Source organism: Callospermophilus lateralis, chromosome 8, assembly GCF_048772815.1.
Source record: "Callospermophilus lateralis isolate mCalLat2 chromosome 8, mCalLat2.hap1, whole genome shotgun sequence".
NCBI lineage: Eukaryota > Metazoa > Chordata > Mammalia > Rodentia > Sciuridae > Callospermophilus > Callospermophilus lateralis.
The window spans coordinates 95,764,804-95,836,892 of record NC_135312.1 but is presented as its reverse complement, the minus strand read 5'-3'; positions in this window follow the sequence as shown (position 1 = coordinate 95,836,892).

The window sequence follows — 72,089 nt, the reverse complement described above, 5'->3', positions numbered from 1 at the left end:
GGGTTAGAACTGATTACTTGCTTGGATCCCCCGAAGACATGTAAGTTTGTAATGTCTTTTTATAACATTTTCCCCCAAATATGGACCTTTTGGAATATGAAATATCTCAAACACTTCACATGGCAAACAGCAATACTATTTCAACTATATTCCAAAAAATGGGTTCATAGAATTAGAAATCAGAGCTGTGATAGAGACTAGTCCAAAATAACCAACTTTAACTTCAATAAAGGCAAGTTTAGAGGAAAATTGTTGGCTCCCTTTTGCATTGATGGCGACTTTTAAGAACTAAAATGCTTACACTGGAAATTATTTAATAATTAAAAGCACAGAGGCTGGTTTATAATCTTTATTTTGAAACTAAGTTTGGGGCCATTGTCTTCAATCTAGACCACATATATTCAATTGAAGGATTACAATTTGCTAATAATCATTTTCCTTTACCAGGTTTAAAATGTGATGAAGGGAATTAGTGGCTAAAGCCTTCTTGCAATTTGACTCCTGCACATATAAAAACTACTGTGGCTGTTGAAACTACACCATTTAAGTAGTGTTTGAATTATTTTAAGTCATTTAATAAGAACTAGAAAAAAAAATCCACCTAATTTATAATTAATCCAACTTCCTGCCTTCATGATTTGAATTCTGCAAAGTCACTTTTGATTTGAACTTTTGCAGCAATGTCCCTTTTACTATCTCAAAGAGTTTTCCCAGAATAAATCTTTCCTTCTTCAAGCTTGGAGAACATGTGCAATGCTTTTGTGACATATGGGCCTGTCTACAGTAATTAATTCCTACTTTGTCTGACCTAATTGCTCCATGTTGGCAGCTCATGTTATTTTATTAAAGGCAACATTGTTAAATATGAGCAGAATATTGCCAAACTATTAGGGTTTTTCCCAAAGTACACAGTTTATTATTCCTCTATTTTATCAATTATTAATTTCTCTGTGTTCACTAAATATTTTTTAGAGTATGATGCCAAATGCTATTGCATGAGCCAATTTAATTTATCTTTTTAATTATATTGATGATTTGTTATGTTTTGAATATATTGTGTAGGCAGAAATTAAATCCAGTGTTCTTTTCTCATGATATAGTGTACTCCATTTTCTTCTTCTTAGGTAAAGTTTTTTTAAACTGGATGTTTTCAATTTTACATATGGTAGACCAATGTTCTCTCCATAGTTAATAAAGGAGGCCCTTTTATCTACCTTAAATGACCTCACTTCAGGTTGATGGTTGCCTCTCAGATCCATCTGGACATTTTTCTCCACCCACCTGCATCTTCATTTAATCCAAACTCCAGAGCAGTTATTTATGGTAATATTTGGTTTGAGATACAGTAAAAAAAAAAAAAAAAATCAGGAGTTTACAAAACTTTATTGTTGTCACTTTGACCCAATTTGCAACAGAGAAAAATTCCCAAGAGGATAAATTTTATGTATTACTCTCTAGATTTACAGGAGATGCAAGTCTCATGTATTGTGTTACCAGATGCTTAATTCTACATGCCTAATTCTAATGCTATTTCTCATTTATTAAAATACACTGAGTATATGTAAACAATAAAATAACTATATTATGAATTCATGCCTTTTGATTTTGAAAAATCACATGGAATTTGTATAGCCTTCACAAGCAATTTTCATCTATAGCAGTTAGTTATTTAGACAGGACTTCTCAATTTAACCTCAACGAAGGAATAGGTGCAGCAGAGGTAAGATAAAGCATAGCAGGCACTCCTCTCTACTTCCTCCATCCCCCAGCACAATAAAACTGGAAGAGAAAAATATTTTTGGAAGATTTTCACTTGAATTTAAATATTTTGTAAACCACCATACCATATGAATTTCTCACATTTTAAGAAAAATTTTCTTAAAAAAATTTTTTTAATTTTCTTAAAAAAAATGAGTTCTGAAGCTTCAGAAGAAAGGACAGATACAAGCTAGAACAAATAGTCATTTCTCAGCTTTCAGTGTCAGATTAGATTTTTCAGGGAGACAATAGGCTTGGAAAGCCGACTTTGTTAAGGAATAGTGTTGAGAGTTTTAAATTGCTTTAGCCTGGGGGAATTTATCATTAATTTTGTTTTCTTTTAATATAATAAAAACGTGCTTTTGTTTAAGACATAAAATTACTACCACAGGAATTGGAGGAAGTACAGAAAGGGAAAGCCCAAAAGCCTGTAGTTTAGTTAGCTCTTCCAGTCCTGACATGTGGGAATGGGGGACAGACAGGAAAAAGGGGGGGAAAGTCTGTCACTGTCAGGATACTTGTCCCAGCTTCCAATCTTACCTCTGTCTCAACTTGTGAGTGGGCTTCAGAAATATTCAGAGATCCATAGATCAGCTTAGATGTGTATATCTCTGGGTATACTGGGGAGATGGAAGGGAGGTGGACTGAAATCTCCTGGTAGCAGAAGTCCTGCATGTGGCCATCTTCTCACTGTGATGGGGGTCATCACAATGCTATTTGCATGGGGATATTGAGAGGAGGAAAGATAGCAGTAACATAGTCACCTGGATGAGGAAATATTTTATATAAGCTAAATGAAAAAGTAATATACAGGACTGCAGGAAATCACTCAAAGATAGCCATTGGCACCAGCCCTTCAGATTCATGCACACTTAAGTAAAATGTAGCACAAGTTAAGCAGAGCCTTCCCCGAGTTCATCTTCTCTCCATTTGTCTCTTCTTTGACAAGGACAGGTTTCAAAACACCCCATGGATAGTTCAAAGAACATTTCCAGCAGCATCATTTTTAATAGTTAAAAATTAGGAATAAATGGTCTACCAAAAATTAGAATTGTTTGATGTGACCATATCATGGGATATAATATAATTAACCTTCAATGTATATTTCATATGTTCATACAAAGGGATACATTGGTAAAAGAGAAAAAGTATACTAAGCTATATGCAACAATATGAAGGATATGCAAACATTGTATTAAGGACAAGAAGCAAGATGCAAAAGTTTACTTCAGATATTTTTGTATAAATTCAAAAACTAGGAACAATGTAACTATATATTGTTTCAAGATGTATATTTTGGTGATCAATCAGAAGACATTAAATTAATTGCAGCGGTTGTCAGGGTGACAGTTAATTATGGGATTGGAAAAGGAGGGTGTCTTACAGAAGCGCATAGTATCTTCCAGAGTGTAGGGAATTTTATTATTATTATTATTATTATTATTATTATTATTATTATTATTCTATATGGTAGTTACATTTACTCTTTATCTTATAGTCATTTTTCAAACTATTTATGTTTCATGCATATTTTTGTACTTTTCTATAGTAGGCAATTAAAATGGAAAAAGTATAAAATACCGGGGAGTTTTTCAAAGGTGAGTCATATGCTAGGGCCAAAGTCTTCCTGTAGCAAAGAACTTATTTCCTGGGTTGCCACCACAAGGTCAAGAGACCAGGAAAGGCTCCCAGCGACAGGGAGAACTAGGTGAGACCAGATCAACTAGACATGACTATCTGTCTCTGTTAAACCAAAGGAAATAAAACAGAAGATAAGTCATACAAACTGCAGTCTTCAGAAAGAGATGCCAATGCTATCCGCTCCCCCTCCACCCCCACCCCCCCCCCCGGAAAAGAGTTCATCAGGGAGCCCAAACCAGACACCCTCAGCAGAGTCTAAAGATTATTCAAGAGACACATATTTACATATGGTCACCAGCTACCTTCATTCCACATCACACCCACATACTAGGGTACTATCTTGGTAAGAAGCAGGGGCAGGACTCTAAGCATGTTTTACTTAAAGACACTTAAGCATTTAACTAAAAGAATGGTTTAATTAGTGCATCTACTATGTTGTCTACTATGTTTATAAAAACAAAGTAAAATTTAGATTTTTTTTCTTCCAGTATATTGAAAAGGATGGGATTGTTAGGAAATTCATAGCAGTACCACAAAATATAACTTACGTTTGAATATATGAAGATAGTGAAGAAAAATATTTGATCATGTGGCATATGTAAAGAAAAATCAAGATGAAAGACTCAGCATTGTTTTTGAATATTTAACCTAGTTTCATTGGGACAAAGTCAGGGTCCAAATTCTCCCACAAATTAATTGCTTTTGCAGATAATTGTCTCACATACTTGGATTCTTATGTATTTGTTTCATTTATATATATGTATACATACACACACACATACACACATATATATTTTATTTTATTTTATTTTATTTTTGAAGTAGTGGGGATTGAACCCAGGACCACACACATGCTAACCAAATGATCTTCCACTGAACTTCCTCCCTAGCCCTTTGTTTCTTTTATCTATGGCCTACCTACAAAACTATACTTGATTATAGTCAACACTCTTCAAAGAGAACATCAAAATATGAGAAAAGGACATTCACAGTTAATCAAAGTATTGATATGCCTGAATAACATCACTGGAATTGTGAAGAAAAATAATAAAGCAAGTGAGCATACTTGTAAGTTTTTGGAAAAAAATGCTTTCATGATTTTGAGAGATAACTTCATACCTTATATGACATGCTGTTTGCTACTCTGTTCAACTCAAACAAAAATATCCCTTCTAATACACACACAATACAACTGTGACACGGCATGGTTCCCATGTGTCCCTCATTTCAGAGTTCCTGTAAAACAGCAACTCTACCTAATGTAGCTTTGTACCTTCTACAGCACTTAAGATTTCAATCAGCATTTGAATGAATTCATGTACGAATGATCAAAAAATGTGAAATCCTGAACGTCTGGAGTTTGCTATTTTAAATAATTTAATAGTTAATTTCAAGAATTATTTTAAAAATTCAATCACGAAGAAGTCTTAAATATATTTTATAACTGATTTGAATTCAGTTCAGCTACATTTATTTTTTTTAATAATTTACCTATAATAAGCTGCCTAAAGTCTGACATCAGTCAATGATTAAAAAACTTGTTTTCCTTTTATAGTGCTAAATCTTATAAAATTTTAGGACAGGTCATCAGATAGACTTTTGTATTTCCTCAGACTTAATACACAGCACAAATGTATGATGATGCCAATATTTTAAAGTTTTCAAATAAGATGACTATCTTAGACTTATACAGATAAATGAGGGCATGACATTTTTTAATGCAAAACTTTCCAGAGAAGAGAATCCACAAAGACCCTAGGAGAAGGAGTGTGGATAGGAAAATGGGGAGACTCCTCTTGATTATCAAGGGAGAAGACAAGCAAAATATATGGCCAAAGGCTTCTTAATCTCCAATGCACAAGAAAATCATCTGTTTCTAGTGGAAAGAGTAAATTCAAGCACCCAAATAAGATTCAGAGTTTTGACCATGTGTAGTATCAAGCAGAAATAGGATTGTAATTCTGTATCTAATTTTATTCTCTGGTTTGGAAGGTTTTGGGTTTGGTGCCAATAGTCAGGTGAAGGCAGGCTCTGCAATTTCTATAAATACTAATTATGCAAGTCTTCAGAAGCCCTTGCTCTTCATACTACATACAGTGTCTGTGCCAATGGCAGCAAAGCAATTTCTCTCTCTCTCTCTCTCTCTCTCTCTCTCTCTCTCTCTCTCTCTCTCTCTCTCTCTCTCTCTCTCTCTCTCTCTCTCTCTCTCTCTCTCCTTTCTTTGTCATTCTATACTTAGAAACTCTTATGTAGCTTTATTTGTAAGTTAACTGGTTGACTACAAAATTCTTATCTATAATAATACACAAAATAGGAAATTTTGGTATTATTGAGTCTTAAAGTAGTTAACAAATCCGAGAAGAACTGATTTTGAGACATGAAGTCTCTTCAATATCACCAAACATTTTTAAACATTCTTTGTTTTTTTCTTTCATTTTTATATTTTAGTACCAGGGATTGAACCTATTGTTACTTAACCCCTGAACCACATCCCCAGTCTTTTTTATTTATTTTGAAAAAGGGTCTTGCCAAGTTGCTTAGGGCCTTGCTAAGTTACGAAGGCTGGCCTTGAATCTGCAATCCTCCTGCCTCAGTCTCCCAAACCTCTGGGATTATAAGCATGCACCACTACACACCATACTCAACTTAAGTCATTCTTTTTTTTTTTTTTTTTTTTTTTTTTTTAGTTGTAGTTGGACACAATACGTTTATTTTATTTATTTATTTTTATGTGGTGCTGAGGATGGAACTCAGCGCCTCGCATGTGCTAGGTAAGCACTCTACCACTGAGCCACATCCCCAGACCCTTAAGTCATTCTAAAGTGATGTAAAGAGGAATGCATTTTGTCACATTTCTCCAGACACAGAAAATGTAAGTAAGACTTGCTGCATCAGAGTGGAGTATTAAAATAAGTGTTTTATTATTTTTTTTCAGTTTAATTAAGGGTTTTAAGCTGTATATATTACCAATAATATTAATATATTTCTTCAGTACTTTATAGTTTGGTTTTTATATGTTAACACTATACTCACTTTGATTCTTTTCACCACTTATACATATGAAGGTCAGGAATTCTCATCAGTCATCCTGCCCCTACTATATCACATTTTAAAAAGGAAAATATTAAGCCTAACAATAAAATCAACCAAATCAATAAAATAAAACTAATCAACTTGTTTTAAGGTCTGTTTTATTTGGTATTAGTATATTCACTGCAATGTTTTATGGGATTTGTTTGCATGATGAATATTGTTTTCACCCTTTGCCTTACACCTATTGGTACCATTGTATATAATATAGTATAATATAATATCCTTTAGAGAAAATTATATTTAAATCTTGTTTTATATTTCATCCAGAACTTCTGCTTTTTGTTTGGATTGGTTAATTCATTCATATTTAATTTTATTGTTAATAAAGTTGATTTACAGCTGCCATTTGTACATTTGTTTTGTCTCATGTCATTTTTAAATTTCTTTTTTGCTGCTTACTTTTGAATTAAGTATAAGATTTTCTGTTAGCCAGTTTGATGTCACTATAACAGGACTTGAGATAATCAGCTTATGAAGAGGAAAGGTTTATTTGGCTCATGTTTTTAGAGGTTTCAGTCCATGACTAGATGGTCCTATTTCTTTGTGACTGGGTTGACCTATCATGACCTTTGTGACAAAGCAAAACTGTTCACCTCTTACTGGGAAATGAAAAAGAGGAAGAGTAAGGGGCTGGTTTCAAACTATCCCCTTTAGAGACATGTCCCCAATGACCCAAAGATCTCCTATTAGGACTACTCTTAAAAGTTCTACCATCTTGTAATAGTGACTATGTGGGAACTAAGGCCTTACCATGTGGACTTTGGGGGACATTTCAGGTCCAAACTATAGCACATCAATTCCTTTAGGAATTTTCCTTTTAATTTTTTACTTGTTTCTTAGTAGCTGCCCAAGGGTTTACTTACATCTAAAGTTATCAAAATCCAACTTCCTTTATGCCAACTTAATTCCATAGGTATAGATATAATGAGATCTAAAAGTGTTATTTCTATATAACTCTACTACTTCTTCCACATATTTATGCATACAAATACATACATACACATACACATCAGACTCAGAAATAAATTATTATAATTATTGCTTTCTATAATGTTATGTCAGTGAAAGTCATTGAGGAAAGAAAAGTCAGTATATATTTTAGAGTTTGTTATATTAACTTCTTATTTGTCATTTCCATCTGGTATAATTTCCTTGACTTTAATATAATTCTACTCCAAGACACCTTTCTTCTATTGGACCAATAATAAAATATATCCCTATCTCTATCTACCTATCTGTCAATCATCATCTACTTCCATTGTTTCACACATTTTCTTCTTAAATCAATTAAGAGTGAAAAAAGATAAATATGTATTTATACTCTTGCCTCACCAGCGATTTCTAGTTTTCTTGAGGATTACAATTTCTATTTCTGTTTACTTGCTTTCAGCCTGAAGAATTTTTTGTGTGCACCTAATAAAGTTAGTCTACTAGCAACAGATTCTCCCAGGTTTTGTTTATCTGGTAATACCTTTACTTTCTTTTCATTTCTGCAAGATAGTTTTGTTCCATTGCTTCTGATGAGAAGTTTACAGTAAGTTCTATCAGGGATACTTAGTATATGATAAATAATTTTTCTTGATGCTTTTAAGATTTTTCTTTGTCTTTAATTTCCACCATTTGTTTAACCACAATGTGTCTGTGTGTACATCTCTTTCATTTCTTCTATTTGGAGTTTGTTGAACTTCCTGAATGTGTTAATTCATGTCTCTTAGCAAGCCTTTGTGGTCTTTGGACGTTGTTTCTCATATGTTTCTTCAGTTGATTTCTCTTTCTTCTCCCTTTTCAGAGATCTCAATTATACATTTGGTGCATCTAAAGGTGCCTCTTATTTACGGGAGAATCCATTCATTTTTCTTCATTCTATTTTCTCTATTATTTGGATTGTATAATCTCTATCATTCTATCCTCAAGTTTACTTATTTTTTCCTCTGCCAACTCAAATTCACTATTGAGGTTTTGTTTAATATCAGTTGCTGAAGTTTTCACATACAGAATTTCCATTTGGTCTTTAAATGTTTTCTGTATTGTTTGACTAGGTGGTATTTATGCACCTTTTCTTTATTACTGAAGCAAGGCTTCCTTTGGATCCTTGAGCACTTTACAATAGTAACTTTCAAGTCTTTATCTGTTAAATCTATTATCTAGGCCCTCTCATAAGCTGCTTCCGTTGTCTGCTTTTTTTATGTGTATATGTACATAGTGCCTGTCTCCTAATTTCTTTTGTTAGATATAAGGACATCTTGCATAGTATATTTTAGGAATTTTGGATATGGATTCCCCTCCTTGGTGAAGCTTGTTTTTGTGATGGTGTATTTGTTTTGACTTAACAAGGCTACTTTAGCAAAGTCTATTTTTCTCACAGTGTGAAGTATTTGGTGTCTCTCCTATGAGAATCCAGCCTTGGGCATATGTGCATTCACCCTGGGATCTCAATGGTTTAATAGGACTCTCTTTGATAATCTTTTTCTGATCTCTTATTAAACCATCTGCTTCATTTGTACTGCACCCTGCCCAGTAGACTCCAGCAATACTGGCTGATTGCTCTATTGTTCTCAGAGGTGCCATGGGGCATCAATTGTTCAGCATTCTCATCGAATTTAGACATTAAGAGTTTCTGAGGCCAGTCTTTGGGTTTTTTCATCTCTAGTAGTTTTTTTTTGTTGTTGTTGTTGTTTTTTTTTGTATCTGGATGGAACTCAGGGGCACTTGACCACTAAGCCACATTCCCAGCCCTATTTTGTCTTTTATTTAGAGACAGGGTCTCAATGAGTTGCTAAGGATCTTGTATTCAAGATCCTCTTGTCAGAGCGTTCCAAGCTGCTGGGATTACAGGCATGTGCCAACGCACCCAGCCCTAGTTTTGAGCTGTATTTTTCTGTAATTATCTATGGTAAATTAGATGGCCAATGGTTTAGCTTGTTGTTGTTGATTTAGAGGAACTATTGTTTTTGAGAGCATCTTTTTGGCTTGGTGTCGCAAGGGGGCAAAATTGTGAGGTATGCAGTTGAGGGGAGAAATAAAAGAATGTCCACGTGCTTCTGTGCTTCTGCCCCTTTCTTTTTTTTTTTTTTAAGGGGACAATAACTTTTATTATTATAAAGTGATTGCAACTTTTAAACCAAATTATGCTTCAGATGATCTATCCACTTTGTTTACAAAATGAGAATGTTTTCAATTAGCATAGATAATAAATGAATTTTTAAATAAGCATTATTTCTTTTTTTTTTCTTTTTTTTTCTTTTTTTTTTCTTTTTTTTTATTGTTGGTTGTTCAAAACATTACATAGTTCTTGATATATCATATTTCACACTTTGATTCAAGTGGGTTATGAACTCCCATTTTTACTCCGTTTACAAATTGCAGAATCACATCAGTTACACTTCCGTTGATTTATATATTGTCATACTAGGGTCTGTTGTATTCTGCTGCCTTTCCTATCCGTTACTACCCCCCTCCCCTCCCCTCCCCTCTTCTCTCTCTACCCACTCTACTGCAGTTCATATCTCCCCCTTGTATTATTTTTCCCTTTCCCCTCGTTACCTCTTGTATGTAATTTTGTATAACCCTGAGGGTCTCCTTCCATTTCCATGCAATTTCCCTTCTCCCTCCCTTTCCCTCCCACCTCTCGTCCCTATTTAATGTTAATCTTCTTCTCTTGCTCTTCGTCCCTACTCTGTTCTTAGTTACTCTCCTTATATCAAAGAAGACATTTGGCATATGTTTTTTAGGGATTGGCTGGCTTCACTCAGCATAATCTGCTCTAATGCCATCCATTTCCCTCCAAATTCTATGATTTTGTCATTTCTTAATGCAGAGTAATACTCCATTGTGTATAAATGCCACATTTTTTTTATCCATTCGTCTATTGAAGGGCATCTAGGTTGGTTCCACAGTCTTGCTATTGTGAATTGTGCTGCTATGAACATCAATGTAGCAGTGTCCCTGTAGCATGCTCTATTTAGGTCTTTAGGGAATAGACCGAGAAGGGGAATAGCTGGGTCAAATGGTGGTTCCATTCCCAACTTTCCAAGAAATCTCCATACTGCTTTCCAGATTGGCTGCACCAATTTGTAGTCCCACCAACAATGAACAAGTGTACCCTTTTCCCCACATCCTCGCCAGCACTTGTTGTTGTTTGACTTCATAATGGCTGCCAATCTTACTGGAGTGAGATGGTATCTTAGGGTGGTTTTGATTTGCATTTCTCTGACTGCTAGGGATGGTGAGCATTTTTTCATGTACTTGTTGATTGATTGTATGTCCTCCTCTGAGAAGTGTCTGTTCATGTCTTTGGCCCATTTGTTGATTGGGTTATTTGTTATCTTGTTGTCTAATTTTTTGAGTTCTTTGTATACTCTGGATATTAGGGCTCTATCTGAAGTGTGAGGAGTAAAGATTTGTTCCCAGGATGTAGGCTCCCTATTTACCTCTCTTGTTGTTTCTTTTGCTGAGAAAAAACTTTTTAGTTTGAGTAAGTCCCATTTGTTGATTCTAGTTATTAACTGTTGTGCTATGGGTGTCCTATTGAGGAATTTGGAGCCCGACCCCACAGTATGTAGATCGTAGCCGACTTTTTCTTCTATCAGACGCCGTGTCTCTGATTTGATATCAAGCTCCTTGATCCATTTTGAGTTAACTTTAGTGCATGGCGAGAGAAAGGGATTCAGTTTCATTTTGTTGCATATGGATTTCCAGTTTTCCCAGCACCATTTGTTGAAGATGCTATCCTTCCTCCATTGCATGCTTTTAGCCCCTTTATCAAATATAAGATAGTTGTAGTTTTGTGGGTTGGTTTCTGTGTCCTCTATTCTGTACCATTGGTCCACCCGCCTGTTTTGGTACCAGTACCATGCTGTTTTTGTTACTATTGCTCTGTAGTATAGTTTGAAGTCTGGTATCGCTATACCGCCTGATTCACCCTTCCTGCTTAGCATTGTTTTTGCTATTCTGGGTCTTTTATTTTTCCATATGAATTTCATGATTGCTTTCTCTATTTCTATAAGAAATGCCATTGGGATTTTGATTGGTATTGCATTAAACCTATAGAGAACTTTTGGTAATATCGTCATTTTGATGATGTTAGTTCTGCCTATCCATGAACAAGGTATATTTTTCCATCTTCTAAGATCCTCTTCTATTTCTCTCTTTAGGGTTCTGTAGTTTTCATTGTATAAGTCTTTCACCTCTTTTGTTAGGTTGATTCCTAAGTATTTTATTTTTTGGGGGGATATTGTGAATGGAGTGGTTGTCCTCATTTCCATTTCAGAGGATTTGTCGCTGATATACAGGAATGCCTTTGATTTATACGTGTTGATTTTATATCCTGCCACTTTACTGAATTCATTTATTAGCTCTAATAGTTTCTTTGTAGACCCTTTTGGGTCTGCTAGGTATAGAATCATGTCATCTGCAAATAGTGATAATTTAAGTTCTTCTTTTCCTATTTTTATGCCTTTAATTTCTTTCGTCTGTCTAATTGCTCTGGCCAGTGATTCGAGAATTATGTTGAACAGAAGTGGTGAGAGAGGGCATCCCTGTCTTGTTCCAGATTTTAGAGGGAATGCCTTCAATTTTTCTCCATTCAGAATGATGCTAGCCTGAGGTTTAGCATAGATTGCTTTTACAATGTTGAGGTAAGTTCCTTTTATCCCTACTTTTTCTAGCGTTTTGAACATAAAGGGATGCTGTACTTTGTCGAATGCTTTTTCTGCATCTATCGAGATGATCATATGATTCTTATTTTTAAGTCTATTGATGTGGTGAATAACATTAATTGATTTCCGTATATTGAACCAGCCTTGCATCCCAGGGATGAATCCTACTTGATCATGGTGCACAATTTTTTTGATATGTTTTTGAATCCGATTTGCCAAAATTTTATTGAGGATTTTTGCATCTAGGTTCATTAGAGATATTGGTCTGTAGTTTTCTTTCTTTGAAGTGTCTTTGTCTGGTTTAGGAATCAGGGTGATGTTGGCCTCGTAGAAAGAATTTGGAAGTTCTCCCTCTTTTTCTATTTCCTGAAATAGCTTGAAAAGTATTGGAGTTAGTTCCTCTTTAAAGGTTTTGTAAAACTCTGCTGTATACCCATCCGGTCCTGGGCTTTTCTTAGTTGGTAGTCTTTTGATGTTTTCTTCTATTTCCTCAATTGATATTGGTCTGTTTAGGTTGTCTATATCCTCCTGCCTTAATCTGGGCAGATCATATGACTTAAGAAATTTATCGATGCCTTCACTATCTTCTATTTTATTGGAGTATAAGGATTCAAAATAGTTTCTGATTATCTTCTGTATTTCTGAAGTGTCTGTTGTGATATTGCCTTTTTCATCCCATATGCTAGTAATTTGATTTCTCTCTCTTCTTCTCTTCGTTAGCATGGCTAAGGGTCTGTCAATTTTATTTATTTTTTCAAAGAACCAACTTTTAGTTTTGTCAATCTTTTCAATTGTTTCTTTTGTTTCGATTTCATTAATTTCAGCTCTGATTTTAATAATTTCTTGCCTTCTACTTCTTTTGCTGTTGTTTTGCTCTTCTTTTTCTAGGATTTTGAGATGGAGTATGAGATCATTTATTTGTTGGTTTTTTCTTTTTTTAAGGAATGAACTCCAAGCAATGAATTTTCCTCTTAGAACTGCTTTTAATGTGTCCCATAGATTCTGATATGTTGTGTCTGTGCTTTCATTTATCTCTAAGAATTTTTTAATTTCCTCCTTGATGTCTTCTATAACCCATTGATCATTTAGTAACCAATTGTTCATTCTCCAAGTGATGCATGTTTTTTCCTTCCTTCTTTTATCGTTGATTTTCAGTTTCATTCCATTATGATCAGATAAGATGCATGGTATTATCTCCACTCCTTTATATTGTCTAAGAGTTGCCCTGTGACATAATATATGATCTATTTTTGAGAAGGATCCATGTGCTGCTGAGAAAAAAGTGTAACTGCTTGATGTTGGGTGGTATATTCTATATATATCAATTAAGTCTAGGTTGTTAATTGTGTTATTGAGTTCTATAGTTTCCTTATTCAACTTTTGTTTGGAAAATTTGTCTAGTGGTGAGAGAGGTGTGTTGAAGTCTCCCATGATTATTGTATGTTGGTCTATTAGACTCTTAAACTTAAGAAGAGTTTGTTTGATGAACATAGCTGCACCATTGTTTGGGGCATATATATTTATGATAGTTATGTCTTGTTGGTGTATGGTTCCCTTGAGCAGTATGTAGTGTCCCTCTTTATCCCTTTTGATTAACTTTGGCTTGAAATCTATTTTATTTGATATGAGTATGGACACTCCTGCTTGTTTCCTAAGTCCATATGAGTGATATGATTTTTCCCAACCTTTCACCTTCAGTCTATGTATGTCTTTTCCTATCAAATGCATCTCCTGAAGGCAGCATATTGTTGGGTCTTGTTTTGTGATCCATTCTACTAGCCTGTGTCTCTTGATTGGTGAGTTTAAGCCATTAACATTTAGGGTTATTATTGAGATATGGGTTGTTCTTCCAGCCATAATTGTTTATTTATGTTACTAAACATGGTTTGTTTTCCTTTTTTGATTATTTTCCCCCCCTTTACTGTCCTACCTCCCACTGTTGGTATTCATTGTTATTTTCCATTTCCTCTTCCTGTAATGTTTTGCCGAGGATGTTTTGAAGACATGGTTTTCTAGCTGCAAATTCTTTTAACTTTTGTTTATCGTGGAAGGTTTTAATTTCATCTTCCATCCTGAAGCTTAATTTCACTGGATACATGATTCTTGGTTGGAACCCATTTTCTTTCAGTTTTTGAAATATGTTCTTCCAGGATCTTCTAGCTTTCAGAGTCTGTGTTGAAAGATCAGCTGTTATCCTGATTGGTTTACCCCTAAATGTAATCTGCTTCCTTTCTCTTGTAGCTTTTAAAATTCTCTCCTTATTCTGTATGTTGGGCATCTTCATTATAATGTGTCTAGGTGTGGATCTCTTATGATTTTGCACATTCGGCGTCCTGTATGCTTCTAGGATTTGGGATTCTGTCTCATTCTTCAAGTCTGGGAAGTTTTCTCATATTATTTCATTGAATAGGTGGTTCATTCCTTTGGTTTGGACCTCTATACCTTCCTGTATCCCAATGACTCTTAAGTTTGGTCTCTTTATATTATCCCATATTTCTTGGATGTTCTGCTCATGGTTTCTTAACAGTTTTGCTGAGCTATCTATGTTCTTTTCAAGTTGAAATACTTTGTCTTCATTGTCTGATGTTCTATCTTCTAAGTGTTCTACTCTGCTGGTAGTATTCTCAATTGAGTTTTTAAGTTGGTTTATTGCTTCCTGCATTTCTAGGATTTCTGTTTGTTTGTTTTTTATTACCTCTATCTCCCTGTATAGTTGATCTTTTGCTTCTTGGATTTGTTTATGTAATACATTGTTGAAGTGGTCGAAATGATCTTTCATTGTCTGATTTTGCTGTCTAATGTCTGTCTTCCTTGAGACTCCAGATCATTTGCAGCATGTATATCCTGAATTCTTTATCTGACATTCCATCTGCTGCAGCTATAACCTCTTCTAAAGTTGAGTTGACCTGCATTGCTTGTGGTCCTTTCTTTCCTTGTCTTTTCATATTGCTCGTGTTTCTTTCTGCTTAGTGAAAATGTTGTGTTTTTGAAATTTTTCCCCCTATATATTTATATTGCTCTTGTATAGTTGAAAAGTCTCCCTTGCAGGGGCGGGCGGCAGCTCTGCTCCTCCTCCAATTGGGGTGATCTGTCTACCACGCTGGCGGGCCGCTGGGACTGTTCTGCCGGTCGGTCGCAGGTCTGCCTACCTTGGAGGCGCGGGCAGCGGCTCTGCTCTGCCCTTCCTCCTATTGGTGTGACGTGTCTACCACGTCACCACATCCGTGAACCCCTGGGCCTGTTCCACCAGTTAGTCGCGGATCTGACTACCTTGCAGGCGTGGGCGGCGGCTCTGCTCTGCCCCTTCTCCAATTGGGTTGTCGTGACTACCACGCCGGCAGGTCGCTGTGCCTGTTCTGGGCGCGGGCTGCGGCTCTGCTCTGCCCCTCCCCCAAGTGGTGTGACGTGTCTACCATGCCGGTAGGCCGCTGGGCCTGTTCCGCCAGTCTGTCACAGGCCTGCCTATCATGCGGGCTCGGGTGGAGGATCTGCTCTGCCCCTACTCCAATTGAGGTGTCGTGACTACTATGCCGGCAGGTCGCTGGACCTGTTCTGGGCGCGGGTGGCGGTTCTGCTCTGTCCCCGCTCCAATTGGGTTGACGTGTCTACGACGCTGTCGGGCCGCTGGGCCTGCTCCGACCGCGGGCGAAGGCTCTGCTCTGCCCCTACTCCAATTGGGGTGATGGGTGGCGTGTTTATCACACCAGCAGGCCACTGGGCCTGATCCGCCGGTAGGTCGCAGGTCTACCTACCATGCGGGCTCAGGAGGTGGCTCTGCTCTGCCCCTCCTCCAATTGGTGTTACGTGTCTATCACACCAGTAGACCGCTGGGCCTGTTCCACCGGTCGGGCGCAAGTCTGTCTACCTTGCAGGCTCGGTTGTCGGCTCTGCTCTGCCCCTACTCCAAATGGAGTGATGTGACTGCCACGCTGGCGGGCCGCTGGGCCTGATCCAGGCTCGGGGAGCGGCTCTGCTCTGCCCCTCCCCCAAGTGGTGTGACGTGTCTACCACGCCGGCAGGCCACTGGGGCTGTTCTGCCAGACTGTCACAGGCCTGCCTACCTTGCGGACGCGGGTGGAGGATCTGCTTTCCCCCTACTCCAATTGGGGATTCTTGACAACCACGCCAGCAGGTCGCTGGACTTGTTCCGGGTGCAGGTGGCGGCTCTGATCGGCCCCCGCTCCAGCCGGAGCGACGCGACACCACGCCGGCGGGTCGCTGGGCCTGCTCCGGGCCCCGGCGGCGGCTCTGTTCGGCCCCTGCTCTAGCCGGAGCGACGCGACACCACGCCGGCGGGTCGCTGGACCTGTTCCGGGCGCAGGCGGCGGCTCTGCTCCGCCCCTCTGGCCTTCACAGTATTCAGCAGGACCCGGACCGAGAGACAGTTTCCGCGGGTTCTTTATCCCTGGGCCAGAGCAGTTCCGGGAGCCAGAATTCGGCCTCTCCGGACTTGGTGCGTGCTCCGACAGGAGCAGGCTCCAAGAAGCAGTTTCCGAGGGTTCTATAGCCCTGGGCCAGAGCAGCTCCGGTAGCCGGAGCTCCGCCGCTCCGGGCTCGGTGCGTGTTCTGATAGGAGCAGGCTCCAAGAAGTAGTTTCCGCGTGTTATTTAGCACTAAGTCTGAGCAATTTGTCTGCGAGACGCAGACAATTGTCAGCCTGAAATTACCTGTTCTATAGCTGAAAGAGCTGCAATCAGTCAAAAACAAGGATGGTGACGTCAGCTCTCCAAGATGGTGGCCGCTGGCTTCCTCCGTGGTCTGACCGGTGTGGAGAACCGAACTGGACCGTTTCCTTCCCCATCTCCAACCCAGAATTCAGCTCCGAGCTCAGCAAATGCCTAGCTGGCAGGAGCCCGCAGTATCAGCATCGCTGTGTCTCTGCGCCACCAGCCCGTCGTTTCCCAGTGCGCTCCGCAGACTCCAGCCGCAGGGCGATCTGCCGAACAATCAGCGCTCCGTACGGACAAATCGCTCGCTTTTGAGCCCCTGAAGCTGATCCTCGTGCGATGAAAATCCTTCCACTAGGTTTTGGAGCACCCCAATTTTGCTGGAAATTCCTAACCAGATAGCTTTTAGCCGTTCTAACTCATCATTTTCCCTCACAGTGATGCAGTACTCGGAGTTACTGCACTCCCTTCGCGGCCATCTTTCTCCTACCAGCCTTCTGCCCCTTTCAATGCTTTATTCACTCAAATTACTCAATACAATTTTGCTCTATAGGTTCTTAATCAAGAAAATGACAATTCTTAATGCTAGGCAGTGCAATAGACATAATCAATTCATAGCAAACAATTCTAGATTAATTAATTCACAGCAAACAATTCTAGATTAATTCTAAGCACTGCAAAACACACTTAATCATGACAGGCTAATGACAGACATTCCTTCTGCATGCTAAGTTCAAATGTCTTAAACCATAGGCTTTGTGTCCAGCAGATGCACACTCAAACTGCAGTGATCAGGTCCAGAACCAAGGCAGGCTTTTCCTGGAGTGGAGTGGACAACTGATTGAGGAGAGGGTTCTAGGAAGAAGTTGCTGCTCCCTATAGGCTCCAGACAAGGCGGTAGAGTTTGAGAGCAGTGAGGATCACCCAGAGGCTCAGGAACGATGACAAGTAATGGGATGCCAGGTCCTCATCAGGCTCTCCAGCTCCCTGCATCCTTGTTTCAGCTGGCTGAATCCCTGTTCATTTGCTCTATTATTTACACTAAATCTGGGGGCTTTTGACCCACCTTTCAATCCTTACCAGCTACCACCAGATTTCTCCAGGACATCATTTACCCTGGGGTTAGAAACATCTGGTCTGGTAGTCTCCACCCTGATCTTCTTGCCTTTCCCTCTTACCAGGCGAGGACAGCCTGGCAGAGGCTTCACTCTGTTTATCAGGGTGGGGGGAAGTAACTTGTTTGAGGCCAATACTGGAGGGCTCTGTGGGTGTGCCTCATGAGACTGCAAGTTTCAAACTGGAGTTTTTAAAATACAGTTGGTTAGGTTCAGGCCTAAGGCCATCCTCACACTTGTAATTCCCCAAACTCCTTTTTAAATACATTTTTTTTTTTCAGTACAGCTTCAGAGTACTCTTTTTTTAAATACAACTATCTTTCTCCCTGGGAAAACTTCCTGAGCCACTACTATGGGCTGTGGGTGGCACAGTAACCTCTGGGTAACCCAGCAGCCTCTGATCTTCTTAGCTTTCCTCTCTCAGCATGGGACCTCTTCTTTAGAAGTAAGCTGAGATCAGAACAATAGAAATGTCAATATTCTCAGCTTGATGTATGTGGGTAGAGCCTCTATCTTCTGGACAGGATAGAGTGGGAAAAGGAGACTCATACCTCTTAATCTGGCCCCCTCAGGAATTTAACCTTCAACTTGCATTTGGAGTAGATGAGAAATATTGATGACCTAAGGTTGTTGGAAATGTTTTATAAAACTTGATTGGGGGCTAAGGAGAAAATGTGAACCTTCCTCTCTACCACACCTAATAAGGTGGAAATTTCATCATGCAGGGATTTGAGTAGACAGGATAGGGTCATAAGTCCAATGCCAGGGTCTTTCCCTGTTCTTACTGTGACAAATAAAAAAACTTCTGTTTCTTTTTTTCTCAAAAAAATTTTTGTCCAATTGCTAGATACTCTTAGGCCAAATTTTTAGTTTTATAATTTCAACAGTTTTGCTTGTATCATTGAGAAATGGTCCACAAAGCTACCCATACCAGCATCCCGGATATAAAACCCTCATAAGCTTATTCTTTTAAAGTTTTATTTTCAGCTATTTAAAGGAAACTTGAGGTAAGATATGAAAGGCAAGCACGTTCAATTTGCCATCTTGATCTAATCTAATCTCTTTCATTTCATTTTAAGACTTCATCTCTTCCTTCAAGGTCTCATGTGTCTCCTAGGTATGATTTTTCTTTCATTCATATCACTGTTATTTTACAGAATCAGGCCCAGAAACTCTGTAGGAGAACTAGGTTCAAATCTCAGTTTCTAGATCACTAGTTGTAACTTCTGCTCATGAGACATAACATCACATGATCTCTATATTTCTGTTATTTACCTATAATAAAGGGAAAGAGTATATAACATGGCTAAAGACAACAAATTAAATGCACATACATACCATCACTCAGAGAACACAGGTTCTTGCACAGGAAAGTTTGTGGCAGAACATTAACTTCATCATCTAACAAGCTTTAATTTAAAAAATCATGGACACACAAAGCAATAATTATCACACTAAAAAATGTTTCAACAAGAATGTAATTAATTTGAATAGTTTCTAATTCTTGATTAACCTCAATAGTGCTTTAGAGTCTCATGTAAGAGGCAGTGAAGATTTGATGCCTAGACAGAAGAATTTTCTCTACATATGGGTACTCAGATATTTTGATGTTCCTTTTGCATTAGTTATTAGTTTAGATAAAACAGACAAAGTGATTTTAAAGTGAAATTACTAACGGTTTTATTTCCGAAATCATTGCTGTTTAATCCCACAGTGACCGATTCCTGAATCTGGAGCACTTGCTTTACCTTAAGGATTTGTAACATTGGCATTTTTCATACTGTGAAGAAATGCCATATTATCACATCAAAATTTTGCTGACTCTTACCCCATTTGTTTGAAATCTATAAATCTCATTCACGAACTAAATGAAAATTTTCTTTTGTTATAATTCTATAAAATTAGTTTTTGAAATATTTATCAGAACAAAAGAACTGTGAATAAAGTAGGTTGGCAATAAATAATTGTTTTGTTTAATAAACATGCTACTAGGTGAGGGGAGCACCAATAAGCATGGGTTTGTTATAGTTTTGGTCAAGTAAAAAATAATTCAATTATTTTAATTAGTTATGCATGACAGTAGAATGCATTTATGCACTTTGATATATCATACATAGATGGGATATAATTTCTAATTTTCCTGAGTGTATATGTTACAGAATCGTATTTGTCATGCTATCACATATATACATATAATAATAATGTCTATTTAATTCTACTATCTTTCTTATCTCCACATTTTCTCCCCTACATTCCCATCACTTTCATCTACCTAGAGTAATGCTATTCTTCCCTTGCCCCCTCTCAACTTATTATGAATTAGCATCTGCATATCAGAGAAAACATTTGGCCTTTGGTTTTGTGGGATTGGCATATTTCACTTAACATGATATTCTCCAACTCCAAGCATTTACTGGTAAATGCCATAATTTCACTCTTCTTTAAAGCTGAGTAATATTCCATTGAGTATATATACCACATTTTCTTTATCCATTCATCTATTGAGGGACACCTAGGCTAGTTCCATAGTCTAGCTATTGTGAATTGGCTACTATCAACATTGATGTGGCTACATCACTATAGTAATGCCGATTTTAAGTCCTTTGTGTATAAACCAAGGAGTGGGATAGCTGGGTCAAATGGTGGTTCCATTCCCAATATTCTGGGGAATCTCCATACTGCTTTCCACAGTGGTTACACCAATTTGCAGTCCCACCAGCAGTGTATGAGTGTACCTTTTTCACCACATCCTCACCAACATTTATTGTTGCCTGTATTCATTTATTTATTTTTTTTAAGTAATTTTCTTTTTTTATGAGTTTTGTTATTTTATTTTTTAATTTTTTTTTATTGTTGGTTGTTCAAAACATTACATAGTTCTTGACATATCATATTTCACACTTTGATTCAAGTGGGTTATGAACTCCCATTTTTACCCCGTATACAGATTGCAGAATCACATCGGATACACATCCACTGACTTACATATTGCCATACTAGTGTCTGTTGTATTCTGCTGCCTTTCCTATCCTCTACTATCCCCCCTTCCCTCCTCTCCCCTCCTCTCTTCTCTCTCTACCCCCTCTACTGTAATTCATTTCTCCCCCTTGTTTTTTTTTTCCCCTTTCCCCTCACTTCCTCTTGTATGTAATTTTGTATAACCCTGAGGGTCTCCTTCCATTTCCATGCAATTTCCCTTCTCTCTCCCTTTCCCCCCCACCTCTCATCCCTGTTTAATGTTAATCTTCTTCTCATGCTCTTCCTCCCTGCTCTGTTCTTAGTTACTCTCCTTATATCAAAGAAGACATTTGGCATTTGTTTTTTAAGGATTGTGTTGCTTGTATTTTTGATGATTGTCATTCTGACAGGAATGAGATGAAATCTTAGAGTAGTTTTGATACGCATTTCTCTAATTGTTAGAGTTACTGAACACTTTTTCATATATTTGTTGATCAATTGTATTTCTTCTTCTGTGAAATGTATGTTCAGTTCCTTAGAACTCAAAAAACTTAACACCAAAAAATCCAAATAATTAATTTAAAAAAAAAAAAAGGAAATGTGTTCAGGTTCTTTCCTGGAATATCCTTCTTTATCAATTTGTTCCTGAGAGATGGAAAGAACCATATCTAGGTATTGATGTGATTTTTAAATAGTCCATTGATAAATCTACATGGGTTTTGTTGGGTCACTTACCCATTAATGGAAAGCAGAGGTGTGGGAGTAAGGAAATGTAGATTGTACAAGATTTCAGAGAACTGTTCTGCCTTAACCATGGAGACTTTATTTGTTTTATATATTGGACTTTGGTGTGATGTTTCATTCATTGGAACAAAGGGTCCTCGAATGATTAATTATGATGTGTTAATTTGGCCAAACCTTGATATTCAGATAGTAATTTGATCAAACACTGGTCTGGATGTTGCTGTGAAGTTATTTTTAAAGTGAAATTAATATTTAAATTAATAAACTTTGAGTAAAGTAGATTATTCTCTGTAATGTGGGTGGACCTAATTTCACCAGTGGAAAACCTTAAGAGAATGCAGACTGAGGTCCCCCTGAGGAAGAGAGATACCTTCTTCAAGAGTGCCTTAGGTCTTGAGATGCAACATCAGCCACTCCTGCCTACCCATTATGTATTCCCTGCACACACACACACACACACACACACACACACACACACACCACAACACAATAATTCTGTTTCTCTGATGAACCCTTATTATGCCACTTTATTGCTATGAAAAGGTTTTGAAAACATTAATTTGGCTTGATTTTTTTTTTTTTTTTTTTTTGTATCAGGGATTGAACCTAGACTCACCCAGTGAAGCTAGCCCTTTTTATTTTTTATTTAGAGACAGAGTCTCACTAAGTTGCTAGGGACTAGCTAAGATGCTGAGAATGGCTTCAAACTTCAATCTTCCTGCCTCAATCTTCAGAGTCTCTAGAATAACAGGTGGATACTAGCACACCTGGCTTAAACCTTTCTTTTAACCAGTAAGTAAACTAGTAAACAAATTCTCTTGGCTTCTCTAATCAGCAGTAGATCATTTTCTAAGCCATTGGACCTTAACTTTTACCTTGCATCAGAATAACTTGGAGCACTTTAAAAAATACAGATTATTAGGATTTACTTCCTCCATGATAGAATTTCTGACTCAATATGTCTATGATTGGACATGAACATTTGAATTGAATTTCTAACAAGTTCTCAGGTGATGCTTATGCTTTAGTTTAAAATCACACTTGAGAAAAAGCTCTCTAGACCATAGTTTAAAATCTGGAAAAACATTGATGAAGTAACAATATACTAAAAATGAGTATATCAGTAAATAAATTGTTTGCTATGGTATCTTTATTTTCCTCTTCACTGGGACCTACTTAAAGGTTCATCTGTTTCTGGGCCTTAGATTTCTTATTAGTATATTAAGGAACTTGCAGCAAATGGTGTTTGCTATTCTTTCTAAAACTCTAAGATAATATAAATACTACTACTTCCATGTAAAAATTTTTTAAAAAGAAAGAAATTCTGGAACTATCCCACTAGTACAGGAATGATTTGGCAACACATACATTTTAAGTAACTGTGGTTGAATAAATTGTTTGTTCATCTACCAAAGTATTTGAAAGTAGCTAATTATCTTTTTTTCCCCTTATTGCAAGTTAGATTTTCTCAAAGAGATGCTGAGGCACAATTTGGGGTTTAAGATGCTTAGTAGGGATTTACATCTGTGAGGAAAAGTGGGAATAAGGAGGATTGGCCCAAAAAAACTGCAACACTCAAAAACCAAAATATTAGCCCCACTGACAGTGCACTCTAAGATGAAAAATGCCCATCAGAGTGACCTGTATTGACCTGAAATGGCCTTGTCCCCTATAGGCTATAAACTGTACCTGAAAGAGGACAGCCTTGCATCAGGCAGCTCTAGGCAGCTGAGTTAGACCCTGAAGGACTAGTTGAAGGTGGTCTGCTTGCTCTTCTCTCCATAGCTGTCAGCCATTTCCTCTTTGAAGGTGTACAAACACATATCAACACAAGTTTTCTGTTATTCTTTTGGCCTTTCTTTCTTGATTAGACAATGGATACTGAAATTTCAACTACTGCATTCCATCCAAAGCATAAAAGGGCCAGGCACTGGGGTGCACATCTGTAATCCCAGCAGCTTGAAAGGCTGAGACAGAAGGATCATGAGTTCAAAGCCAGCCTCAGCAAAGGCAAGGCAGTAAGCAATTCAGCAAGATCCTGTCTCTAAATAAAATACAAAAGAATGCTGGGGATGTGGTTCAGTTGTTGAGTGTCCCTGAGTTTAATCCCCGGTAACACCATGCCAAAACCAAAAAATAAATAAATAAATAAATAAAAATAAAAAAAATAAAAGGACAGAAGAAAAATTAGATGAGACAGGATAAATCAGGGACTCTGTCCCAGGGTCCCACACCACCTTGATTAGCAGAGCCCATATGAGAGCGTAAGGACCTCCCTTTCATTGTTATAAGAATAAATATATATATAAGTTAGTATAAGAATAAATATCCTTGAAAAGTAAACAAGATCCTGTTTTTCAGAAGATTGCCTAACCATCCAGAGGTGCAAGTTTTCACTCTATTAATCTAAGAAGGGAAAACCTCTCTTGAAGACCCCATGGGTAGTACTTGCATTTCATGCATCTAATGTCAAACCCAGAATTTGGTGCATATGCAATAGTCATTATGAGTAAGGCACAGGAATCAGTCAATCATCCCTCATTTAGCATTAACTACTCTTAGCAAAAAATCCCACCAAAGGCAAACAAAGAACTCAGAAGCTCACATAAGTCCAGACCTTTTCTCAGTCTTTGGGCAGACTTCTTTGTCATGTCCCTGCTGAGCCTTTGCAGCATATCTCCCTCTAATAAACTCTTAACTGTTTCTGTTTGTCTCCATGAATTTTCAGTGCAGTTGCCATCACCCTGTCACCCAGCTCCTGTAACAAAGAATAGAGTCGCCTTAGTCCATTTAGGTTACTATAACACAAATTGGGTGACTTATAACCAACAAACATATAGTGCTAGAGGCTGGGAAGTTCAAAATCAATGCACCAGCATATTTGGTATTTGCTGAGGGTCTATTTCCTTATAAATATTACTTTTTCTCTGTCCTCACATGAAAAGCAGATAACTAGCTTTCTGGGATCTTCTTTATAAGGACATTAATTCCAATCATGAGGGTTTCAGTCTTATAACCTGCCCCGCCTTCATGTTTCTACGCTTAATAGTATTACATTGGGGGCCAGGACTTCAACATATAAATTTGAAGGTCACACACACCTTCAGTCTATTCCTTTTATAAGAAAATCAAGCCTTCCTAGATCCTGTTCAGTGATTTTTTTAACTTATGCCTCACTTACCAGAAAGTTATTTTACCATTAACCTCGCTAGATGCTAGGAAGCTAAGTGCTTAGAATCTCCATTTTCTACAAGAGAAAAACAAAAGAAGAAGAATGGATGAGAAATGGATTCAGCATTCCAGCCAAGAAGGCCTTTGCCACCCGCTTTATTTAAACTTTTAAAATGTCTGCCAGTTACTTTGCTAGAAGCTCCCGGTTAAATCCCATAAAAGTGATGTCAAACCAATATTAATATTCATGATTAGCCTTATGACTAAATCCAAGCTTTATTTACATTTTTCTAAGTCATTGTCTTGGCACCCAGAATTAAGTTTTAGGTTTTAAAGAATTCACTAGGGCAGCAGAAAAGTGTATTTCCTGAAAATACATATGGAGTTCAATTTGAGAGCTTCTATATACTCCTATTGGGAAGAAAAAGCAGTGTTTACTGACCTTAGTATTTTTATTTTTCCTTTGGGGTTAAAATAAGTTTTCTTCTTCATCCTAGGAAAATGTAGGCAAGACAACTCACAAGTGTGACATGAACTGAAGGATTCAGGGACTGTAATTTGCATCAAAGCCAAACCAACAGGACTTCTGTCATCTCCTCTTCAAAGCATTATCCTAAGGGATGTGCTATTTCACTGTGAACCAAGGAATTCATGCTCAAACATGCAGCTGCTAGCACAGAATTCAACTTAAAAAGCTTTAAAAATTAAAAAATCAGAGAGAGAGAGTAGGTGGGAAAGAAGCCCTACCATCTCCCCAGGAACCCCTGCTGCTCTTAAGTAGAATCCCTCCCCTATCACCATCCCACACATTGTGCTAACAAATAAAATGAAGATGAGTAATGGCCTAGTAGATTACAGTAGCACCTATTATCAAGTGGATGGATCATAACCAAAAGAAGACCCATACCTTTATAGTGAATGAAATGGATAGGAGACAAGGGGGACCTAATTGTTTTATCTCTGTAACTTATGCCTAAAATTTGGCTACTACTCAAATTCACATTCCTATGAACTTATTTACAGAGTTAATAAGATTGGCCTAGCAATTGAAAAAAATAAAAAATGCTAAGATTAAATAAAACATCAGAATAATAACAGAGTCACAGCATATCTTTGTAAGGACAAAGATATATTTTAAAATATAACAAATTATGTATTAACACTAGTATATAATTTTTCAAAATAATGCAAACAGTTGTTTATGATGTGCTTTCAGAAATTGCTAGAAAATAAATATCTTGATGTGTGGACAGAGTATACTGTTTCTATAACAATATTGTAAAAATGTCTCAGTGATCTTCTAATAACCAGAAGAAACCAATAATTGAGCATCTTTTAATGAACCGATATGCAGAGGACAAAAAAGCTATAGTTACTAGTTATTTTAAATACAAACAGTAGAGGGCTCTGAAAATGATAGAAAAACTGTAAAAACTAATTCATTTGAGTTCCAACTACTGTTAAACAATTTACACATTATCTCAGGTATAAAAATTTACACATTATCTCAGGTATAAAAGGAGAAGCAAACTATTTATGAAGCAAACTATTTATGAATATCTTCCTACACATTATCATTTACTCATTTAAGCCTTTCCTTCACTATTTTATTTTTTAAATCATTTTTTTTTCAGCAAGAATTCCCAAGAGACAATTTGATCAGTTTCAGAAAGCTTCCAAACACATATTCTCTAGCTGATATTTCTTTGGTGATTAGTACTCTCTACCCTCTTTAAATACTGATTTGTGTGTTATTTTTTCTGCCATAGATCATCAGTGTATTTATTTTTCAATGGTATATCTTTCTAAATTATATTAAAATTTATCTACTACACTTTACTATTGAAGTTCTAAAAAGAATTTTTCCTCAATATAGAAATATACTTTTTAACATTTGCCTAAGTCACTAAAAGTAATTGCATTAATTTCCTAATTAATTACTATCTCCTGGGCTCCCATATTTATAGCAACATATTTGTGTTGATGTAGTACTGATTTAGTATACATATGTCACTCAGGGTTAATTTACAAATTGAGGATACATCTAACTAATATGGAAAATATGTCTCAAATATAAGTTTTAAGATGCAATTTTTAAATTTGGTAATTATTAAGATAGAATAAACTGATTATAGTTTATTTTCAGCAATTGCCTTCTCCCCTACTGTAAATAACTAAGGAACAATGAAATGGATGAACATCTGAATTGTTTGTTTTTTTCTTTTACATTCCAAATGGTAGATTTTGAGTCATAGGAATGACAGCTTCAGATCCACAAACACATGCAGAACCAAAGATAATAAGTCCTATGAAGGGAATTATTGGCAATGCATTTCAAGACTTGTAATGTTGAATATTTCTACAGTAGCAGAGGCAGCATACTCTTGGTGAGAGGTAAATGCAGGGAGCAAAACTGAATAAACCTGGGATTCACCTCTTATCATCTCATCTGCATTCTTTTAAGTATTCCTCTCAATATGGAACTTATTTACAATTAATATGCTGATGACTTAAAGCATTAATGTACCTTCTAAAGGGACCTATTTTATTGATTAGATTTCAACTTAAGCCTGATGAAAACTGAGTTCAAATAATAAAGCATGGTTAAATATTTTAAAGAATGATTAAATAATTTTTTATTTTTAACATTAATAGAAGTCTCTAGCAATTTACATAGCAAAATAATATATTTATATTATTCATAATTTATCTACTTCTTTTCCATTCCTTCCTTCTCCCTTTTAACTATAATTTGACACAGAACAGTTAGACATAAGTATGAGGAGAACATTTCCCAAAGACAGTCTAAGTCCTGTGAACATTACCCAATAACTATTTTAAGCTGAAGATTAAGAAAAATATTTCAATTATCAAAATCCAGTCCTACAGTTTTTGATTTTTTTCTAGAAAAATCACACACATTAGAATTATATATATATATAATTACATATAATATAATTATTTATATGTAATATACATATAGTTTAAGACCGAATGGATTCTTTCCCTTCATTTTCTTCTACCTTCTCTGTCTATTTCTATTTCTCAGGCACGTAATAACTCTATTAAACTACAAAGATGTTTTGTCAGTTTTTATTTTTCTTCAAGTACTCTCAATTAGCAGGTGACACAACTAAAAGCATTGTCAGATGATATTAAGGCTAGGGAAGATTGTAAGTGGACACAAATTGAACAATTTAATTGTCTCCCACCAATATTATCAGTGCACCACTGTTTTGCTCCTCTACTTCACAGTGAACAGCTGCCTCTTCAATTATTCTTACCCATTTCTGAAAACTAAAGACCTAGTTTCATAATAATACATAGTTACTGGATAACTGAGGGACAGCCTTTTTAGGTTTTCTTTATGAAGTAAACCATAAAAAGATTATTCAATTAATCATGGAAGGATTTAAATAAAATAAATTTATTTTAGAAAATGAGTCTATTCAAAAAGGTACAGGTAGGTTAGCTATACCTCTTTGCCTTGTGTTACAGAAATGAAAGAAACAGATGAATAGACGTACTAATTGTTAAAAAAAATTGATTCAAAGAAGGAAGGTTATTTTTTTCTCTGGGGATGTAAAACAAATTTTTACAACAAACAAAATAAATTACATTTATTTGAAGCCAATTAGTATTTTAATCTAGAAAAACACTGATTCAAGCAATATTGAAAATGTGCTCCCTAAAACAGCTTTTCTTTTGAATAAAGTTAAATATATGTGTGGGTATACATACACCTACCTAAAAAATCACAACATGAGGTAATTTCAACTTTACTGTGGGACTTAGTTGTAAGAAATAGGTCCTCCTTGAAGACTTGAGATTGGCATCGGAATAAGTAACATTTTAAAGAAGAAATTATTAGAAAACACTTGTTTTTAACCTTAAAGTGTAGGAAACAACACAGACAGATGGGTATTTTTGGCCTGGCTTTAAAAGATTTACATTGATTGGTATCTTTGTACTCTTAAGGATGCCATACAGTGATTTTATAAATCTCTTTTGGTCTTAATAATCTTAATATTTCTGCTTTGGAAGATAAGTGATAGTGAGGGAGGAAGAGAAACACTTCAATTACCTTAGCTCTCTTTTCACCTTTAGTAGCCCTTCTGCTTTGTTGCTAAAAGACTTTGGCATTTGGGAAGAGGTCTCTTTATTTTCCCTGAGACTCATGGGGCTTGATTAGATTGCTCTTAGTCCCCTTTATCACTAATCTTCATGATTAAAGCAAAGACTTAAAAATTACCACAGATCCAAAATGTCTTACAGACACATTTGCAAATATTAATAATTTTAAAACTTGTCTGAAAAGGATAAAAAGGGAGAAGAGCCTGTAATGTGAAAGACTTTTAGTTACACCTGAAAGAATCATTGCTGTCGAATTCTCCTTTCCTTACATCCAAACTAGTGGGACATAAATATTTTTCAAAGGATTTCAAAGCTGACTGAGGCTAGAAAATTATGCATACGCATTCTTTCATATTATGGATGAGAAAGCTGTAACTTAGGGGAAGAAAATATGGATTTTATCATTGAACATTTCATACATTTATTTGTTTTCTCATTTAAATAAACACTTATGGTACTGAATACTATTGTGCAAGGCCCTATATTAAGGAGTAGAGAACAAATATAAATAGGCATTAACCCTGCCTTCAAGGACTTTATATATTTTTAGAAGGAAAAAACAAATTCAAACAGAAAATGCTTCTGTTGAAATACTCTTACAAATTTAAATATAAAAAGAAAATATTGTTCATAAATAAAATTAAACAAAGTTTTCCTTTATTAAAAAATCTATTAGCATGAAGGACACAATCTTGCACTTCCATCAGTTTTAAGAACATAAAATGTTTTTAATTGTTCTAAATAAGAATAGACCAGACTCAGTTGGCTACCCCAGTGATTTCTATCAAACATTTAAGGTAATAAATATCAGTTCTAATAAACTCTTTCAGAAAAAGGAAGACATAATTCTCAACTCACTTGATGAAGTCAGTGTTTGCCTAATACCAAATTCAGATGACCATTTGAATAAAAACAAAAGACCACTATCTTTCATGAATATGCAAACAAAGATCCTCAACAAGATAATTTTATTCTAATTTGTTATATATGACAGAAGAATGCATTAAAATTCATATTGCACATATAATGAACAATTTTCATATCTCTGGTTGTATACAAAGTATATTTACACCATTAGTGTCTTCATACATGTACTTAGGGTAATGATGTCCATCTTATTCCACCATCTTTTTTATCCCCATACCCCCTTCCTGCCCCTCCCACCAATTTGCCTATCTATAGTTCATCTAATCCTCCCATGATGCCCCTCCCTGCCCCACCATGAATCAGCCTCCTTATATCAGAGAAAACATTCGGCATTTGGGTTTTTGGGATTGGCTGACTTCACTTACCATTATAGTTTCCAATTCCATTCATTTTACCTGCAAATGCCATGATTTTATTATCTTTTAATAAAAGAGTAATATTCCATTGTGTATATATACCACATGTTCTTTATCCATTCATCTACTGAAGGATATCTAGGTTAGTTCCACAGTTTAGCTATTGTGAATTGTGCTTCTATAAATATTGATGTGGCTATGTCAATAAATCAAATCTAGCATTACAAAAGGCGTCAGTATATTATAATCAAGTTATATTTATCTCAGTAACGTGAGATTGGTTTTACATTGAGAATTCAATCAATGCAAATTTCTATATTCACAGTATAAAGAAAAAAACATGAAATTTTAATAGATACAGAAGTACATTTGACAAAATTCATCATTAGGCAACTTTTAAAACTTTTAACTACATACAGGTAGATTTTCCAAACTAAGAAGATACACTTATGAGAAATTTATAACTACATAATTAATGGTAAATGTTTAACATATTTCCCCTAGGATTACAATAAAACCAAGCTGTCTGCCTTCACTACTATGACTCATACTTTTTCTTTTAAATATATTTTTAGTTGTAGATGGACACAATACCATTATTTTATTTATTTTAATGTGGTGCTGAGGATAATACCCAGTGCCTCACATATGCAAGCCCAGCACTCTACCCCTGAGCTACAACACCAGCCCCAACTCATTCTTATACTAGACATTCTAGCCCTTAGAAGACATGCATAATCAGTCTCAGGATAATGCTCACCCACATCAAGATCTGACCTAAGTAGGTTCATAACCCACTTGAATCAAATATATGAAATATGATATGTCAAGAGCTGTGTAATGTTTTGAACAACTAATAATAATAATAAAAAAGATATGACCCAGATAACTAGCTAGGCCAATTCCCTTGACTCTTGCCTTCATATTTTCCCTGCACAAACCCAAAGCTATTATTGATACTTTGAAGACAGCCTTTAAATCTGTCTTCCTGGTGTGTTTACACTAAGAATAAAGACTTATTTCCTATGTCACCAATGCCTTTTCCATTTGAAAAATTCCTTGGGGTGGTGGTAGGTCCTGAAAGGTTGGAATCCCATGGGTCCATGCCTTTGGCCACAACATTGGTGATAATAATAAAACAGTAAGCCAATTAAAATGGACAAGACTATTTGGATGATAACATACTATATATTTCAAAACTCTAGAAGAAAGAAATGCTAATGTTTTTACCCTATAGGGATAATAAATATTTAAGGAAGAAAGATATGTATAACTTGGTTTAAACATAATAGTTTCTAAAAATGCATACATGTATTTTGTTGTGGTGGTGGTGCTGGGGATTAAACCCAGGGTCTTGTGCTTGTGAGACAAGCACTCTACCAACTGAGCTATATCCCCAGCCCACATACATGTATTTTTGAAAAACAGATTTGAACAGACACATCACAAAAGAAAATATTTGAATAAGAGATAAGTTTATTTAAAGATGCCATAATTTCATAAGGGAAATGCAAATATAACTTATATAATATTGTATTAGAAGAGATAAAAATTGACAATACCAAGTGTTGACATGGATATGAATCAATTGAAATCTCACATTATAGTCTTGAACATGTAAAAATGGAAAAACCACTTTGTAAAGCCTTTTAGTAGTCTCTTAAAATGTGAAATTTTTACCAAAAACCACACCACATTGTACTTCTTGGAATTTATTCAAGATAAACAGAAAACAATTCATTTATGTATGTTCACATACACAAAGACTTGTTGATTATATCAGCTCTATTCATAATAGAGAAAAAATACACAGCCACACTATATTTCACATATTATAATTTTAAAAAGGTTAATGAAGGGTTTATAAGTACACCCACTATTTTATGCTAGATGTAGACAAGTAATCTGGGAGCAAATATAGAGGCTTGGGTAGAGGCACATATAAAGATGATAAAAGCCAAATTAGTGAGACATTGAGCCATGGAGAGAGAAAACAACCCAACGGAAGAGTTAAGCATATTCATCTGAATGGCCTACTGAATATTAGGCAAGTAGTTATTTGGGGTATTTTAATGCCTAAATACTCTTAGAACTAATTTCATTCAAGTCATCCTGAAACATTTTGTTTCTGAGGGAGAACGAGTTATGGAATGAGAGAGAAGAGTTATGGCTGAGAATGAATCATAATATTTTCTTACCTCCTGATGCAAGTTTAAACCACTCTAAGCAGAACACAAAAGGAAAGAGGTCTTTCTTTGAGAATCAAATGAGTGAGTAGCACTAATTCCTGTGTGCTTGAGACATCTACTCATTGGAATCATACTTAGAATCTTCCCAGATAAAACTTGGACGTGTCATAGTTTGGCAGGGACAGGAAGTAGTTTTGCAAGTGGAAAAAAAAAGTTGTCACACCAGCAATGGAAAGCATCTCCAGGCATCGTGTGAAAAAATGTTCAATGGAGGCCTAGATTGGCAGGTTGAGAAAGGGAAGGGGAGAAATAGCCTGGTACAGACAAATGTGAATTTAATTGGTAGAAACATAAGAGGGGCAACACATATCTTGTGTAGCCTGATGTCAAGAGTAAAACACCTTAAGAGCAGCTTCAGGTCTTCTTTGTGAGCCTGTGTGGCAAGGAAAACAGATTTGGACATGAATGGCAATATGAGCATTTTTATGGGCTGGGGCTATAGCTCAGTGGTACAACGCCTGCCTCACATATGGGAGGCACTGGGTTCGATTCTCAGCACCACATAAAAATAAATAAATAAAGATATTGTGTCCATCTACAAAAAAAAATTTAAAAAATAGATAAGTATTTTTAAAAAATACTCTACTAGAGGAATTTGGGGAAATTTAGGATAGTTAAAAATACATAAGGAGCATTTGGAGACTATAAGTTTGATTTTTATGACTTATATAAGAGCTAATGGAGATTTTATAAACTGATTTCTTTTTAAAAATAAAAGTCACACTGCTAGTGAAAAAAAATATGAACCGAAAGATTCACTATATAAACAGATCCTAATAACCAACTGATCTGATGAATTTAACATGATCCATGTTTAAAATCCTAAAACTTATTCTTCATTCTTTTTTTTTAAGTTGACAAACTTGTGGTAAAATTTATACGAAAAGCCATAGAACTAAGACCAAACCTGGTAAACAGAGTTGGAAAACTTAGACTACCAGATATAAAGACCTATTATAAAGCTATAGCATTTAACACAAGAGTCTGACTGGCAGAAAGATAGACAATAGAAAATTAAAACAGAATATAGAATTTAGAATCAAATCCACAAATGCATTATTATTTTATTTCTGACAAGATAACAGTGTAGTCAGAATAGTGGGACAGTGGTAACATTTTTAGTTAATGGTGCTGGGTCACTAATATATTCATACAAATAAAAAAAAATCTTGGCCTCTAGCTCATACAATGTGCAAAAGAAAATTGCAAATGGATTGTAGATCCAAAGGGAAAAATTGAAACAATAAAGCTCTTCATAAATCTTCATAAGCTATTCAAAGATCTTTTATAAAAAAAACAAATAGCACTAAAGAAAAGTAGTAGATTAGACAATGATAACCTTGAGTATCTGTCTCTCAAGAGAAAATATTTTTCAAAAATAGAAATCACAAAGAGGGAGAACATACAATGTAATTGTCTATGAATAGAGAAATTAAGGGAAATCAATTGAAAAGAATAGCTGAGAGACTCAAACAGGCATGCCACAGGAAAAAATATTTAAATGACCAATAAACTTATAAAAGGATGTTTAGTTTCACTAGTAATTAGGAAAATACAAACTGAAAGAATAGTGTATCACCATGACACAGCCACTAGAATAAAAAAAGAAAAAGAAAAAGAAAAGTCAGACAAGGACACATTGCAATGAGAACTTTCTACAATGCTAATGGAAATATAAATGGATGCTACTGCTTTAGAAAAAAAATAAAACTTAGCATGTGAATGCCCTATAACCAGACATTTTACTCTTACATATATACATGTTCACTGAAAGACCTGTAGAATTATGTTCATAGCCACACTTTTTGTAACAAAGCTGAAAACTGCACTCCAAAAATGAATAAATTATAGTATACAATAGAATACAGCACAGAATGAAAATGAATAAAGTACAGTCATAAGCAAAGATGTGAAATAATCTAACCAACATAATATTGAGGGAAAGAAAAGACACATACACAAAACCATGTGTCTTGTTATAAAAGTTTCAAAATCACGCAAAATGAAACCATCTAGTTAAAAACTGAGATACTGTGAAACTTGGGGTGAGTGGCTCTTGGAAGGGAACTGGAGGAGACATCCAGGTGTTTGTAAAGTCATTTCTTGTTCCGGGTGCCAGTTGTAAAAGTGTATTCCATTTACAAAAGTTGATCAATTTATTCAATCTTTATGTGTGTCTGTCTCTATTAATTTTACACTTAAGTGAAAAGCTTAACTGAAAACCATGCTTTTCCCATATATTTTCTTTAAAAAGTAAATACAAATATTTTCATTAGAATATCTTAAACTTAAAATCTTTTTTAAAAGTAAGGTATAAAGAGTGTGACCCAGATAAATCATTATAGACCATAAGTCTACAATGTGAAGTTGAAAAAAAATTATTTTGTTCATGTGGAGTCAAAGGTGGTGGTGAGAGGAGGGATACGGATCTACTCTTGCTTAGAAGTGGCTTCCCAATGGGGAAGAAACCCCCTAAAATATTAATGAGCCAGCAACATAGAATGTACATGAGGGGTCAGCCTATATGAAGGCCCTGATGTGGGAGAATCCTTGGTAGATTTGTTGGACTGATGGTTAAAAAGACAAAGATGAGTGGTTTGCAATGAGACTGGCATGCCGGGCCATGGGAAATCTTGAGGTTATTAATATGTGTCAGTTCAACTATTATGGAGTAGTTGAATGACCTCTATTAGTTTTCACTATTTTATCCTCATGTTGATTTGCAACCATTGAGGTGTTTTATACAAGAGAAGAGAAGAGAAGAGAAGAGAAGAGAAGAGAAGAGAAGAGAGAAAGAGAGAGAGAGAGAGAGAGAGAGAGAGAGAGAAAATAATTTTGGACTATAAAGAGAACAGACTAGAGAAGTACAAAAGTGGAAGAAATTGATCTGTGAGAAGGCTGATGCAATGTTGTAAGAAATGATCATGCAAGATTTAACAAGCAATATATATTTTTGAATGAAAGACTTATGGATATACTAATCTCCAATATTTGTATTTTCATTATAAATTTTTTCTATTATCTGATTCACTTATTACCTGAGCAATTTAAAATATGTAGGCTTCTAAAATAAAGATATTTATAAAGCCATTTTTTCCTTTACTGATGAATCTTGAGCAGCTCATCACAAATATGGTAAAAAAAAAAAAAGGCTACAGCTGGGTGTGGTGCCACATGCCTATAATTCCAGTGACATGGGAGGCTGAGGCAGGAGGATTGCAAGTTCAAAGCCAATCTCAGCAAAAACAAGACACTAAGCAACTTAGTGAGACCCTATCTCTAGAATGAATGAATGAATAAATAAATAAATAAATAGATAGATAGATAAATAAATAAATACAAAATACAGCTGGGATGTGGTTCAGTGGTCAAGTGCCCCTGAGTTCAATCCCTGGAACCCGCCACCCTGCGCCCCCCCAAAAAGACAGGCTACTTCTGTTTTGTTAGGAGCTCAAAGCAGGATGCGGGAAGCCATGGATTTTCCTCTAGGGCATCCTTCAACATCCCATCAGTCAGTCTGTCATCTGTGCTGTGGTCCTCCAAGATGTGAATCAACTATTCAATCTCTCCTATCTGCATATAAAACAGAAATACATTGAAAATGATACAACCTGTCTTTCTAGACTCCAAGTGTCTTAGATACCATTGCAATAATTTGTAGTTATGTTAACAATCTATTACTTGGCCCACTAGTTGGTTTGTTTTAGCATATAGCCTGCACATTTAGTTTTCCATTTAGAATATATTTAGTCTTAGATCTCTGCTACAAGAACAGCAGTAGTTGATATGCTAAATAAACATTTCTTCAGAGAGGCAAATATATAGTGTAAAGTGATCTCATTTTGTGTACCTGAGAACTATAAAAAGAAAGTGTATTATCAGAGAGCATAATAGGTATACCATAAATATGTATTGAATTGAATGACCTCCTATTAGTTTCCAGTGTAATTTCTGAGAGATATTTATAGAATAACCATCTAGCCCAATGTCTACTAAAATAAAAGTGAAATCATAAGTGCCAGTGTTTAGTGCTAGTGTAGTGAGGTAGAAGGAGATGTGGAACCCTGGGGTTTGATTCCTGTTTATTCCATTTTGTAGCTATGTGACCAGGAGCCATCACAACCATCTGAGGCTAAATTTTCTCACGGCCAACATAGAAAATGCTAACAAATGTCCTAACTCCCAAGCAGTTGGAATGATCACATAAAACAGCACATATAAAAAAAACTTTGAAAACTCAGTTACTACGTTATCTTTTACTACCAGAAGGATTCTGCCTTGCCTATAGGAAATTATCTGAATTTAATTTTCCCCCATAATCCCTAGAAGAAATGACTCAAAACCTGATTATTTCAATCAATTTAATCTTATACTAAATACTAAACTGAGACATTTTTAAATAACACCACAAATCTATGTAAGTAACTCAGTTATTTACTGAGTCTGTGGACTTTAATATTTGAAAAATTTCCTATTCTGGGAAATAAGTGTAACACTCCACCTGTAAGTTACATGGAAGTACTTTTCACATCTTTTTTTTTTTTTTTTTTCAGCAAAAGTGAAAGAGCCAGGCAGAAATGGTTTTTTCTCTATTTCTTAAAGTGCATACTTAGGCATTGTTTCTAACATAAAGAGATAAATGTTACATATACATATAAATTGGTCTATTTCACAAACCTAAAGAAAAACTTTTACCTTGGAACATTGGAAAGCTAATAAAATGATAATCTGAAGTAGGAGGGCAGTCTGTCCCTCCTCATCTTTCAATAGGGGGAATGACAGTTAAGGAAGAGAATAGTCTCAACTTCTCTCTCTGCTCTTTATTTTCTCTTTAACACTGTAGCTCAGATTATCAATATGTACCAGAGCATAATATATCTCAAATTATCTCAATTTCATAGAAAAGGTAATTGAATCATAGAAATATTGATTTTTCATAGTGTCTTGGACGTCAAATACAGGAATATGTCCCATCCCCACACTTTTCATATATGGCCAGACTGCAGCATCTTGTATGGACAAACTTGTGGTTCTGATGAGGGGGTATGGGAGATCAGAAAATAAAGACTCACACACAGAGATTGTAAAGATAAATCTGGGATCAGGTGGAGTGCTGCTCTCTGATGGAGAAGCAGATCTAAAGAGTTACAACAGCAAACTTTATGTATGTATGTCTCATTATGAGGTTAAAGACTATGGCAAGCATTATTTTTTTTACTCAGGAAAGTTACAGAACTAGAAACATTTATGCAGCTTTTCCACAGTTGCAATCCACAGTTGCAATGTACATTGTTAGAAGCTTTGTGTAGCACTCAAGAAGATCCATTGTTTAGCTACTGTTAAGCAGACAGGCTCAGGAGTAGGAGAGCTGGTGAAATATTTTGTTTGTCTAGCATGAGAATTCCTCTATCCCTGGAAGCTATATGCCTGAGATCAAGGTTGAAGCTGATAAGCACAGAGCTTCCTCAGGCCGGGTTTACCATGGCAGCTAGCCATCCTATACCCTTGTACAGATAATTTCCCAGGCACTAGGAGTGCCACAGCCATGTGCTCATCAGAGACCCCCCAGTTTCAGTCAATGCTTTCCAATTCTCTGTTATTGCATTCCATAGGCAAGTTTTTCATGTAGGGGAGAAGACAATTACTCTGACCTCACTTACTTTTTTGCAACAATCCCACATAATACATCTCAAATTATCTCAATTTAATAGAAGAGGCAATTGAGTCATAGAGACGTTAAGATTTTTCATACAGTGCTGTAAATAATAGTGAAAGTGGAGACTCTACGTGGATGAGGGACACCATCCTTCTTACCTGATGGCAGTAGCTTCTCCACTTACCAAGAGGTTGGTAAAATGTCCTGACCCTCCAGAAAGCATGTTGATAAATGCACTTGTAAAGTTCTTTGCAGTGACAACTATATCAAGAAGAGATTCCCATCTTGGCCTTAGATTACACTAATAGTGTAGCATTGCTGGGAATTTTGGCCAGTATTAAAACAGTCATTTGCTACCTTGCATCTATCCCTTTGCTTATGATATTGCCCAGGGGTGGGACAGGAGTGTTTAATTGCATCATACAGCTACCAACAGACTGGATGAGAATATTGAACTCATGCTAAGATGTAGAAACACTTTAATTAGACTTAAACAAAAACACACCACCACCACCACCACAACAACAACAACACACAGGGAAAATTATAAGTAACACAAATAATGTACATTTGGGCATTGATAACTGATCAGCTGTTATTGTGGTTAAAAAGTGGGTTCTTCTGCTATTATGGTTTGGATGTGAGGTGTACCCCAAAAGCTCATGTGTAAGATAATGCAAGAAGTTTCATAGCAGAAATGATTGGGTTTTGAGAGTCTTAACTAAATAAATGATCAATCACCTGATAGGATTAACTGGTGGTGGCTGAAGGTGAGTGGGTGTGGCTGGAGGAGGTAGGTCATTGGGCAAGGCTTTGGGTATATATTTGTATCTGGTGAGTGGAGATCTCTTTCTCTCACTGCTTCTGGATCATCATTTGAGCCATTTCCCTCTGCCACACTCTTCCACCATGATGTTCTGCCTCACCTGGAGTCCTGAGGAAGGGAGCCAGCCTTCTACGGACTAAGACCTGAAACCACGAGCCCTCAAATAAACATTTTCTCCTCTAAAAATTTTCTGGTCAGATCTTTTCATCACAGCACTGAAAAACCTAACTAAACAGTTGTTACGCAGGTCTTGTTTCTCCCTCTTGTCTTATTGGTTTTTGTTGTTGTTATTGTTGTTTGGTTTTACTTTAGATAGTTCTTGTTTATCTCATTCATGTTATGCTATTAAATAGCTATATACCATTCATAATGGACAAAGTATATTAATGAGGATCTTGAATTCAAGTTTTACATTCTGCAGATGATTTGTGGTACATATACATGTATAATCTTTTATTTTTATATATTTCATAGATTGTAAAGGAAATAGATATTAAAATCTAGTTAACAAAGATTAACCATTTCTACATTTTCTATATAACCACAAGGATCAAATAAATCTGATACTATTATGCTCAGTTTCATAGATTAAGGATTTGATATTAAGAACTGGCTATTGAGGCTAAAGAGATTACTTTTTTGTTTAAGAGCATTACTAGTAGTAAATTATGAAGACAAGATTCCAGTCTATTCAGACACCAAAGCACTTCTCAATATAATTCTGTTAGCACAGACTTCACTTGATCTATTATTACTACTACTTAACAGCTCATGATGACAAAAACTACCCAAGCCTTCAAAATACAAATTTCATTTGGAATGTCATATGTAGGGATAATATATTTAGCACTGATAACTTTTTGAAAGCCTTTTATTCGTAGCTTAAAGATATATCTCTTCATAGCTATTTGCTGTCTTTAAAGTTTAACCTATTCCCTTTAGGTTGGACTAAATAACTATTTACTTAAAAAAATCTTGCTTCCCCAGGGTTTGTAACCACTGCATTGCTGTTGTGTGTACATATTACATATGTGCCATTTCCTGTGATATTACCATCTATTTATGTGGCTATCAGTAAGTACCTTTCAAGCTTGATGAGTCTCTAGAGAAACTGAATCTTGGGCTAAGTACAGCGGGAATCTAGATGGCATTTTTAGCAAGTTATTTTTGGTCACAATTCTAAAATTATCCAGAAGCCCCAGCTATGCTTGTAAAGAACCTTTAAAAAAGTAAGAAAATGAAAAAAGAACATGCTTAACCAATGCAGTTCTTTTCAAATATCAACTTAAATGACAGAATCCTTTTTTAAAACTTTGATATAAAAACTCTGTGAAACTAGTAGTTACCACCTGGAACAAACCAAAGTTACCAGAAATTTTGCAAAATCTCTGAGGAAAAGATTGTTACTCAAGTTTTGAGGGTTCCCTTCAAGAAATGCTGAAATTTTGATAAAAAGATCAAACAGAATTAAGCCTTTGTTTAGTGTCACCAAACAATTAGAAATGATGAAAAGCTATTATACTCTGGAATATTTACAACTACAACAGACTTCTCTTCCCCAAACTAAGATCATCACACTGCAGTCACAGCTTTCAGCTGTTCTGACTTAGGCTGAATTGGAACCAGTGACCTAAAAGCAGAGTGTCATGTTCCATTATTAAATGTCTTAGCCAGCCAGTTACTCTCAGTTTTTTTTCTCTTTAATCTTTTTTATTAGAAGCATTCCCATTTTTACCATCAGACAATTTGAGAGCACTCAAGAATGTGCTGTGACATAAATTAGAGCTATTGTTTACATTTCTTTCTTATAAAGACAGACTATCCTCAAGTGTAAGATTCACCTTGAATTATGCCAGCTGCCTCCCAATTTCAGTATTTGTTCTTTCTTTATTTTCTGTTATAGTCTCTAAATGGCATTAGATGTGGTTGGAATGAGAAATGCCTTCTCAGTTCCATAAATGAAGGTGAATTCAAGAAGGTACCAACAGACACCTGTCCATCATAACTCTGGGTAAATTGGGCCCCAGTGTAAAGCTATGCAAATTGATCCAAAAATGCACTTCCTGATTTCATCTGATTTTTTTTCATTTAATTTCATAGCTTGAAGAGCTCTAGAATGTATAATGTAAAAAATTATCTTCACTCTTTCATATTTTATCAGCAAACTCATTCAAACATATACAAACAAGAAATAGTGCTTTTAAAAAAATCTTTTGACCCTGTGTATTTTTCTTTGGACTTAATTTCTTGGAATGCCTGTCATGTCTACAGTGATCTGTGAAATAGAATGCCTAGATAGAAAGGGAAGTAAATCAATATTGCTTTAACAGAGACAGTGTTTCTTGAAGACACACAGGTACATAATTAAACATAACAAACATTTCCCAAGGACAGATCTCTCTAACCGAACAAAATCAAACTTGCATTTCTTTGTGCTTTCCCTGATGAGAACTTCATAACTTTGGACTGCTATAAAGGGATTTGGAGGACAATTCTGATAGCTATTTTTAGAAAATGATAGGCACCCAGCTTAGACATAAACTTGAACCTAAAAGGAATGTGTTTAGAGGAAGCAGTATGGACAATACAATTCTAAAGATTGAGATACTCAGGCAAATGGTTTCCTCTTATTTGTTGGAGCTTCATGCTTTTCAGTTTCTCCTCTTGACATGCATTAATATTTCCTTACAAGGCTAAAAAATATTTTCTCTGAATAAATGATATCAATAAAGATGAATAATGAGATGAATTTCTCATTTTAGGGATAATTGATATCAGCATGTCACATTTCCTACTTACAACTGAAGTTATGTGGGATTGTGATAAATGGATATATTGATTATACAATATGTTTTTCTTAGTTGGGGTTCTTTGATAACTAAAGCAAGGATTTAGACATAAGAGAATATTATGGGGTAATATTAAGAAACACAGTTAAGAAGTGAACAGTGAAAAATACAAAGGAAAAAAGTCAATAAAACTTTTATTGATGAGTGGGTTATTGCTATGGGAAATGGGAGCTTACTCCTGATCTGGACTTTCTAAGAGGTTCTACAGAATTACTTCACAATAGGAGAGAAAAAAAAGAAAAAGAAAAACATCTGTAGAGTCATGAACTTTTGCTATTCATTGATCAAGAGACTCTCCTGATGGCATTAATTAGTGGCCAAGTACAGTCCCAGGGTCAAACAGTGGCCCAAGTGTTTGCTTTTTTTGGCAAGCAAAAAGCTGTAGGTGTGAGAAGAATCTGTGTGACAAGAACTTTGGAGATGGGTGAAAAAATGGTGGACACCTATGTCCTCTATAATACATATGGGAAACCTTAAAGCAAGAGAGAGCTGCACAAAAGAGACAACTGTGTACATGAAAACTATATTTAAAAATGGAGAGTCCACTCAGCAGTAAATGTCACAGCTGTATAATGTCTTTTTTCCCAATATAATTTTATCTATTACATTACTTACAAAGTCCTTTTTAGTATATATATATATATATATATATATATATATATATATATATATAATATGTATATACATACACACACAGAGACATACATATGTATATACGTATGTGTGTATATGCACATGTATATGTACATACACACATTTATATATTTATATGTATTTATTTATATTTATATATGTATGTTAGAATTATGACATTTGTTCTTCTTGAAACACCTTCTCAAGCTGTCAAATTCTATTTTCAAAGGCTTTTCATTTTATAGAGATGAATGTCTTTATGCTCAAGGGAAGTCTTGAAGTGTGTGGTGTGCCATTTCCTTCTTAGAGTGTAAGAGGATTCTGTACCATTGAACTGATAGGGCTGCTTGTTCTTGAAGGGTAATTCACATAGGATTAAACAATGTTTCAGGGTGCTGGCAGATGTCAGTGCTACCATGTGACTTATGAGTGATATTCCAACTGCTCTGAAAGGGAAATTCTTCTGGAATGTTGAAAGGAAATTGAAACACAGCTCCCAAGTACTGGTGATATAAGCATATGCTCCTGTGGTGGTCTGGGACACTGGGCTTTTCTCCCTTTTGGCTCCCTAGAGTCTTGCAACAGATAATTGTGACTTGGGTAGAGAACATACAGTTCTCAGTATGGACTTTAGTGCTTGTATTCCTCTCTCACACCTTTATCTCTCCTGATAGCCTCTTTCTCACTCTGTTTCTTCTCTTAACCCTGTGAATTTTATTTCTTGAGGACATGGGGGAGAAAGTCATCTGGCACCACTGTTTTTCCCAGTCTGTTTCTATGGCATGAGCTCTATCCCTACATATTCTAAGGCTTGAAAGTCTGTAACTCACCTAGTTCAACTCTGGCAAACCAAGAGCTCAGCCACAAATCTATATTTAAAATAAAAGCACCAAGAAAATTCTAGTCCTCAGATTCTGCTGGGAGATCCATTATCTGAGATGGGGTCATCAGAGTGGCCCAGCTAGTTGATTACAGGTGGAGCCATTGGACAACCCCCAACCAAAGGGCAATTTTAAGTAATATGTTAGAGCTTAATTCGACCATAAATATATCTATAACTTGGGATTATAAAACAATCTCTGTATATAATATAGAAAAGGTGAAATAAAACTGTGTATTAAATACTCATTTGTTGAAATAGGTCTATTATAACTTGGATATTAGTTGTCCCTCAAAAGCTCCTATCATACAGGAATATTTAGAGGTGACATGATCATGAGAGCTGTGACCTAAATCAGTCCATCCTAGTTTGAATGGACTGCCAGGATGGTAACTATAGGCAGGTGTGGCATGGCTGGAAGAGGTGGGTCACTAGGACATGTCCTAGAAGTGTTGTTCACTGGACACCCCCCACACTCCCCTGCCCTTTCTTCCTCCTGACTTCACCATGAGCTGAGCAGATTTCCTCTGCTGAGTTCCTACCCCACCTTGTGCTGCCTCACCTTGAGGACAGAGCCAGGTAGTCATCCATCTGTGGACTGAGACTTCTGAAACCATTAACCACAGATAACTTTTCCCTCCTCCAAGTTGTTCTTGGTGAGTGTTTTGGTCCTAGAAACAAAAAACTGACAGAAACAAGCTTCTTCTATCATGAGAAGGAAGCAGACAGAGACGTTCCAATCCAGCCCAGGTTTCAGGATCTGCACTGATTTCCAATTAAATGTGATTGGTGTGGACTAAAAATAAGGCCAATGGTAGTTCAAGCTCCACTCCTCTGACCTTTGGTGTTCTAAAAAGATTTTCTGGCAGAATTTCTAGGATGTATATCTCAGACACTGACTCTAGATCTTGTTGGTATGGCAGAATGACGAGGTCCTGGGCTACGATACTCCTGGGGCTAGGAACCACCTGAGATCTGTCTGTGATCCCCAGGTGTATCTGACTCAAGCTGTCTGCCACCTGATCCTCAGCTTCAGTTCACTTTGCCTTTTCCAAAATCTGTAATTAAGGCATTCAATCACATTATTCATTAACTTCCTTAATATTCTCAGAAATCTTTTGAGTTTTTGTCTACTTCATACAGAACTTATTTAATTTAGACCCTCCTTCTGTCCAGTAAGCTAATTGTACTATAGACTTTTTGTTCACATAATTTGTATGAGAAATTTCCATATTTTCTTTTTATAATTGAAGAAAGAAAAAGAGAAAGCCTTTCTTCTTTTAGGATCTACTAAATCCACATAGATATTTCTATATGTATATAGCTGACTTCCCCTGATTAAAGGGTTATAATATTTGATGAAGACATTTATGTACCAACAAAATGCATAGCAGCCTATCAGAATTTGATTTTCTAGAATTTAAACTTACAGACTCAAGGAGTATATCTGCCTTGTTCATAGTTTCACCACAGCAAGAACAATACATAAATAGGCAAGTCATCATATTTGTTGAATGAACAAATGACAATAACCTATGGAGTGCTGGAATTGCTCTTGCACACAGAGAAATTTTCTTCAGAAATGAAGGAGGTCACCTTGGGTCTTTGGGTCACTATGTTCTTTGATCCTGGGATGTATTCTTCATAAGCTGTTGCACTGAATATTTCTTTAAAAAGCATTTGAAGAAGAAACTGCAGCCTTGTTTTGAATACCTCCAGAATCTCAAATGGGTCTTCACATTAGCACTTGCAGCAGGCACTGTCAGTAGTACCTTCAAAGCTTTTGATACTGGCTATGAGTTAGTGCTTCAACATGCCTATATTTGCTTCTTCAAATTCAGGCCTACACAGCCACCAGGAAAGTGTCTACAGACTGAACATGCACTTGATGCAGGAGAACGCTAAGTTCCATGTTCCAAGTCTCCATGTCTCAGGAGCATCTTCAAAAACCATTGAGAATGCAATTTCTGCTTTAATTAGCATCTTAAACAGAATCACACATAAGGCCAGCCAGAAGTGGGAAAGATTTAATACAAGTTATGTGGAAGATGGAAAGTCTGGTTTGTGGCAATTACCAGAGGATTTAGAAAGGAATTTTTGTTTTCTCAGAGAAGGTAAGAGAAGAACAAGAAAAGAGTTTTATGTTTATCATTATGACCAACTTTATACTTTAAAAATAAGAATCAAATGGTCTAGAAATCCTATAGTGTGTGTGCTTGTGTGTGTCTCTGTGTGTGTGTGTGTGTGTGTGTGTGCGTGCGTGCTCAGATGAATTCAGTAGCTTCAACTGTATAGAAAAATCTAGGCTCTGGTGTTGTTTTTATTCCTGTTCATCTTGGAAGTCCATTAATTACTGCAGCTTTCCAAGATTCCATTGTCCTCTATTGAAGACATCAATACCTGTCCTGTCCTACCTCACAAGGACACATTCATTGCAAGAATGAAACAGGATAATACTTACAGAAGTGTTTGTATCATGTACTGTTAGAAATTTCAGAATTACTATTTTCCAAATTAATCTGCTAAATAATTTATTGAATAGTTTGGTAACAAAGAACAAAGACCTAATCAGTCTAGCATAAGAATTAGGTGGCATTTTCTGAATGTACCAAGTTTACAAATCTCAAAGGCCAAGAGATCATCTGAGCCAAGATCTCTCATTCAAATAGGATCTCGACGTGGAAACATTAAGGATTGAAGCTATTCTCTCATTTCTTTGGGCTCAGATGTTTTCTCTTACACTTCAGTTACCTGAGAATCTATCTCATTTATCTCTCTTTCAACTATTTTCCTCGGAGGCTTTGTGACTCCTAACTTCTCATGCACAATATTCACACTTGCTAGTGAAGTTCTCACTGTACTTTCTTTTTTCTTTTTTTAAAAGAATTTTTTTAGATGTTGATGGACCTTTATTTTGTTCATTTATTTGTATGTAGTGCTAAGAATCGAACCCATTGCCTCACACATGCTAGGCAAGAGCTCTGCCATTGAGCCATAACCCCAGCCCCATCTTTCTTTTTCTTTTTTAATTCATGCACACCCAACAAGGCTTCCCCCTCATCTATTGTTTCAAATTCCTAGATGGAGATCTGATTGAGGATGAAGAAAATCACATAAACCACTAGTTACCAGTCAGTGTGTCTCTTAGCCCTGCTTAAATAAGAGCTCCTCAGTGTTCTCCAGTAGTTTCTGTTATCTGTGACTGGAAGCATGTGGTCAGGATGTGGCACCTAGGAGGTGGGGCAAGTTCCTGGAGAAGAGATAAAGATAGAGCAGATAGAGAAATTGGCCAGGTCACCTCTGAAAGGGTAGCAATGGAGGAACACCTGTGTATTGGGTACTGGGAAGAGTGGCTGGAGTTGTGGAAGGAAGCCCAAGGCAAAGAAAAATCATAAAAAAGAAAAGATTTTGCCAACTTTAAATTTTTTACTAGGTACATTGATGGGGGTAAATAAAATAAAATAATGCTGAAACTTTTGTATTTACAAAGTATTGTAGGGCTTTGATATGGGAGCACATTTGCCTTTCTAATTATTTTCTATTAGAATAAATCTACATTCCTTGAGATGATACATTCGTAAACTTTTCTGGGGTAATAGAACTCACCCTTTTTCTGGGTAGATAGAACAGGCATTCACATACATACAAATGACTAACCATATACAATGCCACTAATATGGCAAAACTGATCAAAAGATGCTAAAACATCACACATAATTTTATTTTCTAAGAAGCATTAACCTTAGGAATTTTTTTTTCAGATTTTTGTGTCTTCTTTAAATGTTCCTAACATTCTCATCCCAGAGGTACTTTGATTGAAGAGAATTTGCCCCTTGTTGCTTTGCCCATCTAAGTTGAAACCAGGTTCCATTGATTGCTTTCAGTTGACAAATGACACGAATGTTAGTTATCCTTTCTGTCTCCGTGTGTGAAGCCCAGATGCATTATGTCATTGTACAAAACTGCATATGAAATCAATAAACTTGAGGAAAATGGCTATAAAACCACAATTCTTTAAGTCAAGAGAAAGTAAATTGCTTGTGTTGCTCAGATAGTTTGGGATTTGTTGCCTGTTTCCATAAGAGAGATTTTCTTTCCAATAACTTCAGGCTCAGGAATTATAGTTAGTCACCATAAACCTAAAAGTCTGATGCATTAATCTTTATATATGTTCCTTTCCATTGCTTCTTGCTTTATTTATGGAAATCATTTTGCTAGAGTAATACCATAAGCTATACAACTTGTTTTCCTGAGGAATTGAAGTTTTAAAAAATAGATCAAAATAAAACTAGTGATGAAATGCCATTTGAAAAGTACCCTGAAGAAATTACTATTTATTGGTTTTGATAAATGTTTCCCAGATTTTCTTAGAGGTTGAAAGTTTGACCGTATTTATAAGTCTTCACTTAACACTCCAGTGATTTCTCAAAACATATAATATTTTGGAGCATCACTTCTTTTGTTCTAATCTCAGACTCATCTAATTTTTGTACCCTGTACCATTTATTCATCATGGAGGAACACCCAGGAGAACTTATCACAGTGTAGAGCCTGGTGGTGTGACAGGGAACTTCATAACAGTTTTATCCTGAAATCTTCAAAAGTAAAAACAAAACAAAATCCAATTTAAGTTGTGATTGTAATAATGCTGTCTATACAAATATGAGTTTATTTTATTAAAATATCAAATATAAAAATTCTCAAGGCAATAAATGCTTTGATGAATTTCTTAGTAGTCTTTCTTCTACGTGACATAAATATCTTCCTAATAAGATGTTCATTGCTTCAATCACTTCAACTTATGGACTCAACAATAAGAATTTCAAATAAAACACACTAAATAACTCTCATGCGTTCTTCAATTTAATCCACTTTGGTCTCAGATGCAAGTCATCAACTTTTTGTATCAAAAGGGAGATACTCCTGATAGTCCATCTTATTATTAAAAATAAATATAAATTAGAACTAATTTTGTTTGTTTAATTGTTATTAAGTGTATTATCATTTATTTTTTGGTTTTTAAACACGAATCCATAGATTTTGAAAGAAAGTTGCTGGAGCCCAGAGACTCAATTTCAGGGACAATTATTTTCTTAAGAAACTATCCATGGTCTGGAGATGTGGCTCAAGTGGTAGCGCGCTCGCCTGGCATGTGTGCAGCCTGGGTTGGATCCTCAGCACCACATACAAACAAAGATGCTGTGTCCGCCGAGAACTGAAAAATAAATATTAAAAAAAAATTCTCTCTCTCTCTCTCTCTCTCTCTCTCTCTCTCTCTCTCTCTCTCCCCCTCTCCCTCTCTCTTTAAAAAAAAAAAGAAAGTATCCATAATCGAAGTAATCAGCTCTAATCATGTTTCTATGAAAACAATAGCTCAAACTTATTTAGATTTCACTAAATTCAGAGCATTTTTTTCACAATCGTCTTTATATTTTATATTTGCAGTAATTCTATACAGTAGATATTATTATCTGCCTTCTATAGGTAAGAAACAAAACAAGAACCATAAGATTATTTACTCTAGGTTATACAGCCAAAAAGTAGAGAGTTCAGGATTAAAAGAAAAATTGACTATTTATAGTCTGTGCTTAATCTCCATATCTCTCTCTAGTTATAGAAAGTCATAGGCTAACACTTTTTTATAAAAGCCTTTGTTCTGATACATTTATTGCATGTGTACAGTACAGTTAAATACTCTGCTCATACTCCACATTTGGTACATAGAGAGGATATCTTGTTCTCCAGAGTATTTTAGTGACAAGGAGAGACATGCCAGAATACAACAACAGCATTGTAGCCATTCTACCCCAGCTGTGATGGTTAGTCTTTGTTCTTCCAGATCCATTCTGTCCTTTCCTGTTCTGTGCTATGCTCTGAACAGGCTTGTCTCACAGCTTTTTGTTGGACTTGACAAACTGGAAACATCAGCAAGAGATGACAAGTCTGAAGGAAACAGTATCTGGGATCATTACTCAAAACCATTTCTTATTGATCACAAGTCCTGCTTTCTTAGTGGCTCAGTTTCCATGACAAAACTAAAACAAATTCTGAAACTATTACTCCTTACTTTACATTTAAGAACCCATATACTACTTGATTCTTTCTAGTTAAATGGAAAGAATTCCAACCAAAGGATTTAATTAAGCAAAACTATGAATGCATGTTATCACATTTAAATTATCACATACAAAAGGTTATCACATTTTCTTGAATTAAGAAATATTTAAAGTAATTCAATGATGAAAAGAGAAATTTATAAAAGGTAGTCTGGAGCTGAAATCATTTTAAAATAGATTATGCATCACACTTATAGGCACTTCTAATTTAATGACTTCCAACTAGTTATCATGTTCTGTGCCCCCAGCAAGTAGCATCTCTTGCTTGCCAAATTGTTTCTTCCACCCTGTTCTTTGGATGGCAGTGACTGGAGCCAGAGGCTAATATTGGAAGATGTTCTTCTAACGACAACATCTGCTTGCATTGTAAAATTTGCCACGCATTAGTGGCTTTTTGCTTTTAGTTAAACTTTAACTGTGAAGAAGTGAGATGTGCACGTGGCACTTCTTGAAGGATGTATTTCCTCCATAGAGAAAAAAAAAATGGGATATCTATATGCACAAAATAATTTTACTTCCATGAATGTTACACACTGGAAATAAATAAAATTTATAAAATGTCATTTTTTTGTTGCAAAAGGGAACCTATATAAAAAAGTGAATTATAAATATTGTTGTTACATTTATCGTGGTGTCCTCACAACAAAAATATCTTCCATATCTTCAAAACCTAACTCCTTCAAGAGGGATTTCTGCTCTAGCTTTGATACAGGAGAGGATACTTTTGTGGCTACTCTTGCTGTGAGAAGGATGTGACTTCTCTGTAAATTCAGTAGTTTATTACTACTGCACTCAGCAGATAAAAAGGAGAAAACCTGTAATGTCACTGAAACAAAGGAAAATTGCTACTATAAGTTTGGATTTTGAATGAGAGCAAAGGCCTATGTGTCAAAGGCATGATCCTCAGCCCATGGCATTTGAGAAGTGGTAGAACATTTAGAAAGGGGGCCTAGTGAAAGAAAGTTAAGCCAAGGGGATTTGCCCTTGTGTTAATCAGCATTGTGTCACTGACCAACTTTCCTGCTTATATTAGTTAGGTTTTCAGTTTCTGGAGTGTTTTCTGAGAAATAACTTTACTCAAGGAAACTTCAAAAACAAATAACAAATAGAAAACAAACTCAAACAAACAAGATGCAATGGTCAAATCAGTTTTGAGAAACTGCTTATTATTTGTCCCATTAGAGATATAAGCATAAGCTACCACATTAGAAAATCTGGAAAACATTGCAGAAAAGAAACTCTATTTCAACTCAACATTTTTCAAATATTTTATCATCACGAAACACCTTTTTCTCACAGCAGCTATTAATATCCTAAGGCACAACTGTTTCTCTGGCCACTTGGGAAATGCTCAGAGACAATAAAAATGTCTTAATATCCTGAGTACTTATAAATAGCTCTTCTATACTGCAGTTTTGTAGATTCTGATTATTTGGAGCACATTTATTTTAGAGTTGTCAAATTTTTATCCATGGAGAATAAAAGTACTGACTGAGTTTATTATTCATGCAAAGCAACCCAAGGGAATAATTTTAACACGTGCAATTAAGTCAGAGGCATGAATTAATTTCAAACAACAAACTATTTTTGGAAAAGGAACATTTGAAAAAAATGTCAAATATATCATAATAGCTGAACTAATAATCATTCTAGATTGATTCTTGGAAAACTAATAGATACATAAGAAAATATAGACCATCTATTTTAAATCATCAAATGGTATATATGATTCCAACTACTCAGATGGCTGAGGCCAGCCTGCACAACTTAATGACACTGCCTAAGACTAAAAAGTAAAAACAACTAGGAATATAGCTCAGTGGCAAAGAGAGAGTGGTGGTGCAAAAACATGCATGGTTTAGCTTTCCCTACAGTATTTATGACTATTCTTTTTAGACGCCCAGAAGCAGCAACAGATAGGAATAAAATTTTCAGACACACCAATAGTTGAACTTTGTATTCATTTCCATAATGTATCTAATGCAAATCAACAAACATACATTGAATGTGTGATATGTGCCATTCTCTGTTAGGCTTTTACACCAGTTTGTGTCCTGTGCTTAACTTTCTGCCAGCTTATTGCATTCTAACATCAACACCCCAGGAAGTAGGTAGTATTGTAGGTATAGGTAAGACAGCCAAAATACATAGAGATTAATGACTAGAAAGCTTCATAGTTGGTAAATGTCAGAATCAAAATACAAACTAGGTGTTCTTGTTCTATCTCCAGGAGTCTATGCATACGATCATGGTATCCCCCTGGTGATTTTCATCATGTGAAAGCTCACAGGACATTGTTATTAAGAATGTTTGTTCTGAACACAAACTGATTGTTCAGCCGGTCATGGCCATTTCATTTTGCGTGACTTTGGAACATAATTTTTTTTAGCATAGATCATGTTAAGAGGATTGAGTTAATAATTGTGAGGCACCTGTCACTAAATCTTCTCATAACATTATCTGGGACATGATTTTTGAATGTTCTTTAATCTAATTTTATTTACTTTTAAATTTGAGAACTGATTAGTTATTTCTTTTTTCTCTTTATGTTGAGTTTTTCAATTTAAATGAACATGGCTTTAAGATTCCAAGAACTCTTTCATTTTGTCCTCGTCCATTTTAGACCCTAAAGACTAAATGGATTCTCTTGGTATTTTCTTCCATACCTCAAATATCTTGCACTTTATTCTTATTTACATACTTTAGGATGGTGAAATTGTTTTTAATTCTCACAATGGAAGATTAAGATTCAGCTCTTTTTCATACAGCTATTCTTTAATCACATATTCATGTTTCCAATTTTCCTGCTATCCCACTATAAAAACATACCAATATTGGGACAATTTAATATCCAGTTTTGTAGGTCCTAATGCTGTTCACAGCTGAGCCATACAGTAATAAGTGAATAACTTTTACTTATTGTACAATTTTTGGCTTCCTTGAAGTTAATGATTACCTCTAATGTCTGCTTGATAGTCTACATAATTACCACTGATATGTCCTCCTTTCTCTTGAGTAATTATCCTATTGATATACTAAATACATTTAGTATTCTATCAATTTTGATCTTTAAAATCACTTCCAGAGCCTCCCATTTTAGGGGAATGGGACAGGAATACCTTTCTAGCACCCTAATATTTTCTTTTGCTTCTCCTTTTTGTTGAAACCCATGCCTCCCACTGCATTTCATTTCTTGGTTTTGAAGTACTTCTCTTCATGATTTCCTAAAATAAATGCATTAGGCATAAATTTCTGAGACATTAAGTTAAGCTTGTTTAGATCTAATTTGAAAGTTATGCTAAAATTTCTCTAATTTTTTGGCTTTAAATGCTGCTGCTAAAATAACCCAATGTAATTTTATATCTTTGGCCTTTATGTTCTCAGTTTTTCTCTCAAAAGCATTTCTTTCCTTTGCCTTCAGGGATCTGAAATTTCACACAAATATGCCTATATGGAATCTACTTTCATCTAATATAGCAATATTGAATTATAACCTCTCAAGATGAAATAAACATCGATGAATCCTTGTTGATATTAACAAAGGCATATTGAGAGTCTTCTAATTAGGATAGTTTCTCAAATTATGTTGACAATAATTTGATATTTTCTATTCTCCAATGGATACTATATATTTTGAGCTTCTCTTCTAGTTTTCTTAACCTCTCCCTTCTATTTTTCTCTTTGATTAATTTCCTGCTATCCAGGAGATTTCCTCATCTTTAGCTATAGGCACCTTTACTGAGTCTTGTTTCTACTATCCACATTTCAATGTTTATGGGATGTTTTGTGTTTCAAAAATGCATTTTTATTGTTATATTATTTGTTTATTGGATCAACATATTTTCTTATCTCCTTAAGGACATCATTAGCATCTTTCTTCTTCTTAGAATTTTTATTTTGAAGTAATTTTGAATTTGTAGAATAATACATAGAAATTTCTCCTATAGCTATATTCATTTTCCCCTAATCCTAGCATCATGTATAGCTGTGACACAATAATCAAAACTGAGAAATTACCATTGACACAATACATACACTAAATTTCAGACTTCATTCAGATTTTACCTCTTCCTCCTGCTACCACTCCTGTTGTCCTTTATCTTTTCCAGCACCTCATACTACATTTAATCATTGTGTCTCTTTAGTCTGTTCCAGTCTTCTGCAATTCCTCAGTCTTCTTGTCTTTCATGACCTTATTCTTGAAGGGTATTGATCAATTGGTATGACTCAATTTGTGTCTGTATGATGTTTTCTCATGATTAAATTGAGGTTGTAGTTTTTGGAGAAGAATGCCAAGGTAATGTGCCCTTCTCAGTATATCATATCCTGATATATATACAGTCATGTATTTATTCACCACCACAATCATAGAGAAGTTTTACCACCCTCTAATTTCTTTCCCATTGAATTTTTTTCTTTTTTTCTTGGTAATTTCCACCTCTATTCTGCTAATAAATTTTAAAATTTTATTTTCTTTGTATTCAGTATTTTTTCTGATATTTTCTCTTTTTTTCCTACTTACTTTAGCCTCTATCCTTGATATTAGGAAGTTTCCTACAGTGTGGTAAACATTAGCTACCTGTTCACACCCAAGATTAGGGCAGCCCAATGTTGAATAGATGCTCTATTTGTGTGATCCTGGATGATGTTCTTAACCTTGGGCCACTCCCTTAGAAGAACACCTGGTATTACCTTTTTTTAAAGCTGATCTCATTTTCTGAAGAAAGCACTTCTAAATTCAAACTGATGTCTAATCTTAAGTTTTAGTTGACCTTTTGATTTTGTGCCAAAACAAACAAATTTGATGTTATATGGTTTTTGTGGAGTTTGAGAAAGGAATGAAAGCCAACACGTGAGTTCAACCCAAGATCTTTAACTCAAAATCTGTTATATTTTTTGCCAAACAGATCATTAAAGCTTTCCTCAAATTCCTTATAGAAAGTAAAAATTATGCTGGGAAGAGCTCTGACTTTGGAACTAGATATAAATATGGGCCTGAAATCTAATTTCGTGTGACTATATGTACAATATGAATGACAGATATAGAAAGAGGGGGCCAAGTGAAAGGAGAAAATTACAAAGGTTATTGCAGTAATTCATGTAAGATAAATCAAGGACACTGATAGGGACTGCAAAAGTGCATTCTAGAGAAATAAAGAGATTTGTGAATTATATGGGGGTAACATTTATAAAATCAGTGATTGGGGAAGTTGGAAATTAAGTATGGTTGTATCATTTCTGCTTTAGGAAAATGAGAAGATAGTAATATTATTTTCTCAGTAAGGAAAAAAGGAAAGTAAGATCTTTGAAGAAGCATTGAGTTCAACTGAAGATGTATGCATGCTGCAATGACTAGGAGGTACATCCACATGTACCAGGTATTGGTATATATGAACAGAGTATACTAAAGAGAAATCTATTCCAAATGTAAAAATTTGAAAGGGTTTAGCATGTGGATGGAAACTGAAGCCATGAATGTTGATTGCATCAAGCAGTGAGAGTAAGAATGATGAGATAAAAGGTAGTGAAAAATTTTGGAGGCCCACACCATCCTTCAAAGCACAGATTTTCCTATCTTACTTATGCAAAACTTCAATATTGAGAAAGATAGTTCAGGCTCTGATGACTAAGTTATCCATGAGAATCACTGAGAAGAGCATAATTTTCCCTCTGACAAGGATCATGAAAACAGTAATATTCAAACTTCTTTCACCAGATAAACTAAAGTGAAATAGCAACACTCTCCTTTCAGCAAGTCATAGATGCTACTAATCTGTGTTCATGTTTTCTTAACATATTTCTTATCAAAAATAGTCTTATAAGATTTATTCATGGCAGAAAATTTAGAAAAGACAATAATTTTAAGAAGAAAATATACCCCAAACTTACAATGTCATTACTTATGGTAAAAGATTGTTAATATTGTTGTCCCTTCCTTTTGGGTATTGTATTTTATTACATTGTGAAATTTCTCAGCATCATCTTCAAATAATACATGTTTTGTTGTCATTGCCATTTTAGGAGAAAACCTGCAAAATATCAAAATATTCAATACCATTATAATTTTAATTGGGGAAAAAAAGCACTTTTTGGAGTGAAGGTCTAGATTTAGACAATATATCTCCTTGAAATCCAAGCAATTCAGATAACATTTATATATAAACAATATTTTCCAACATTCATAGTACCTCTTGTTTTCATTTTTAAACTTGAGAATGTTCTCATTTGTCTGAATGTACTACCTAACACCAGCAAATATATTAACTTAGGATTATAGTAAGAAGTAATAAAGCTGTGGACCTCCAGCTGCTTTTAACCAACTTTCTCACAATTCTTTATAAGCTTTGGTGCTGATCCTTGCATACATTTGAGAGTACATTGCTCACCTTCTGAGAGGCACATTAACTCTTTCAAGTCCCAAGGGCACCATTTAGTAAATGACTTCTTTAGTGCTCTAAATGTTCTTTAGTGCCCTGAAAGAGACACATTAATCTTCAGAACATCTCATGAGTACACAGATCAGGAGATAGAATTTTCTTGGTTTTCTCTGCTCAAAACCTTATGAAGCTTACATTATTACTTAAATAATTCTCATTGGATTCTACTTCTCAAAGTTCCTAAATCTAAGTTTTGTCCATATTAAAAGCTTAAAAAAAAAAGAATTATGCACATAGAAGATTGTTTCTGTTGAATTGCTAGAGCAACTGGAAAGAGAAACCTCTAAGTCATAAATCTTATTGCATCATCAGAATCATTCCAAATGATTTACTACAAAGTTAACATCCTTTAGTCACTCAAGGAAAATGTAGAAATAAAAATGCTACAAAAACTGAAAGGCAGCCATCAGTTTTATACCTGCAGGTAGAATTTGCTGATTACTGGACAAAAAATAATCTATGATTTGCAACTCAAGAGGAAAAAAATTTTTTTGCTTAATTTATTCAATTCAGTATATATAACACAAGGTAATTTTGCTAAAGTTTCTAAGTTAAAATATATTCAGTGTGAGAAACTTATATATTCCTATATTTAAAATTGTGGGGAATGACTCTTACGCTTTGGATACAAGACATCACCCAGTTCATTCATGTGTCAGAAGAACAGGAATATTCAGAGGTGAAATGAATTAATGAAATATTTAACTTCATCAGAGGATGAATCCATTTGATGGATTAATACTTTGAATGAACTACTAGGTGGCAACTGTAGGCAGGTGGCATGTGGCTGGAGGAAGTAGTAAAATTCCCTTGGGAATTACATCTTGTCGGTGGTTCCATGTTCTTTTTCTCTCTCTGCTCCCTGACTGCCATGAGCTTAGCAGCCTTCTTCCACCATGCCCTTCTGCCATGTTGTTCTACCTCACCTCAGGAAACAATGGAGACAACTGACCATAGAATGAGTCTCTGAAACCATGAGCACAAAAAAAAAAAAAAAAAAAAGTTTTATTCTCTAAGTTATTCTTATCAGGTATTTTGGTTAAAGTGTAAAAACTGATGAACACAGCGGCTTCTTCATAAGATTTTCTATTTCCAAGTTTCTCACAGTGCAAAGATACTATGTCTCTTAGATTTAGATCACTAACTTTTATTTCTGTTTTTATTTTGACCACCTAAACATTAGGGAGAAATAGAAAAATTCCTTTGCTTTTTCCTTATTAATATATTCTACTTTTCAATTTGGTCATATTATGTTGGTGAAATCTAACCTCCCAACTAATTCAATCTAGGAAAAACAACAGAGTTCCTCAATTTTTTTTATCGGAGGCAGGGGTAAAATGTTCCACAAACTATCACAGCATATAGTTCTAGAAGTTTGAGCTAAAATTATTTAAAATCAAGGAAATGATTGAAATGTATTTCAATCCATTTAAGAAACTGACACATTTAAAGTGCTGATAATTTAACTTTTTATTTTGAATTTAAAGAACACAGTTATAAAGCCCACCAAGCTTTCCAAATAGTATTTCTAACGGAAAAAAAATGCAAAAAAGTAGGTATTACTCAGCCCTGAATTTTTTTATTTGTTTTAATTGGTTATACATGACAATAGAATGAATTTTGACATGTCCTATATAAATGGAGTATGACTTCTTATTCTTCTGGTTGTACATGAGGTAAAATTATACCAGTAATGTAGTCATATATGCACAGAAGGTAATAATAACCAATTCATTCCACCGTCCTTCCACCTCTGTTCTTCCCTAGCCCTGGACCCTTATTTTGAATTAGTATCCACATATCAGAGAAAACATTTGGCCTTTGGTTCTTTGGGTTTTCAGCCCTGAAAATTTGACCCTAAATGAGAATAGTTTCTAAGGATGTAATAGGGAAGTGATCTCAGGTTCAACTGCAGTGTAGAAAGGAGAATGACAAATTCAAATTTGTCCTGAGGCAGAGCCTGGACTCTGATGGCAGAGAAGTTACATAGCTACAGGAGTTCTAGGACTCACAGAAGTGGTGGAAAAGCAGTCACAGGTAATTTCTCTAATTTGTAGATGATCATGAGCTTTAGGTGAGAGTTTAGAAGACAAGATTCTAAACTAATAGAATAATAACTAATAACTATAGGTAGGTCAAAGTTTATATGGCAAATAAAAATCTGAAGTGGCAGCAAGTACTCATTTTGTTTTGAGAAAATTTGGGATACAATGAGAATTTTGATACAGGTGAAGCTAATGAAATACATTGGAAAGTATCCAGCGAAGCTAGTAAAATACATTGTGATGGAAGGCAGGAGGAGGGCTTTCACTCAGTAGGCACAGAAACTTCTAGAACTCTTACTACTAACACAAAGTAGTCAAGATTATAAAACCAGTTCTAGTTGATGAGTAACACACAACAAGTATGCCCCCTCCTCATCTGCAAAAATTTGCTTTTTAGCTGAGTGGATATTAGACTTTTCAATATGAACCAATAAGAGACCTATGTTTATATATAAGGAGGAATTGGATCACACATTTATGAAATGGAGAAATTCTCAATTTGCTATTGACAAGAAAGAACCAGGAAGGTTTTATTAACTCAATCCAAGTCCAAAGGAGAGAAACCAAAGAGTCAGTAATATAAACCCCAGCTAAATGTCATGATATAATGAGATGAGGTACCCCACCTATAGTGCATTGAGGCAGGGAAAAGGTGGCAAATCCCTCTGTCTGCCATCTTTTATTCTGTTTACATCATCAGTGGATTGAATTATTCCCACCCACATTGGGGAGGATAATCTACTAAGTAAGTCCCAGAATTCAATGTTAATTTTATGAAATGTCTTAGAGGCACACCCAGACAATTTTTAAACTGGGCACTCTGCAGTCTACTCAAGTTGATACATGAAATTAGCAATCACAAACTGTAGAGGGGTTTTATAACTCACATGCTGGAAATGGTCAGTGATAGGGCAGATTTGGTTTATTTGATGGATGGTTGAGTTCTGCTCTTTTGTAGGTCAGTCTTGCATATTTCTTCCACTCTCAAACCGCCTGCAATAGGTCCAAATCTCACTTCTGGGCACCACACCATCAGAAGGAAAACATAAATCCTTTCAGTCAGAGAACAAGAGCTCTGCATTTAATTTTGATTGGACCAACTTATTCCAAGTGCCCTGAACAGTCATTAAGATGAGATGGAGAGTACTGTTTAATAGTTAAAGCCATCCAAAGTCTCTTTTATTGTTGAAAGTGCAGTTAGTTTATCAGAACTAAATCATTGCTTCCCAGTGGCAAATAAAGAAAGTGACACAATTAGGGGAAAAAGAGAAATCAAAACTCTTCACACCAAATTTTTCATAAATGTGGGATTAATAAAGAAAAATTGATTATTTTAAAAATTTTCTCTCTGATAATTATTTTTGCAGCTTGTATATATTATTCTTAATTTGATAACTCTATTCTAATGGTGTGTTAAGTATTTATTTGTCATAAATATATTAATAAAATTAACCAAAAAATAAGTGTAATGGCAAAAGTTTAATGGTCGCAGTTTCACTTCATAAAACCTAGGGAAACATTCTAAATTAGTGGTATACAAAGAAGAGTTGAAACATTACAGATATAGGAAATGTTTTGAGAATGCATGCCTGGAAAAGCAATTTGAAGATTATTTGATGTGCTAAAAATAAATGAATATTGTTCACATAATTAGCAGAATGAGCTTTGCGGCTAGTACCCTGGTTACAGATCTTGTGAAGGGACATCACCTTAATATAATCATTACTGATGATGCTATATTGGGACAAAGATGCTCACAGCAGGCAGCACTGATAATCATGCAGCCTAGCAATATTTGAAAGCATAAAAAGAAAAAATAAATGCTAACATTATGAATCCTTTATCCTTTCACAAAATACAGATAACATGCCCAGGAAAGTGCAAAGAAATCAGGAAGCTGTCACATGTAGGCACAAATGGAATAATGTGACAACGACATGCTATTCAAGACAAGAAAAGAATGGGCTGAAATAAACTATTTTCCTTGACCAAATGCTCCCTGACAGTACAGAAACTCAAGCTCCTTGAAGAATCATTTCTTTTCCTAGGATTATGAAACCTTCTAGACTTTAATATAGTTCCAGGCACCTAGGCTGAGCTCAATAAATATTTGTGAGACTCATAAAGAGTGTGATGATAAGCACCAGTGAGAATAGTATGAAAAATAGCCCCTGTTCTCAGAGGTGCCTTAGTGACAGGGGTATTTATCCTTAATTAGGTGTTTGCTGCATCCAGTGTGTCTGATGTTCCAATCCTGGCTTTCTCTTTCCTCAAGATTGATGAACAATGTACACTTGTCTTGCTATCAGCATATTCCTTGTTACTTCACAAATAAAATGGAAGCCAGTTGAACTCCTTCCCCAGTTCTTGTCCACACCTCACAGTATCACCTTTCCTCCTCCAAAGATTCATACTTTGACTCTGCTTTTTGTCCCTTCTTGAATTATTTCACTAAAATACTCTCATTTTTTTCCCAGGTATTCTAGCTCCACCTTTTCCCAGATCTTAGTCATAAAATTATGCAAAATAAATTACTCATACTTGCTGGCCCAATTTCCCTAATTCCTTATCACCTATGTCAATTACATTTTTATTTTATTTTATTGTGTGTGTGTGTGTGTGTGTGTGTGTGGTGCGAGGGATTGAACCCAGGGCCTTGTGCATGCAAAGCAAGCACTCTACCAACTGAGCTATGTCCCCAGCCCTACACTTTTATTTCTATCACCACCATTCTAATAAAATTGAGAATGGTTTAAAAAATTGAGAAATTACAGGATATCCTAATTTCCAGATCCAATGATTTTGTTTTCTAACTCTTTGAGATCTTAAGCTTTTGTTTCTATTGTCAACCATTGAATTATTTTGTGAGAGGCTCCTTATTTACTTGCGTTTGTTTCCAATAGCTCTCTTTTCTTTCTTTTATCAATTTTGTGTGTTTACAGAGGCCATAGAGCTTCTTTCAGCTCTATCACATAGAGCAATGTTCTCCACATGTAGGTGAACATACCCTAAAGTGGACATGCACACTGCCATAAGAACAGAATATGAGGACGGTGTCCTTCTATGCCCTTAACATAAAGCTACTGAGAAAATCTCAGTTAAATAAAGCATATAATCATTCCCTTATCACAGTGTATAGTCAAAATATGCAAAATCCATAATGCATTCTTATTTGTACACGTTTCTCAAGCTTTCATTGCAAATGTATGTTGCCAAAAAGTTTCAATCTGTTGTGTACTTTCTGTTATACTGCTCTGAATAAATATCTGAAATGCTTTGAGTGTTGAATGCCAAAGATGATTGAGATCCCTCTGAGCCATAAATTTAAAATATGTTCTCTGTGATGATTATTTTGCATTATGCAAAAGACATAATTGGATACTCTATGCTGAAAGAAAGACAGGATAAACATTACAGAATTCTCTATACCTGATTCCTGTCACTTAAAAAGTAAAAATAAATTGTATAAGCTTTCATAAAAATAGAAAATAAAATATAAAGTGATTGAAGTCAATATCTATTTTGTTTTCTCTCTGATTCAAAAGTTCCTAATTGAAATATACAGACCAAAACTTCAGTTTTTGTTGTTGCTATGGTTAAATTCAGTTAAGCATCTCTTTGAGTTAATAAGAAATTTCAGTAGTGAGAAATGAGGTCCTCAAGAAATCTGAGAGACCCAACAACTCTGACCTTCTGCTATTACCACCAAATTCTACCAGTCATTTGTCAAAGGAATTTTCTAAACAGGGTTAGTTCGCAGGGTACATCAGTAGAAATTATATGTAATATCAGGGATTGTGAGGCTAACAATTTCCCAAACATTTCCTAAGCATACTGGAGAGAAATGAGAATTTTTTAAAATTATGCTTACTTTTTAAAACTTTCAGAAGAAAAAAATTACATTTTATATATCTGATCATTTTAACCTCAAAATTATAATTTGCTAGATAGATAACCATCAGGATTTAGTTGACCTAATTAATTATTACATATGATTGCTTAGAGGAAAATTTCTTTTTTTTAATTAAAAAAAAAGTGTTGACTGAAAAAGGATAAATCATTTGCAAGCATTAACTCTTTCTGGTCAATGTGGTATGGCAGCAAACGGAAATTAATAAATTAATTAAGTATGCTAGGATGAATGTGTAGGTTATAAAGTAGTAATGGGGGAGCGAGAATGAAAGAGAAGGGGATACTTCAAGAAGTAGAAGAAGCAAGAAGCCAGTCACATTCTTCAACTTCATTATTTTGCCTAGAACCAGATCAATTGTCAAGTAAATATCAACAAAAAAATCTTGTCGTCTACTCTCTCTCTTTCTCTGTCTCTCTGTCTCTCTCTCTCTCTCTCTCTCTCTCTCTCACTCTCTTTCTCTCCTTTGAAAATCAGAATAATTTTTAAATTGTGCATTTCAAGAAACACTGCCAATTAAAGATGGAAAGATGATTGACATGTTTGTTCCATTGCCGGATGGTTCAGATACAGATTTTGTTAGTGTGTATTATACTGTTTTTTGAAGGTGACTGAAAATCTCTGCACCTGCCAAATCTCATATTTAACATTCAACAGTTGGTGGTGTTGGCAGAAATATCATTCAAAAGTAAAAATTTCTATTATCTGTTACATTGTGTGTGGACCATTATCATGCAGCAAATACATAAGTGGTAATGTAGATTTATTCAAACTTAAATTCAAGGTTGTAATTTTAGTCTTCAAGCCTGGAAGACCTTTGTCTAATATTCTGCACACAATCAACTTCACAGAAAACATCATGGTAGCATGAACAGATAATTTGAAAGCATAAAAAACATCTGGCATTTGCCATATTTCAATTAACATAATGATCTGCAAATGTAGAGCCACTGTCTCTGACACTTTAGCAGCTGCTTTTGCTTCATCATATTAAGCTTTCTAATATATTATAATAAACTTTTCTGCATTTTTTAAAAATTCTAAGTTGTATAATAATTGGACTCTATATTTTGCTCAGATCATATTTGTGAAAGTATATGATTTCAAAGGAGCAAAATGTGTTGGTATAGCATACCTCCACATAAATCATACCATTGGTTAAAATGCAACAACCTCTTACTTAAATAAAGGAATCAAAAGTCACTGATTAAAATTAGATGTGTATTTTTATAGAAATGTATGTCTTGTTACTTTTAAATACATAATATTTACATAAAACAATAACATCTCTTGATGATGTTTATATTTTTTATCATACCAAAGAGCAATATTCAATGTAATAACAGCAGCTAATTCAGCTATTAATTTCTACTATGTACCAAGCACTCTGCTGAGAGGCAGGGATAAAACAAACAAGGAAAAAGAGTTTCTGCTCTACTGAAGCTTATAACCTAACTATTAATATAAGACAACCTGTTCACAATGTTGGGGAAGAATGATTCTTTTCCACAGCTGATTCTGTCATGCTAAAGAAATAACATAACTGACATATTTAATTCTATTTCAAATATTTTAAAAAAACAGAATTGAATACCTAGCTAAAAATAAAAGAGTTTCACTTATGATCCTAAACTTCAGTTTATCAACTACTTAATTACTGCCAATAAAGAAGTGCTACTTATTGACTCCACTAAAAACAAACATTACTTTTGATAAATAGAAGACAATACTTTTTATCATAATTTAATTATAGACACATTTGACTCATTTATTTACTTCTGTATAGGATTCAAAGCCAATTTATTTTGTAAGACTCATCGGAAATTACAATGCTCAAGGTTAAATGGCCAGTGGAAACCATGCTGGGTTTCATAATTGCTCTGAGTATTTAAATACACACATTGTATTTTTTTCTCCCTTCAGGCTGAAATTATTACAACCAGATTCAAGGGGCTTTTTTTTTTTTTAACAGTGAGTTCAAGTACATACCAAACTGTCTCATGAGGGGGTTATTTTTACCACCTTTTCCTAGCAGCCATTTTCTGGGTTGAAATGGGTTTGCTATTATCCCAGCTCATTCAAACACCACTTCTTCTTTATTAGATGCTGATCCTCTCCCAGTACAAAAAACAACAGAGCATGCAACTCTGTTCTCCATCAATAACACAAGATAGTTGCACCCCAAGTACTTGTTAGGGAGCCCAACGACAAATTTACTGCCACTCAGTACTTATCCAAACTTTAGTTAAGAGAATAACGTCTGTGAAAGATTTCCTGAAGCATAATTCAATCCTCATAGAGGAACCACTAAAGCCTACCCATGGACTAAGCCTCATGAAGAGAAAAATGCACACATGGACTGCAAAATGTTGTTCCTACAGAAACACTTCTAATAAATCGTGCTTTCTCCTTGGCATGGTGCCTTGGTCCTGCACTGAAGGACTCTGTACAAACAGAGCCGTAAAACTCACTGAGGTAGTAACTACAACAATTTCTGGAGAACATTCTCCACCAGGTTGTGGTGCCCTTTTTATGAGGACTCAAAGGAGAAATTTTGCTCTGGACTCAGTGCCAGGAATAATTATACTTCTTCTAAGCAACAGGTGAGCTTCTGTCTTTATGGACACCATGCAGCTTGTTTCTTATAATGTTGTCCTCTTCTTAGACAACCTCAAAACTCCACAGTCAAGTATGTGGCCTGTCTCAAGCAAATTTCAGATGACATCATGGTACTCAGGAATTCATCTCCTCTTTCCTTTTTTGCCTTTCTATGCTACCCTCTCTGTCCCCATCCATTTCGTTTTTGCTTCAATTTATCTATATAAAAAAGCTGCCATCATAAATCCTTTTCAGGAATAAAATGTGATAAATAAAGAAGATTAATAATGACAGACAATAAGCAGCACATTTTCCATTTTCCCACATGATCCCTCCTTAATAGCTGAGACAATGCATCAGCATTTGCCCCGTGTACAGTTATCATCAATAGACCAATAAAATAAAAATAGATTAAAAAATCCTAGCTTTTAATTGTAAAAGAATTCTTTGGGAAGTACCAGAAAATGTAAGCCAAAACAAAAACAACAAAACAAAACAAAAACAAAAGGAAATAAGCCAAAAAAATAATAATAAGGTTTCAAAATGAACATCAAGATGATGCTTCAATTCCAGTCCTAGGACCACATTAAAAAAAAAAGAGAAACAGAAAAAGAAAAGGGAAAGTGGGGGAGGAGAGGAGAAAGGAAGAGGAAGGGAAGGGAAAATAAGACACTTAGACACAGTGTAGGGATCTGTCTCTTTTGCATGTCACATCTCACAGGGACTAAACTTTTCTGCCCTGGTTGAAGCTGGTAGAGAGGGTTCCTGTAGAAGTGTAAATATTGATGGCTGAGGTCCTAAAATTCTCAGAAAGGGACCACAATCAGATCTCCCCATAGCCAGCTCAGGAAAACATGGCAGAAGCTGACATCAAGGGAAAATGGTGGGGCTTGGGTTATAACACAACTAAACAGACAAATACCGCAGAGATGTCAACATGAAGAACTGCAGTGGGGCAAACTACATTAAAAGGAAACATGGGCCTTTAGGGAGTATGAAGTAAAAACTGGCAATGGTCAGGTCGCCGGGATTTAGAAGTGAAAGCAGGTTTAAGATGCCCACAGAGGAGGATGGTAGAAGTGAGCTAGGCAGTGAGTCCTGATCAACTCACAACACAGAAAGCAGGTAGCCATAGGAAAGAAGAATTGAGAGATGTGTAACAAAATAAATGCTCTAAGACTTAATATTAACAATTCGGAGACCTGGGAGACTGGGAGATAGGTTACTAGAGTAGAAAATAAATGAAGAGTTACCTAACCCCAAACCCAAACTTGGGTATGGGCAAGGGGGAGGGGCAACAGAAAAAGAAAGGATGGGAGAAGAAAATTTCTTAAGCTCACCCACTTAAAAACCTGTGGAGAGACAAGATTTGAAGTGTGATGGAAACAGCAGGTTCCTTAAAACAGCAAAGAGTTTAAAATGGAATACTGCAAAGAAAATTGATCTGAGAGTCTGCAGCCATTTTGTGAAGATATCAACCAACTAGTTACCCCCTTCAATCAACTTGGTGTCTTCCCATACCCAGACAGCAGCAAATTAACCCTGAAGAAAGTTACCTGCAGCGGGACTGTTTAAGAATCCAGCCAAAAAGAATTTCTAAAAAGAGCACTACTAACCCCAAATCACTGAAACCCCAACTACCTCTTCCTCACCATGAACAAGGGGAGTTGGGTGGTGGGCGTCTCTACTGGGAACTGAAGTTAACCCTGTTCAGCCTCTGCAACTCAGGCAAGGGCAGAAAGCTCTGTGTAGCATCTGCTTAACTCAGACAGAGACAGCACCAGACAGCTTTAGTCCTGAGCAGAAGAAAGTGGATTTATCAGTCCCTGACCACTGACACTGGAGGTAGGCACCATGGAATGTCTAGGGATGGTCTCCAGTATTGTGGGGCCATATTAGAGGAAAGCCGCCCAAATATTCAGTGACATAGAGAACCAGTTCCTAAAAATGGGGGCAGCCACAGAGAGAAGGCTACTGGAACAAGTTGCCGGAATACTCCCAGAAAACTTAAGCTGAAAGCACCCAGGAAGTCAGCCAGAGAGAGATCAGTTAAGGTGGAAAATTACCAGGTAACAGGAAGTGGCTGCTCCCAGTCTTAACTAGTGCCCAGATGACTTGTCATCACAATTGGCAAATGAGAGGTCATTATTTGGATATTTGCAGGACCTTGCATCAGACTTAGAAAACAGAGGGAATCGATGCTCATCATTCACAAACTGAGGCAGTGGAAACTAGTCCAGGTGAATCACCTGAGTCCCTTTACTACAGTTCCCCAGAGAGCAGAGTCAGCTGGAGGAATATATGTATGCCATAGAACACCAGTGGAAAACCCATAACCAAAGTACCTGAGGTCATAGATAGCCACAAGGGTCTTTACTCTGTGAAAAGGATCCTAAAGATGGGAGCAGCAGATGATAACCTACAGCAATCACAGGGACCTGCATCCTGAACTTCTGCACACAATAGAAATGGCCAATCAACAACACTGTACCTTCCTAGCAATCAGCTGTAGGTTCCTACAAACAAACCAGAAGCTGTTCATAGAAGGTTCATAGAAACTAGGTAGTTGGCTTCTGTGTCCCTGCAACTCTGGAAAAATCAACAGCTAAAACTGATGGACATCTGCTAAATGTCTAAACCCTGATGAAATCCAATGCAAGATTCACCAAGAATTTTCTTTACCTTGGCATGGTTTACTATAAATATTTCTAATGTCAGCTTTAATGATATAAATAATTATTTAACTTGAAGATAATTGTTAACCCAATAGTCAACATTGTACTTTAAACCCACTCGAATATACTTCATCTAATGGTTTAAAGTATTAATTGGAATCAATCTTCCTGTCTTTGTTTTCCTAGCTCTATTTTATAGTTGCTTTTCTTATCCCCCATTTATTCTCTTGTACTACCAGTTAGTTCCTCATCTATTTCTTCTTTCTGCCTCTGTGTAAATTATTATTTTTTATTCTCTTCTTCTCCCTCTCCCTCTCTCTTTCTCTCTCTCCCCCTTCTCCCTCTCATTGTGTGTGTCTATTTTCTCCTCTCCTTTTTGCCCAATCTTTCTTTATCTCCCTTTTTAGCACTCATTTAAAGTTCTAGTAAGTTTACTAAATTTAGCATCTTGTATTTTTGCTTATTCCATAACTTTATTAAAAGTTCATACCTGGATTTGAGTACCATGGAAAACAATAACAATTTTTATTTCTTATAGGTTTGAATGTAACAAGGCTTGGCTCTGAAGTGATTATAGTGAATAGAGTTCAATGGCATATCTTAAAGCAGTGCTGATATTGTGATCAGTAGAGCTCACACATTTACTTAAACTATCATTATCTGAGTATTCACCCAGCTCAGGGTTCTTAAGAGAAAAAAGCTCACAAAGTAGTCCTTCACTAAAAGAACAAGGGAGAACTATACCAATAGATAGGTAGACACACAACAAATTTGAAAAAGCAAGGGAGCATATCATCCCAAACAGCCTATAATGCTTCAACAACTGACTTAAGTCACAGCACAGTGGAAGAAATGTCAGAGAGGAATTTAGAAAGTTCATCGTTAAACTCTTCTAGGAGCTAAAATATGTAATGAGTGAAATCAAAGATAAAATGTGGAAAGTGAAAGATCACTTCAATAAAGAAACATTCTGAAAACAATGAAATGGAAAACCTGGAAATGAAAGACTCAATAAACCAAATTAAAGATTTGATGGAAAGCATCACCAGTAGATTTAGTAGAAATTACACTAGTAGAAGAGTCACTTAAAGGAGAATCAAGTCTGATTTAAACATCATAAATAATCAAAATGTCAGGAAATAAAAAACATTTATAATAATAATATTGAATGTAAATGGTCTAAACTTTTCAACTGAAAGACATAGGCTGAAATATTGGATTTAAAAAACAAGACCCAACAATATACTGTCTGCAAGAGACTCCCAGACAAAGACATCCAAAGACTGAGGTAAAAGGATGGGGAAAAAATATACCATTCAAATGGGACTCATAAACAGGCAGGAATAGCTATTCTCATATCAGATAAAGTGAACTTTAAACCAAAATTAAACAGAAGAGACAAAGAAAGTCACTTCATACTGCTTAAGGGAATCACATCAAGATTATAAATATTTATGCCCCAAACAACAAGAGATCTACATACATTAAACAAACCCTTCTCAATATTTAGAATCAAATAGACCACACTACCATAATACTGGGAGACTTTAACATTAGTACCTTACTATTATATAGATTATCCAAACATAAACTAAGTAGAGATTCTACAGAACTTAAAAAATAGAATTAATAATATGGACTTAACTGACATCTAGAAAACAGTTCATCCATTAGTGACTGAATTCACTTTCTGAACAGTACATGAAATATTTTCTAAAATAGGCCATATTTTAGGTCACAAAGAAAATCTTCCAAAATACAAAAAGTAGAGATAATACCTTGCATTCTATCAGAATATAATGAAATGAAATTAGAAATCAATGATAAGAAATAGCAAACACTCTAACATCTGGAAATTAAATAATACACTTTTGAATGATGAATGGATAGCAGAAGGTATCAAGGGAGAAATAGAAAAATTTCTTTGAAGTAAATCAGAGCAGTGATCCCAAAATCTCTGGGACAGTATAAAGGCAGTTCTAAGAAGAAAGATCATAGCATTGAGCTCATACATTAAAAGAATGAGAAATGACAAATAAATATTCCAACATTACATCTCAAGGCCCTAGAAAAAAACAAACCAACACCAAACTCAGCAGAAGACAGAAAACAATTAAAATTAGAGCCAAAATCAATGAATTTGAGGGGGGAAAAACAATACAAAAGATCAACAAAATAGAGTTGTTTTTCTCATTTGATTGGCTGTGTGTGTGTGCAGGGGAGGAATTGACCCCAGAGGTGATGAAACATTGAGCCACATCCCCAGCTCCTTTTTATATTTAATTTAGATAAAGGGTCTCACTGAGTTGCTTAGGACCTCACTAAGTTACTGAAGCTGACTTTGAACTTGTCATTTTCCTGCTTCAGCCTCTGGAGCCTGTGGATTACATAAGTGAACCACTGCAATGAGCCTTACGAGTTGATATTTTGAAAGACAAAATTGTTAAATCCTTTGCTAAACTAACCAAAATAAAAAGGGAAAAAAATCAAATTAAGAAAATTTGAACTGAAAGAGAAAATATTTGCACAGACATTATGGAAATCCAAAGGATCATGGGAAACTATTTTGAAAATTTACACTCCAAAAGCTAGAAAATATTGAAGATGTTGACAAGTTCCTAGAGATTTACGACCTACACAAGTTGAACTCTAAAGATATAGAAAACTTAAGCTGATCAATATAAACTAATGAAATTAAAGAATCTATCAAAAACTTTTCAACAAAAAAATGTCCAAGACCAGATGTGTTCTCAGCCAAGTTCTATAATACCTTCAACAAAGAATTAATACCAATCTTCCTCCAACAATTCCATGAAATATAAAAGTAGGAGGGGACATTGCCAAACTCATTTTATGAAGACAGTATCACCCTGATACCAAATCCAAAGATACATGAAGAAAAGAATACTTCAGCCCAATACCCCTGGTTAACATTGATGAAAAATATTCTTAATAAAATACTGGAAAATCTGCATACAAAAGCATGTCCAAAAGGTAGTGAACCATGATCAAGTAGGCTTAATCCCAGGGATGCAAGATTGGTTAAACATATGAAAATCAATAAATGCAATTCACCTAATAAATAGACTGAAGGAGAAGAATCACATTATTATCTCAACAGATGCAGAAAAAGCATTTGACAAAGTACAGCACTTACTTTTGTTTCAAACTCTAGAAAAAGCAGGGATAGAAAGAATTTACTGCAACATTGTAAAGGCTATATATGTCAAACCCAAGGCCAACATTATACTTAACAGAGAAAAGCTGAAAACATTTTCTCTAAATACAGGAACAAGACAAGGATGCCCACTTTTACCACTCCTATTCAACATAGTCCTTGAAACTAAACAGAGCAATCAGGCAAAAGGAGAAAAACTAAAGTGATATAAATAGGAAAAGAGGAAAAGAAGAGCTCAAATTATCTCTGCTGATGACATGGTCCTATATTTAGAAGACCCAAAAACCTCCATCAGAAGACTTCCATAGCTCATAAATGAATTCAGAATAGTAGCAAGATACAAGATCAAGACTCATAAATACATCACATTTCTATAATCTAATAATAATTGGTTGAAAAAGAAACTAAGAAAACTATCCCATGCATAATAGCTCAAAAGAAAAAAATAAGATACATGGGAATTAATCTAAAAAAAAAGATTAAGAATCTCTACAATGAAAATTATAGAACACTAAGAAAAGAAATTGAAGAAGACTTTAGAAAATGGAAAGGGCTTCCATGTTCTTAGATAGGTGGAATTAATATTATCAAATGGCTTTACTATCAAAAGTTCTACGCAGATTCAATCCAATTTCCATCAAAATTCTAATGACATTCTTCACAGAAATAGAAAAAAATTGTGAAATTCATTTGGTAAAACAAAAGACACAGAATAACCAAAGCAATACTTAGCAACAAAAGCAAAACACGTGACTTCTCATAATGGACCTCAAATTATACTACAGAGCTCTAGTAACAAAACATCATTGTACTTGCACCAAAACAGGAATGAAGACCAATGGAATAGAATAGAAGACCCAGAGACAACCTGTATAAAAACAGTTGTCTGATACAATACAAAGTTGCCAAAAACATGCATTGGAAAAGAGATAGACTTTTTAACACGTGGTGCTGGGAAAATTGGAAAACCATATGTAGTATAATAAAATTTAACCCCTAAAATGAACTCAAAGTAGATACCTGGGAATTAGACCAGGAATCCCTGCAACTGAGAGAAGAAAATGTAGGCCCAACACTCCAATGTGTCAGCTCAGGAACTGACTTTCATAACAAGACTCCAAAGCACAAGAAGCAAAATCAAAAATTAATAAGTGGCCTGTAGTCTCATTGGCTTAGGACTGAGGCAGAAGGATCACAAGTTCAAAGCCAGCCTCATCAATTTAGCAAGGTCCTAAGCTTGTTAACTAAACCATGTCTCAAAATAAAAATATAAAAAAGGTCTGGGGATGTGACTCAGTATTTAAATGCCCCTGAATTCAATCCCCAGTACCAAAAATAAATAAATAAATAGATAAATAAATAATATATAATAAGCAGGATGGCATCAAATTACATAGTTCTGTACAGCAAAGGAAACAAGAGTGAGAAGAAAGAGCTTACAATGGGAGAAAATTTACCAACTTCTCTTCAGGGCATTAATATCCAGGTTATAAAAAGTATTCAAAAAAATTAACACCAGAAAAAGCAAATAACCCAATCAATAAATGGTCAAATGAATGAAATAGACATTTCTCAAAACAAGAAATACAAGCGATCAACAAATTAAAAAATGTTCAACATCTCTAGCAATTAGAGAAATTTAAATTAAAACTACACTGAGATTTCTTCTCACTGCTGTCAGAATGGTAATTTTCAAGAATACAAGTAACTATAAATGTTGGCTAGGATCTGGGGAAAAAATATGCTCATACATTGTTGGTGGGACTGCAAATTAGTGTCACCACTGTGGAAAGCACTATGGAGATTCCTCAAAAGA